The sequence below is a fragment of the Melanostigma gelatinosum genome (genome assembly GCF_949748355.1).
Source record: "Melanostigma gelatinosum genome assembly, chromosome: 19".
NCBI lineage: Eukaryota > Metazoa > Chordata > Actinopteri > Perciformes > Zoarcidae > Melanostigma > Melanostigma gelatinosum.
In genome coordinates, this window is record NC_136652.1 from 13,105,302 (window position 1) to 13,176,611 (window position 71,310).

Consider the following 71,310-nt stretch of genomic DNA (forward strand, 5'->3'; position numbering starts at 1 on the left):
TCCGTTCCTTTCTGGAGACGACATTCCAGTGGAGAAGACCGAGCTTCTCCCTTTCTGCCCCGATCAGTAATCATCGCAAAGACGAATGGTGATGTCCTCGGGCACAGCGAGGACCTTTGGCAGACAAATGGCTTTAATTCATCTTGTTGAACATAGCTTCGAGATATGTTAAATGATGACATATGATGAGTATATCCACAGTTAAATAGATATGCAAATAGTCAACTGCGAGGTAAATTCATTCAAATTTGCATTGTTTCTCTGCGTTGAGTGGGAGTTCAAAGGGGGACGCTTTATCGCATGCAAAAGGGACTCCAAGGAAAAGCACAAGGTGACCCAGAAAGGCGAGCTCACATCATTTATAGGCTGTGCTGAAGTGGCAAGATTAACATGTTTCCTCCAATATCCATTTTTTCAGGAGTGATGAAGATGATGAGAGTGACAGTCAAAGGGCGCCCCAACGGCGTTGTCGGTGAGGTGTTACACAACTCTGAGGAAGACGCTGATGGAGGCTGAGCATTACGCTGAAGGGGTCGCGACAGACGGCAGCTCTTTGCTCCTCTTCCTCCGTGTTCTCACTCGTCAGAGACGTTCTTCAAGATTCCAAAAGTGGACATTCAAGTGTTTTCATAGCATGAGGAATGAAAAATGACGAGGGGATTTCAATCATGAATATGATGCATGGAAAATGTATTCACCCTGACAGCTCATGCTGTCCTTCGTTTGTGCTTACTCTTCATTTCTATCTCACTCCACTTTGCTTCATACCAACCCCTCCCCTACACACACACACACACACACACCGCTAAGAAATAAAACTGATTCTTTCCACCTTTTTGATTCACTTAATATAGAGTCATAGCTTTAAAAACACCAGATGTTGCCCAGAGTGGGGATCTTAGATGGTCTCTGGAATTTCGTTTTCAGCTTTCAAATCGTGTTACTTCTCACACAGGTGTCGAGCCGGCTTTGTGTTTGTTTGTGTCAGCACCTTCCCAGAGCCCCGTCCATCCAATCAGCACACAGTCCATCAGGAGCATGGGAAAATCAGTGATGAATATGAGCCTGAAAGCACCATCAATTCGAAGACAATCAAGAACTGTGAGGACAAAAGGGTAAAGACAAAAAAAAAGGAGAAACATTTTCTTTTCACAGGCATCCACGAAGACGGTGTAGATGTGCAAAGTTTCGTGGAATTGAGGCCGACAGGCTCCTTCGACTTATACTGATAATTTGTTGGGGGAGTAAGGGAGGGAGGGAGTTGGAGAACGATGGCATTGTCCCTGTTGCACCAGGAGCCTGGGCCGCCGCCGCCGCCGCTGCCAGGCCTGTCCGCAGATTGTTAGTAGTAATTTGCTTTATGTTGAGTGGAAGCAGGATCAGGGATGAAGTGAGGCGTGTGTTAAATCCTCTGCAGGGATCACATGCCCTTATCAGTCCCCAATCACAACTCCATCAGCGGGGGTTGCATAACCCTTGGTGCGCTGTCACGGCGACCACCCAGGGCCGGGTCTGCACCTCTGCCAACTCGGTGAGATTACAAGCAACTGGCATCTTATACGCTGATCTGCCAGAAGCGGCATTAATGCTCGATCGATATGTATAGTGCAGGAGCAGACGGGGTCAGACTTCTTCTCGGACGGTTCTGCTGCGATGCTCAAATGACTTATGTGTCTGTCCCGCAGCAGCAGGGACAACAAGGATGGATTATGCCTGGTTTGTGATCAATAGCAGACAAACAACTGTCTCAGCGCGGCGTGAGCAAAGCAAAACCTGAATCCAACATCCAGTTGGGAAGAGGTCACATGGAATACAAAATGAATCACACGTGAGATCAATAATTGACAGTTTGCCCCTTTGTTTCCAGTGAACGGACATCCTCCAGCTTCATTCAGCATGACAGCAGTGATGACAGCAGCGAGGGAAGAAGAGACAGAGAGACTGAGAGATGGGGAGAGCAAGCGAAAAATAAATATTAGACACAGCTAATGCAGCAGGACAGTAGCTTTGTACTAGTCATTGTGCAGTCCACTGTGTGACCGCTTCCCTCAGGCCTCTGTGCTCTTCGTTGGCGGTAATTTGCTGTTGTCACATTTGGTTTGTATCAAGACGGCTCTACAGGCCACATCATACGAAAAGACGTCTACAGTTTCCCGATGCTTTCCCGTGGCTCCTGGTCAGAGGCCCAGCAGAGGGGCTCAATGGCTGAGGCAGCCCAGGGTGACAGCCCTCCGTTTTTGGGGAGGGCGGCTTGGTGGGGTCCTGGAGCGTTCGAAGGTTTTCTCAGCTGCGAGGGGGGGGGGGGGGCCCGAGGACAAGAGGCGGAGGGCCGGTGGAGAGGAAGCGCATTTTTCGTTGAAGGGTGCATTGTCACCACCCATCATCTCTCATTGCCCCGTTGAGAGTTGAGGGCCTCAACTCACATTTTTCTTCTCAATTGCTTTCCTCCCTTCTCCAATATCGCAGGAAAACCTCACAGACGCATGAGAAAACTGTGATGTAGTCCTGAAAATACCAGAGGCACATGGCAACTCACACACAGCGGCCACTCGTGCACTAATGCTCCCATCAACTGCGTCTATTAACTTCATATTTGAGGGAATCGGGGCCTCCCGGGATTTTCTTCTGTCTCTAAACACTTCAGGCTCATCATTGATATCGCAGGCCAGACACATTTAGAGACAGCAGTCCAGTCCCCCGTATCCCGTCGGCTTTGATCTTCCATTTTCTCCTCTGCCACGATTGATATTTACATTACATTACCAGTGAAACACACACGCATGGGACACCATATGCGCATATACACACACACACACACACACACACACACACACACACACACACACCATCACAGAGTGGTACTGACACCTCCCAGTGGGGTCCTAGTGGCGGAAGACATCCTGCACATCAAGACCGCAGGGTCGTTATTAGTGCACTATATGGCGAAGAGCAGGCTCCATCAGTCAACTAACTGCCGTGAGAGACAGGAAGGGGAGAGAGATGTGTGTGTGCCAAGGCATAGAGGGATTAAGAGACCAAGATGGGGGGGGGATAGCAGAAGAAGTGTGAGAGTGCAAACAAAAGAAACAAAGACAAAGGCAGAAACTGGGCAACAAAGAAAGGTAGGTTTGCAAGACAAAGACACAAAGAGAGTTGGGGATGAGACAGACAAAGGGAGATGAACCACTACCTATGCAGACTTGCAGACTACAGCAGAAAAACATCTGTCTGGCCTCCCCTCCCCGAGCACAGCACGGGCAGGCTATTACAGTAATGAGTGCAACCGCTAGGGTGACGTCATGTATCTACAGCGTTACTGCATTCACCGATGTATGGGACAAAGAGGATGAGGGAGAAAAAGGAAAGGGAGGGAGGGAGGCGGGGATAAAGAGATGGAGAAAGACTTGAGAGAGTGGAGGGATGCAGGCAAGAGGAAGTGCGGTCAACATGAAGGAGAAATGGAAGGGGTTAAAGACAAAGAAAACAGCAATGGGAAATTCATTTGCGTAGCCCCCTCCCTTCATTTGATTCGCCTGGCTTTGATACATCTGCAGGTGGAAAAATCTGTTTATTAGATAACAGCCCTCCTCCCCCTCCTCCCCCTCCTCGCACACCCACGTTCAATTCCCCTCCACAGTCCAGTTCACAAAAACAATAAAACACTTATTGCACACACATGCATGTTGGTGGCTCCTCCACCCGACATGATTAGGATAATGAACCCGGGGACAAAAGGAGACCACCAATTATCTGGTTCTTTAATCCTAATTGGCTGGAGATTACTATCGCTCCCTAATCTGATGCACAATGCTTCCAAACCAGAGCACACAGTTAGAATGAGATCTTCTACTTGTGCTGAAATTATGTGACAATCAAGCTTATCCTGTATTCATATATGGAAGGTAATTGAGGCAGGCTTGAGCACATTCCCACAGTTCCTTGCATTGACAACTGGGAGCTGCCCCGTAGACCCAGTCTTCAGTCACTGAGCAACTCTGAGCAGCTGGTGGTTAAGTGCCTTGTTCAAGGGCACCTTCATGGTACACTGCAAAATCAAATCCACCCTCTAAAAGCAAACTAAATATCGGGCAATGTAGAGAAGAGTACTGGTTTCAAACAAAAAACATGCCAATGGAGAAAGAAAAAGGTGCTTGAGACTGAAGTAAAAATCAATCCGATAGTAACACTGTCTGCCCTCGAGACTAATCTCTGAAAACATGATATGAGCGGTACAAATATTCAAGATTAAAGGTTTTTTCACCATGCGACTGTGGTATACAAAGTGTATTGCGTTTTCTCTTCATAGATGTAAAGATTAAGAGTAACAACCGTTCAACTTGCTTTTAGTCAGCTCAGCCTGAAAAACATGGAATATCTTACTTAAAAAAAGAATTCTTTTTTAAACAAGTTGAATTGATCCTTCACCAAATCCCGCCCCTCAAATGCAGAGTGGCCAATCATAGCGTAGATTAGACTCCAACCAGAGTCCGATAACTGGCTCTGCTCTCTGCTTATGCAATCGTTCAGATTTTCTTCATTTTCAAGCTGGTTTTGTGGATTTGGAGCTGGTCACGGTTAAACGTTGCGTAATAGTGATACTCGATACCCGGAGAGGTTGGAGGGAACTACGCGTTTCTAAATCTTAACGTTTCAATGTTAAAACCTGTGGAACTAACATTAGCAGAGTACAGTAACACATCATAGTGTTAGCACTTCTATGCTACACTTGCTCCTGAAGGTATGCTGAATGTCTGCACGCGTTTTAATGATTGTAGCATTGAATAAAGACCTACCCGGCTTTACAGGAACAGGGATGTTCCTTAATGTCACTGTCTCACTCACCAGGTGGTGTGGTGGTTCACTTTTACGCTTTGATATGTAAGCTTTAGCTTTTTAACCTGTTTTCACTTCTCACCCAGTTTGACATCCTGGATAGATCCTTCAAAATAACAATGTAGACCTTTCTGTCTTCTTCTCTCTGAAATCACCTGATATTTATTCAGTGAGTGCAGTTAGTGGCAGTGTGGGCTCTATGCTGGCTCTGACAGTTTGACAGAGTAGCAGCGGGGGGCGGGGCTTAGTGAAGGGTCGCGTATGCTTGACAAGATCATTTATCTTGGATAACAACAAATGAGAATGCTAAAATGAGAAACAATGACCGTCTTGAATTGCCCTTTTTTTAAACTAGATCGTGGAGCACATCCGTAATCTTTAGGCTATACTGCAATGCAACGATCTATACTTTTATTTAAGACTTACAGACAAACTGTATATGACTTTAAAAAACATCTTCATTTCGCAACAGAGACGTGTGCACCATTAAGATTTATGATCAACATCCGCGTTGGCGGTTGAAACAGAAGCTACTTGGCTGAAGTATATCACTGATGTTTCCAGAGCACAAAGACAGAGAGGCTCTTTATTTTCGGCAGGCATGGCAGGGGGCGACCTGAGTAGCTATGAAACAGGGGGCCTCTTGAGTGCGACCACCCCAAAGACAGCCCGCTGCCGGGGCTGACACTGTGAGAGCCGCACAGGAATTTACCGTGACAGCGGAAACAGCCTCTCCTCAGGTGGACGTTCATAAAGACAGAGCCAGGGCACTCACCCTCTCGCTCACACACACATGTCCAGACCTTGGCAGTGAACCCTGCCAAAGCTCACCTCCCTGTAACCTTGGTGGTGGGATTTTAGGAAAAAGTAAGCCTTTCCTCACCTTTTCATCCTCAAAATGTTCTCAGCCTCCCTGCAACCCTGTCAACACAGTGTCAGATTAACACTTGTATTATCATATTTCTCAAAGAGCAAACACGTACACTAATTATTAAGTCTGAAGTCTGCCTTCCTGCAGCTTTCAGCATCTAAACAAGGCATTTCCAGTTGAGTTGAATGTTTATGTATGAGCGCAACTGGTTGGTTCCGAGAAGCCTGGTTTCCCGGGGGCATAATTAGTGGGGGATAAACACTTCCTGTTACAAGAACAAGTATTCCAAAAGAAGGGGTATTGGGGCCATGGTACGGCGAGACACAGCTTTTTACGTCATGATACTGTTGCTTTGTTGAGAGTCCAAAAAATGAAACCAAGGGAGCCATTATAGCATCCAGTTGCTGTCGTCGAACTAAAGACTAAAGGGGTGGAAGCCAGGACAGGCCTGTGCTTGATCAGCAGGGCCCCTTAAGCAGGCGTCCAACCACAGCCAACCTGGTCGTGCATTAGTTACCAACTCGATCTACGGTACCTAAGGGCAGAACCATTCCGTTCCGATCCAGATCAATCGGAGAGGTACGCCTGTGAAGAAAGTCTGAACTCTGGTGACCTGGCAGCGCAGGATGAAACAACATGCATCCTGGCTCCTACTTCCAGGTATTTCCGGAGTGCACCGTGGGCCCATTTTACAGTGAACCCCCGTATCGGCTTTCAGACTGAAAGTAAGTGAATTTGTGTGCTTAAGCACACATGTATGTTGCCCACGTATGTACTATCTGCACGTGTGTCGCCTACATGTGTTTCTGATGAGTCAATATAGATCTGCATTTCAAATAAAGATAATGGAAAGCAGAGCACGAGGGACTGAAAGAGGGGGTGGAGTATGGTATCTATAGGTGGGGGTGTGGGGGGACATTCCTGGGGGCTGATGTCTGAGGTAAATTAAAAATATCCCCGGTTACTTGGAGGGGGTCCAGGGCGGCTGACACACACCGCTCAGTCAGGGAGCTCGCTGCTGATCCAGTAAGCGCTCGCTCACGGCCAATTATGCTTCCTGTGATGTGTGTTCAACCTCCCCCCCCCCCGCCAACCCTGCCTCCCTGCCTTTGCCCCTCCAGCAACGCCAGCCAGAGAAGAAAAAACTGTCAAAGAGCCGGGATCAAACCTCCAATCAAACACTGGCTGTCACACACCCAGGTGATGATTAATGGCTTGTATTCTCTGACCCAGAGAAAAAAGGAGAACAGAGAGCGAGCTGCAGATGGGAGTTTTCAACTCATTACAAAGCACAGTAACATGTGTGGAGGAGACCAGGCATCCTCCGTGTGTTCACGCAGCGCAGCAACGGGCACTAGTGGGCCATTACGCCGTTGAGAGATGAAAGCTTCGCAGCATTAAGAAAGCGAGACTGTCGAGGCTTTCTGCGCTTCCAGGCAAATTAACAAATCAGATACAAGGGGTTTGCTATTCACCTGTGTCTCACTCTTACTTCTCCCTTACTTTCTCACACACAGACACACGCAGTAAGGGTCTCGCCACTGGCGTCCAACCGTGTTCTGCGGTGGAAACCAAACACTGGCCTGTTTTGACTGGATGTGATCCTTGTTTCCGGGCGGAACGCTGCCAGAGGCGGATTGATGGCTCTCACCCAGAGGAGGACGTTTACAGGAAAATCCTCCTGGCTGGAATTCTCCTTCTTTTTTTTTCTTTTTTTATATATTGGACTCCAAACACAGGGTCGCAGTCATGGCTGCGCCGGGGCAAAGTGTTCCCCAAGTGATAATGAAGGGAATGTTGCTGTGCATAGCGCCACACACACAAACACACGATTGTACTGTATTTCTGGGGGGCTGTCGCCGGCGTGATGCAGTGTCTAGCCCCCCCAACCGTAACAATCACAACTACATGCTTAACCCTAACCTTTCATCTAACCTGGAGCTGAGCCTAATCTTAATCCATATCGTCTCGAAACCACTTCAGTTGTAGTCGAAGCAGTAGATTGTAATGGATGTTGATTGTTCCATCCGACTTCTTTTTAGCGGTGTCATTGAATTGCCAGAAATCGGCAATAAACTTGAAAGCTGTCATAAAAATGAATGATGGCGTGAACATGTGACTCACAAAGATGTGCAGCGCACGCAAACATTTACGCATAGACCTGCACACAAGATTTACAGTAGCCTATGTGTTGCAGAATGCTTCCTCAGTGAACCTCTTGTGTACCAGTAATCATCACACACACACACACACACACACACTAGATGAATCCATATGAATAAAAAAAGCTTCCCGGCCACATTCTTCCTCAGCAGCAGGCAGACCAGTTGCTTCTGCAGTGGATCGATAGAAGAGAAAGACGAACACCGAGAGTAAAGTATCTCAGGAAGAAATAGAGAAAGCCAAGTAGAAGAGAGAAGGAGGGGGAAAGGTTGGGTAGGATGCGGAAAGAGGAGAAAAGTACAGAATAAGGTTAAATGTGGGTGTATGTGTGTGTGTGTGTACAGATACTCATACAGGCTTAATTTCATGCAATAATGCATACATATAGATATACACACATTTTGATTAAAAGGGAGGGGCAGGATACAGAAGAAAGAGAGTGAAGGAGACATGGAGGCAGAGAGGGAGGAAGAGAGAGAGACGGGGAGTGGTGACAGTGATAGAGAGCGAGCGGACTCCTGGGACAGCAGTAGAGGCGAGTCCATCGATCCGGGACAGTGAGCTGGCTCACATTTCACCTCCTCAGCAGTAACACCGGCGCTTGGCCATGGAACTAAGCCCTATATCCCGTCTGGACAGGGTCACCTCCACTCTGTGTGTGTGTGTGTGTGTGTGTGTGTGTGTGTGTGTGTGTGTGTGTGTGTGTGTGTGTGTGTGTGTGCGTGTGTGTGTGTGTGAGAGAGACCGACAGACATAGGAAAAAAGATCTGTGATTTATTTTAGTCTTGAATATTTTATCATATTTTTCTTATCAGAAGAGACGTTTGTACATCAAATTCTTTTGAAATCTTTTGAACGATCTTTCTTTTCAGAAATCAACAAGAAGGAAAAAGAAAAAGAAACCTTAAAACAGCAAAATACGAGAGTAAACTATTTTTTCGATAAGCAATGAGCAACTATTCACAACTTACATACGATGAGGGTATCCCAGATCACCACATGGCATCCAAACACTTTGTCCAATTTGGATTGCTCAAGAAGTCACATGCCGTCCTCATCAGGGGGAACTGATAGCCTGAATGAATTGCATCCATCCGTAAGTGGAGGGCCGTAGAGGGGCCGGGGCTCAGCTCTCAAAGCCGTCCGCTGTCATCTGAGACGGGCGACAGACGACCGAGCATGTGGCATCTCGCTGACCCCTGACTCGGGAAAACCTTTCCCCTATCTGCCCCTGCTGTGGCTAACGGATGGCCCAGGACCTCGGCGAACACAGGCCACTGGGGCTCTTTTGTGCAAGTGGTCAATCGCATCAGATCTAAAACAGGTGACCTTTGACCCCGCGGTGCAGGCCGTATAGGTTGTGGTATTCGGGACGGTTGTGTAGAATCGAGACTCGTAGAGAGACGACATGAGATTGTTAGCAGTGACGAGATATATGAATGAAAACAGACCACACAAACAAGATCAAACATATGTTAGTATGTATTTCTTATGGCTGTCATGCTAGCAAACACTAACGAGCAGAAACAGGACAACATGGGCTCTTTTTTCTTGCTACATCTTACATTCAAGTTTAGATTCAGTTGCATTTCAGCCCTAGTTTTGTTCAGCAAGTCCAGGGTCCTTTTTCCAGGCTAGATGTTTGGTTATTTTGGCTCTCTGCCACTAACAACTGGGCAGTTCGTTTCATTTTTTTTCCCGCATTGGGCTGCTAGGAGTTAGCTTTGGATTCTCACTGTGACCTGCAGTACGAAAAAATGTATTTTCAAGGGTTTCTGCAGGGTTCAGACCTTTCATTTATTACCATAGAATGCAATTTGTGTCATGGTCATGATGTCCAAAGTATGGGAGACATCGATGAAGACCAGTAAGGATGATGAACGTGCATGGATGCATGGAATTACTGGCATTTATGTCACATTTTTGTCAGTACTGCTAAGTAATATAATTAATAAAAAAAAAAAGGAAAAATCACACATAAAATATTATAACACATAACATTATAACATTAGTGTCAACAGCAGGCAAAAAAAGGATTGAACAAAATATATAATATTTCATTAAGTCAATTAAATGTATGACTCTTTAATACATTTTAAGGCCTTTTTTTGCGGAAGCTGAAGTCAGTACTTTACGACCTGCAGACAGCCGGTCTTTCACATGTTTGAGAGATATTTGATTAAAAATGATGTTTTGAATACTGCTTAATTGGGCTTTAATGCAGGTTTACACTCTACTGAATGTATGACTAGTTAAGAAAACTGCATTTAAATGAAGAAACAACTGACATTGCAAGAGGGGTAAACACCATAAACTCTGCCTTTACCAAAAGTTAGCAAGTTACCCAAATAATTTCTCCAAGTGAGAGAAAATCTTCAATTTCCATTGCAAATCTTTTCATATCTTTCCAGGAGCCGCCTGAGGGCCAGCTAAGGACTTCTTTTCTGGACCCGGCCCAAAACCTTTTCAGCACCAGTTGGCTTTATAGCCCCCACCTGACAAACATGACCACCCAGCAGGCCAGCGACATTCGCAGTGAGCCGCTTCAGCCCATTAGCCGGCATCAGATGCTCATGCCGCGGCACCTCGTGAGCGACATGCCCAGCGGGTCCAGGATTTAACTGAACCCCAACACCACCATCACCACCTCCTCTGCTTCAACAATAAAAGCGTGGTACTGTAACAGGAAGAGAAAATATGGGTCCCAGCGGATTCTTCAGCCGAAATCAAGGCTGATGAATTGACAAAAGGGAAACAGTGGCTTACAGCTCACGTCCTCTTTATGAGAGCATGTTTGTGTGTGTGTGTGTGTGTGTGTGACCCTTCAAGAAGTTCAAAGACATCATTATAAAACATATATATTTGAATCCGTTTCATAGAGTTCACTCCACAGCCTCAACTTCTGAACTTACGCTGATCCAATGCCAGGGTTAAAAACCACAGAGGACCCGTCACACAAAGACCGATCCCAAAACTCACAGTTGGCTTCAGAGCTCGGGGGACACATCCAACTCACTGCTAAACTAACATCGCGCTGGTCTCAGGTCGGACATTAAACACGAGGGAAAAGAGGGGCTGCGGGTATGATTTCGCCGCTTTTCGCCAGAAGTTTATTTTTGTTCAGAGCCGTACGACTCGTGTGCAATCAAAACATCCACGTACATAACTGCAAATGCACACTTTCAAACCTAAACAAATATGCATTCGTGATTAGCAGGGAAAATCCTCTGACCCTCATTCAAAACGTCGAGCTAACGTCTTATACAATCCATGAATGTTTATTCGTACGATATGTACGAGATGTACATCAGATCCCTCCCTGTAGCCTCCACTACATTTCTACTGTTCTCTTAATAAGTGGAATATCTTTTAAAGAACATGTTGTTGCACCTTTTTTTTTTTTAAGAACCCACAAGAGGTGAACTCTCTGTGACCATCTGGCTGGTCAAATGGGTAGCAGCCTCAAAAGGTCAAGGCAGTTATGGTGCATCGTGACCCTGTCAATATCACTGCTGCACTTATCTGTAACGGAAGACAACTTGTGTAGCTGATAGTCAGACTGGGAGGGAGGGGAGGGGGGTGGGGGGGGGGGGGGGTGAGGAACGGGACGGGAATGCATGTGTCGCTGCACGTGGGAGCGGTGACTGTGTTCGAATGACTGAAGCGTGACATGCGAGGATCAGAGCCCAGGACTGTGCCCTTGGAATACTCACCGGTCACAAGGAGGGTGCAGACCACACATGTGTGTTAGTGCGAGTGTTTGAGCAACACCATGAAAGACTAGTAAGTGTGTCGCCTGGTTCTGGGAACTATTACCCCCCCCCCCATCCACCACGAGTCCTTGACACACGGACTATGCGGACTATGTAACACAACGTACGCAGGAGTAACGGAGCCTATAAAAAGCCTTGTTGGAATGAAAGCGGGGCTATCCTCCCCGCAGCCAGCTGCAATAGCGTAGCCCTTCCTGCGCTGCAGCCAGATAGTAATGAAACGCTGGTGTCAGACAGGAGACAGAGGGAAAGAATCAGGCCTGTGGAACAGAGAGCTAATAATAGAAGCTGAAACTGTGTTATTCCCACCACTGGCTGAGGAGCCATCACCATACTTCTACACTCATACAGAGGCTCACACACACACACACACAGGCTTGGCACATAGTTTGAACAGTAACTTGATCAAGCCACCGCAGAAAGCAAAGCAATCAAGAATCAAAGCAAATCCAGCATGTGTACAGTATGTGCATGAGCGTGCATGTGCCGCACAAATGTGAACGGACGTGTGTGTGTGTGTGTGTGTGTGCACAGGGAGTAGGGCGAGCAAGCCGGAGATAAATGGAAGCAGAGGTTGGTGGAAACCACTTTACCCTCCATAAAAGCGAGGAGCGCATGCCTCTGATGTGCCCTACCAGAGAGGAGAGAGGGCCTTTCATTCAGCAGGAGATCTGTCTCTTCTCCCAGAGCCCCTCATTTCCCCCCTCGTCATCGCTCCTAGAGAGCATCTGAAGCCCATTCTCTCCATCACCCGCAAATATAACAACGTCTCTCTCTCTCTCTCTCTCTCCGCGACAAGACTGAAGGCTTTTTGCTCCTAATCGTACCCAGACGTCACAGAGACGAAAGAGGTGAGCGGATCGTGGCAGAGGAGAGGAGGGAAGGAAAAGGAAAGGAGAGGAGAGGAGAGGAGAAAGGAGTGAGGCAGGGAGGGGGAGTCAAAGGAAGAGAGAAGAAAAGGGGGAAATGAAAGATGTGTTTGTTCGGTACCACAGGCTGACACGTCTCTCTTATCTCTTGCCCAGCCAAACCATATGCCCCTAGGCCACAAAGGGGGGGGGGGGGGGGGGGGGGAGAAAGATGAGGTGTAAGAGTGTGAGAGGGAGGAAATGTGTCTTAGCAGGATGCAGAAACTCATGAAAGAGGCACATGCCAATGCGTACAGTAGGTAAGAAACATAAAGATGAATGGAAACGAAAGCGCCGAAGAGCGGACACTGAACAGATACACGGCGAGGCACTGACTTGGACCGATGGGGGCTTCTGCCTCGACCCCCCCCCCCCCCGCAGCCCTCTCGCTCTCCCAGCCGCCTGTTGACCACACACGCCGCCTGGCAGAGCGCGGACGCCAACGCCGCACGACGCAGAGCCCCCGTCAAAAGGCCTCAGACGGGCACGGCAGCAGGAGCCATCGGGCACGGCTGGAAATCAAAGAGTTTCGATTATGAACAGGCATTCAACTCTCTGGGAAAAACAAAAAGTGGACACAAATTGTGAACGTCAAACACCATTTTGACTGCTACTGTATTTGGGGAAAGTTCTGTTTGGTTCGCTTTATGTTATCGGCAAGAACCCGCAGCCTGCCAAGACATTAACATATAGCTGGAGGTGGAGGTTTGATTTGTTAAGTCGAACGTACACAGTAGTATCCTGACTGGGGCGCTGAATGAGTGTGTGTGTGTGTGACTGGTCCCACATGTTCAACTCCTGCTGAACCATGCGTCCGATTCCCCTGTTTATTGACTGTAAGCCGATACCTTTAAGGGCTTCATTCATGCTACATTACGAGAGGTAAATTCATGGTTGTGGTCATTCACCTTCTGGCCCTGGGTGATTTCCACATGTTGGATGTCGGCCTCTCTCCGCGTTCTCCTTCACAGAAGCCATTCAGCCTCCGACAGCGCTCCGCTGCACAGCCCCATTTCAAATAACAGCACCAGCTCAGGCCGCTGTACGCGCCCAGGGGGCTGGTGAAGTTGGTTTTATTTTATTCGGTGAGAGTTTTATGCGCTTTTAACAGGCGCAGAAATTTATATGATTGGGGATTTTATCTGCCAGATCCCAAAGCACCACCCCACACTAGCGCGCCACTGTCAGATGTGAACTCCTGGAAAGTACGCTGCTTCTAGGAATAGATCCAAGTGCGCATGTGTGTGTAAGTCAAGTGTGCGACCAGCTATCTGCAGCTCATGGTGAGGATGTATAGCGTGTGCCTCCAGAGTATACAGCCCATCACACACACACACACACACACACACACACACGCCTGGGTGCGGAAGATGCGCTCTTTATCACTGTGACATTTCCATTTAACACACAGCCCAAGAGCTCTTACATTCAGGGCACATTCAGGAACAGTTGTATGCGCTCTGAGCTTAAGGTGTTGAGCTGCAGCCAAAAGACGTGTGTGCAGGGATGCCTCAAAATATTTCACCTCAGTTTTGCTGAGAAATTCAAGTTAGCGTGCGCTTGTTTTACAATGTATACAACGCGATGGTGTTTTCGCGATTGGTTTAAAAGGTATAATGTCCGAGCAACACGTCCAAATTCAAAGATGTTCGATTTACTATCATGTAAGACAAATTAAACTAGCACGTTTACATTTTTGGGGTATTTTTGTTTCGGGATGCACGGAGACGACTTTTTCAGTCACAATAACTGGACTTTGGGTATCGGCCGATACCGAGTCATGATCGGATACCTGCGTTTGATTAGAAGTCAGGACTAAAACATCGCTTACCTCACTTTGTAAAGCAAAATTAAACAAATAAATGATTTTGAATTGTTATTTACTCAAATAATGGCCTCCAGTACCAGGTCACAGATAACCTGATCAAGCTGTTCGAGTCAGTACGGTGCGTCCCTATTTTAAGTTTGATGAATAACTTAAATATCCAAGTTGTTGCAATTTGAATTAGTTTGTTAATTGACAAATCAACTCATTGCATTTAGGAGTCGCTGCACTGGACAACAGTTTCCAATGAATTTAAGGAAGGCAAACTCTGCAGAGAGCAGCAGCAGCCATGTTTAGTGTTAGAGTGTAGTTAGTTCGTTAGCGTTCAGCATCTTGACTTTCCGGTCCACTTGTGGTCGTGGTCCTAAGACGGCTCGTGGCGTTTCTGTTACATAGAAAACATGTTCCTACACACACACACATTGAGGATCATGATGTCAACTGAGCGCCTACGCGCCAACCTCTCCACTTCATTAACGTGTCAGACATGAGTTCACTCATGAGAGAAGTCTGTCGGACTTCACTGTATCTCACCTCTGCCTTAACGTGAACCACATGTGACGGGCGATGACTGTTCTCCTCGCTTTCATTTTGCTACCGGCGGACGCTGACCCGCGGTCCCCCCCCCCCCCCCTCGGGGACTCTCCGCTGCGGCGTTTTTTTCTTCAACGCGGTGATTAATCACACGCAGCGGTGGACGTGCTGCGCTAAACACGGCCTACCCCCCCCCCCCCCCTCCTCCTCCCATTAAAGCAAGCGGCGCTCCTGCGGACACAGAGAGCACTGTGTGCCGGGGAAACACAGGTCATTGTCCGCAGCGACGCCAGGCCCGGTGGGCAGACATGAGTGCGGACTTTGTTGCGGGTGTTTTGACAACCTCGGCTCGGCTTCCGAAAAACCGCATGTGTGCGACACATTTCCTATTTCATATCCCGGGTTGGTTACCAGGATTACATGGGATCAAGGTAATGGATCACTGTTTCGTCGTTTCACTGCTACTAGATCAGTTAACGTCACTCCACAAACAGAAAGTAGCAAAACGTTTGGTTGCACACTAACTGCCAGGTAATTCCTTCCATGACGGCCTGCAAGTTAATTAGGAAGGGTCTAATGCAGGGTTCTCAACTCCCGGCCCGCGGGCCCGCCACGTCATTTTATGTGGCCCGCGAATCTGCCAGCAAAAATTTAAAAAAAGTAAAAAAAAATAAAAATAAAAATTTCTTTTTTTAAAGTTAGACTTGATAATAAAAATATCCCCATCGTCGAAATTATGAGATAGAAAGTCATAACTATGCTAGAAAGTCATAATTCTGAGATAGAAAGTCAAAATTATGATAGAAAGTCAAAATTCTGAGATAGAAAGTCAAAATTCTGAGATTGAAAGTCAAAATTATGAGATTGAAAGTCAAAATTCTGAGATAGAAAGTCAAAATTATGAGATTGAAAGTCAAAATTCTGAGATAGAAAGTCAAAATTCTGAGATAGAAAGTCAAAATTATGAGATTGAAAGTCAAAATTATGAGATTGAAAGTCAAAATGATGAGATTGAAAGTCAAAATGATGGTATTGAAAGTCAAAATTATGAGATTGAAAGTCAAAATTATGAGATAGAAAGTCTGAATTATGTATTGTGAGTACATTGAAGACTACTTTAAACTGTGAATGCAGAGAGTTATTTAACAATATGTTACGAGTAGTTACATTTACAACCGGCCCTTTGTGGGCGACCATGATGCTGATGTGGCCCGGAGTGAAAATGAGTTTGAGAGCCCTGCTCAGATGAGTTGCTTCTTCCTCCATTGATCCGCTGCAGTTTATCCACACAGGTGGTCTCTACTGCTCCCTACAGGTTGTCCTTTCGTGCTGTTGCCAGTTGCGAGTGTGACCTACTGTGCATTGCAAATATACAAAGTACTTATCAAGAACCAACTAAGTCACTGTTTCTGACACGAAATGCTAACATTCAAAGACTGTTTATTTTAAAACAGCACAAAGTCAAAAATAGATTGCTAACCTCGCTGGAAGTCTAAAAGGTTGTTACAGTGGGAGAAAGACTGGTTGAAGTAATATGATCAGCTAGAATGGTAAATAGAAAAGCATCCCCTTGTGACTGATGAATACAATGATTAATACAGAAGGTGGAATTAGTTTTAAATACTTTACAGTTGGGTTGTTAAATCCAGTGGGTCTGGGCCCCTGGCAAAGGGTCAGAAGACAGATTTTGGGGGTCATGAGATGATTAATGGGCTAGGACAGAAGAAAAAACACGGCTCTGCTACATAACCGACATTTTTAATTATTTTTCAGACTTTTTCAAATTGTTTTAGCTTTTCTGTGAGCTTTACCTTCAGACCTCAAACATGTATTTGAATGAAACGTGAGACGCTTAGATGCAGAATCTATTGTTGGTGAAACCACATCTGAAACATGACTGCCCCGACACACTGCTTTTTTGTCTGTAGGGGGCCAAAGGTATGAGTTATTTGAGACTAAATGGGATACAGTATAATATAATGAAGTTATTGATTTTGCAGTAGAATGTATTTCTTATGCAACATAAAAATAGATGTCCTTCCTAGAAACACCTTGAACAAGTGACTGCTGCTTAAAACCCCCCAGTGTTGTCGGTGTCGATGAAATATTGTGCATTATAGGTTTGTTTGAGTCAACTCAAAGCATTTAGGAGGATGGTGGATAATTCCTAGTTTCTCCCTATTGCAATATGCAATTATGGTAACATGCATACAACTTACCCCCACACACATTGCAATATTGTTTTGCAGTGCACGATTATGCGCTGCTGTGCGAGTGCCATCATTTGCATACATATCTACCGATGTGATCAATCAGAGACGGTTGATAAGTGGCAGCCTGGATGCTCGGGGAGCCGAGCCAATGGAGAGAGCTGTCAAAGAGGCTTTTCATGGGCCCAGCAGGAAGCCGGACAGCAGTGTCACCGATGGGGGACTCTTCAGTCTGGCAGACATACAGGCGGGCAGAGCCGGGTGAGCGCCTTGGCACTGGAAGTGGAGCCGGCATTCTGGTGCAGCAGTGGCTGGCACCAGCAGCAGCAGGCTGGCCTCTCCAGTGGTAAAGAGGGAGATCACACACACACACACGCTGCCACACTCCTGCTGAGGAGCAAACGGAGGCTGGCAGGGAAGGCTGCCTCTGAAAAGCCGCCGTTGTCTGCCGATGGCTTTCATGTGAATGGGAGCCTTAATAGGCGTTGTGCGACTGCTCTCGCTGCACGCTGAGTACCGGGCGATCCTCTTCTGTTGGCTTCTATAATTAATAAGCAATGTTCGAGGGCCACAATGCACTTGGAGGGACAACACAGTGACTCCTCGGTGGCCTCGGTGCCGTTTGTTTTTTGAGTCGCGCTCAAACTCCCACTGACCACATAAGCTGGGAGGTGCTGACATTTTTCAAAGTGTTTTCACTAATTATAAAAAAAACGACACTTGAAGGTCTACCAGTGTGCTGTGGCTTTAGTTTATGACACTAAAGGAGCAATTCAGCTCTACCTTTCCTCAAACTGAATAACACTTATGACCAAAACAGTGATCGGTCAAATGAACATGCACACGTAGAAAACTGTCAACAATCAACTACATAAAAGAGCACAATCTTGTTTTTATCCTCCAGGATGTGAAGTGACCGAGTTAGTTATTAAATATTCACTCTGAATATCATATTTTCGTTCATATGGAGTACCTTTTTTGGAACTCGTTATCGTCCTGAAAGAGACACTTAAAATGTTCAAAAGATACCCTTCCATCTTTGCTCAAGTAATATACTAAGAATATACCGTAAGGATAGCACCAAACCAGTGCTATGGGCAGTAGAAGCATCAACATATTTTCAGAGTGTTAACCTAGTGACAGCATCCTAAACATATTCACTGTAAGAGTTACACAGGGACGGGCAACACGGCTCCCGATACTTTGTTTATGGACTTAGGGCGCCACCTGGTGGAAAACAACGACAGCCGGTACGGCCCAAAAATCAAATAAAAGAACTAAAGTTTGAAAAATAATCTTGAAAGTTGAGTCAAATCAACAAAATGAGTTTGTCCTACCGCAACAAGATTTGACCATATATTTTTTCATGTACATGGTTTCACAACAGCCATTTGTTTTGGTAATAACAGACACGGTTCAAAGTATGAAAATGTACACTGATATTACATTTTTACAGCATTCGGGTGGGATTGGAGGTCTTTCTTTAATCTTCATAGAGCGGGGTTGAGTTGCCGGATAGTAGTTTGTGGAAAAATGTTGAACCCAACGGCACCTTCTGTGCTGCAGTTATAGGGTCAACCCAGGCCGATCAGTGACGGTACGATGCAGCAAGGAAACACTGGAGTTATTCAGGACATCTTACAGCAAAGATCATTTTAATGGTCCCAAATATTCTCAACAACTAAGTGTACACTCATGTAAAAGGAAAAAAAAAATGAAGATATGACAAAATTCATCACATCTAGAATTCCACTCAATCTTTAATCAAGACGGGATTACAAATTCTCCAAAAAATCTGCAGTTTCAAAGGGCAAAAAGGGTCAAACTAGCTCACCTACTGAGGTCTTGAAAAACCTGTTCAAGTGTGACTGAAAACGTCCTGAACATTTAAAGGCAGGTCTTCTTTTTGTCATCATTTACAAAAAACAGGAGAACGATTGAGAGACAAATAGAGAACGTAAAGAAAATCATGAAGAAACTGCTGGCTTTTTGTTTCTCTTCAGGGAGAGAACGTCCGCTGAGGAACGACAACACTGATGACATCTTCAAACGACAACAGGGACAGCTCTCTGCCGCATGCTGCCTCCCGTCTGCTCCTATATACTAACTTCAAATTAAAATAAAAAAGGGTTGAAGAGCAACAAAGAGAGGAGGAAAAGAAGTAGGTGGGAAACGAGGAGGAAGGTGAATTCTGAGGAGGGGGGGGGGTGAGAGTGGTGGTTCTGGGTTTGAACTGGCCGACCCGTTTGGGCCGCTGCGATGTCCTTCCCTGAGTGGGGGGTGGGGGGGGGGGGGGGGGGGGGGGGCAGTGGGTTATGGTCCGAGCCATGCGACCTCTCTGGGATTTCAGTCTGTGTGTACATGTGTTGTTTGTGGTTGTTTCCTCCAGTTGCTAAATAACCAAACTCCAAACCGGCCTGGTGCTGTCCCGAGTCTGCCGACGATGCACTGAGTGAGATTCTCCCCCCGACATTCACACGCCCGACACACCTTTCAGACGTGTTTTCACTCCTGGTTTCCTGATTGGCACTTTGTATGAAGTGGGCTAGTCTGAGGAGGCTTGGTATCCGTTCATAGTCTGCTCCTCGTTTTGGCCACCCGCTGACAGCGAGGGGGTGGCTCGGATTCATTCAATCTGTTTACAAGTTTCATCATTCCCGTGAGAAGTCTGTGAGCCGAGACCGTCCGAGCGGACCACACGCTGGGACGGTGAAGCTTCTTTAGGAACTCAGTTTGGACTTCTTCAAAGGTGGCAGAGGGTCCTCTTTACTCTCCCCATCCTCCTCCTCCTCCTCCTCTTCATCCTCGTCATCATCGGGATAGTCCACCAGTCCCACTAAACCTCCCTGAAGACAAAATGCACATCACAAATCAATTAGTCAGACCTTTGAACTCTGCAGAAATGGTCAATAGCAGACGTTGGAATTATTGCATATTTTGATGCAATTTATCTTCATATTCCTGAAATATGTACAACATAAGCTAAACGGTTATGAAGTCGACAAACAATTTGTGAAATTGTGTCATAAATAAAACAAAAAACACAAAAATTGGACATCTGTTTATCAACTTTGAACAAATTTGAATAAATAAACAAACCGATCCAAAATACTTTTTTTTTTTTTTTTAGACAAATGCTTATTTTTGTGTGCAGACTGCAAAGGCGCTGATAGTTTTGTAACGTCACGTTCTGCAAGCAATGTAACGACATCATCACGAGCATACAATGCGATGGCTCCAAAGACAGAAGGCAAGGCAAGTTTATTTGTATAGCACATTTCAACAACAAGGTAATTCAAAGTGCGTCACATAAAACCATTAAAAAGCATCAAAACACAAGGCAAAAGAAAAGGAGATTTCAAAAACAATTAAAACAGTGTAAAAAATAAAATGCAGTAGTAAAATGCAGAAATGCAGGAAATTGATTAAAATATTAATTGACCGTGGTTCAATTAAAGGCAGCAGCAAACAGAAAGGTCTTCAATCTTGATTTAAATGAGCTGAGGGTCTCAGCAGACCTGCAGCTTTCTGGGACTTTGTTCCAGATATGTGGAGCAGAAAAACTGAACGCTGCTTCTCCATGTTTAGTTCTGACTCTGGGAACAGAAAGTAGACCGGTCCCAGACGACCTGAGGGGTCGGGATGGTTCGTAAGGTAGCAGCAGATCAGAGATGTATTTTGGCCCTAAACCATTCAGTGCTTTGTAAACCAACAGCAGGATTTTAAAGTCAATTCTTTGTTGGACAGGAAGCCAGTGCAAAGACCTCAGAACTGGGGTGATGTGATCCACCCTCCTGGTCTTAGTGAGGACTCGAGCTGCAGCGGTCTGAATCAGCTGCAGCTTTCTGACTGACTTTTTACAGAGACCTGTAAACACACCGTTACAGTAGTCCAGTCTGCTGAAGATAAATGCATGGACAAGTTTTTCCAAATCCTGTTGAGACATAAGTCCTCTAATCCTTGATATATTCTTCAGGTGATACTAGGCTGATTTTGTAATTGTCTTGATATGGCTGTTCAGGTTGAGGTCTGAATCCATAACTACACCTAGATTTCTGGCTTGGTTTGTGGGTTTTAACATCAGTGACTGAAGCTGAGCGGTGATTTTCAATTGTTCATCCTTGGTACCAAAAACAATTACTTCAGTTTTATCTTTGTTTAATTGAAGAAAATTCTGGCACATCCAGTTGTTGATTTGTTCAATGCAGTTACCCAGCCCTTGTATGGGATTATAGTCCCCTGGTGACATAGTTATGTAGTTTGTGTGTCGTCTGCATAATTATGATAACACACTTTGTTGTTTTACATAATCGTTATCTTGATTTAACCAAGTTTCAGTTAAAAACAAAATGTCCAGTTTGTGCCCAACAATAAAATCATTGATTAAAAATGTTTTTCCTGACAGAGACCTGACATTTAATAAAGCTAAGTTTAATGTGGTTAAAGCTTTCTTTGCCCAATTTATTTGGACAGGCTGACGAGGAATGTATGTTAAGTTTGATAAGTTTGCATGTTTACTGTCGTTTCTTCGCAGCCTCACCTTTCTTTTTCTATAAACTTGCAAGACAGGAATTGAAGCGGCTAGCTGCATACATGGCCCCGACTTTTCCTGGAGAGAGTCATTGGTATCATTAGCCTTGTAGCCTGGACCCAGAAGATATCAATTATTTCCTCCATCTGGTAGGGGAGACAGAGGACGGTTGTAGAGCCGTCGGGGAGTGTGAAGAGGTGTGTGTTTGGTTCCAGCAGTGACCAGCTTTTTCATGTTGTCAGTGAACTCCAGGTGGGGGGAGGATGGGGAGAGTGTGAGAGAGGATTGTGATCCAAAGTATGGACCCGAAATAGCTGGGGAGGGAGGTAAAGACTCCTCGTCTAGGAAGGGTGGGGAAAGTGGGAGATCGGAGGCGAAGGCGGTCCCTGATGATGCGGTTGGAGACTCCTCCTTTTGGCTGTCGTTAGGCGGGGGCATCCTTCCCATAAGGTCTCCATGGCGATGCTGTGTGGTTGTCTCTTGTTTAGACTCCTCTTGTATCTTGTCTTTGGCAGTAGGGACAGACGAGTGATGCAGGGAGAAAAACAGGTTAGAGGTAAACAGTTTTACCCCTGACTTGTTCAGGCAAAATCCATGCGCTGCAAAAAGATGTCTGCGCTCCCAGAAAAGGTAGAAATTGTTGATAAAATGTACTGAATGGTCAGCACATGCAGTTGACAGCCATCTGTTCAGTGCAAACAGCCTGCTGAATCCTTCATCTCCTCCTCTGACTGGTGGGAGAGGGCCACTGATGAACACCTCAGCCTTGACAGAGCTGACTGTGTTTAACAGATCAATAAAGTCTAGCTTCAGAACTTCAGACTGTTGTTTCACAATATCACAGCTTCCTGTATGCACGATGATGTTTTTCGCTGTGGGATAGTCAGCCACGATGTCCAGGAATTTGTCTCTCATGTCAAGAGACCATATCTTTCGGAAAGCAGAGTATTTTGGTGTTCTTGCTGCACAGTTTTCTGACATCTTTTACAGCATAGTCACCAACAATCAGAGTCTCAGGCCCAGTCATTAGCTTTGCCTGCGGCCTTTTACTCTCACATTGACTCAGTTCTTATCCCGCTTTGAGGAGATAGCTGCTTATCCAGGTCATCAGATGGAGATTTAGGATCCTGCGACAATGGAGCAAATCTGTTTTGAAGTTGTAGGCTTGGTTGTTGTGGAGGTGTTTTGCAGGTTTTACTTTCCTCAGCTGTCCTTGGCTTTGTCCATCTGGGTGCAGGGGTTGAGGAGGAGTTCTGCCTGTGTGCTAGTGCAGGCCAGCCAGTTGCATCACAAATCTCAGGGCGCTGGACTCTGCCTGTTAGTCGTCCTCCCACACATTCTCTCTTCGGCTTTGCACCGAGAGTTCCAGGGAGGACTACCATTTGAAGATTCATTATCTGCTCTCTCCTCCCGTTTCTTGGTAGGCCTGGTTATGCTAGTTAGCTGTGTCTTAGCTTGCATTTGTCCATGGTAGAGTGGTATCATTCCCACACAGTCCATTTACCGCCACGTTTACTTCTAGTCTGTAGATTTTTGTTTCCAAGACTGCAATCTTCTGTAGGAGTTTGTAGTAGTCATCCGTGGAGAAGGGAGGCATCTTGCTGCTACTTAGCTTTAACTTAGCTGCTAGTTAGCATTAGCCAACAATCCAAATAGCTCGACGACTTTCTGGATTTGTCTTCACTCAAACGTTGAAGAGTGATATATGTGATATATCTGGCAAATTGAAGCAAGAAAATGCAAGACAATGCAAGAGCAAGCAGCAAAGCGACTGCACTCTCTCATCAAGGTCGTTAGAAGCATAGTTACCGTGTTATGCACCAAGTTAATGTAACGCAATGACATCACGTTGTACGCGGAAGACAAACCCCGTAGCTTTCTAAATTAATGAATGTCATTTTGTTTTTTGATTTAGATTCATTTAAAACAGGATCATACAAACAATAGTCTGGCACCATTATTATTATACTCTATTAAGTTCACCAATAAATGAAGACTTTCTAAAAATTACATGTTTTGCTTGTTGTCTCATATATTGTATTATTTGGCACATAAAATCAGAAAATCATGCACAATGTAACCTCGTCTGTTATGTCAAAAAGTAATTATAAAGTGTCAACATGTTACAGTGTCCTTAAACTTAGGCTATCTGTACTGGAATGATCAAAGTCCCCGTTCCCATCACAGACCAGAGTTCTCTTCAATCAAATAAAGACAATAAGAGAAGAGAAGTGGACAAATCAGTCTCTTATCTTTCAAGTCAGAGGAATCCTTTAGGATCATTAGGAGACAATGCTGTGATGTTTTTCGTGTGCATAGTTTGGTCTCTACTTTTCATCAGGCTACACCAATGAGCATGACTCCATGAGATACACACACACGCTTCTCTAATGCACTGACTGCAGATCAGCATTCACAACCGGCACCTGTTGACAAGTACAATGTACTTAAAGGTTACTTTAGTGAAGGTATCACGTTACTACCCACTTCCGTAAATCTATTGAATTGTTCATGTGCCATTCTTAGTCTCTCTCCCTCCATTTCCCTCCTGTCTAAACACTCAACAAGTAACATTTGTGCAGCCCAGTGGCACACTGGTGGTGATGACTATTCTTTGTAAGACACAACAGGGATGGTGGGAGTTGTGTGAAAATGAACAGTCTAAGTGTGAAGGCTCATAGTTAAAGCTCAGCGTTCACCAAATCCTTCCTTCCTTTCAGTTACTGAACAGAATCTCTCAGTAGCACTGAATACAAGGGGACCAATAAAATGCTGACGGGTACCTTTGTGGTTACAGTCGTGGTGGAGGGTGAGCTCCGTGCCCCTGAGACTGGAGAACCCGGTGATCCTGGAGAGCCTGGGTTCAGTGAGGCAGATGAAGGAGGGCTGGACAGGCTGGTCTTAGTGGAGCTGGAGAAGGAGAGCTTGAAGCTCGGGTTCTGCCTGCCGGATAAGCTCGACTTCCCCAGCACGTCTTTGTCGTCCGTGTCTTTCACTGGGAGGGAGAGGCGGACACAAACGCTTACTTCATGGGTGAACAAATGCATCTCCTATAACCACATGCTTTTACAAGACGCATTTCCTTTTGAATGTTTGTGTTTGAGCCAACAACAAGGGACTGTTACCCAGCACCACAAACAACCTACAGTAAAAAGTATTGTTTCTGAGTGAGCTTAGGTACAACCATGTTGAATCAAGCCAATACCTCCAACTACAGTTTTCTGTACATTATACTCTAAAACGCAGACTAATGTCTTAAGTACCTGGACTTATTCATGCACCTCCTTTCCTGGTAGTATTCCCTCATCAGTACTTGTTCATGATCTCACACTGATATAACCATCATAAAAGTGCAGCCTCGTGAAATTGCATAACAGTTTAGACACCACACATACCAGCTATATAGTTCTCATTCTCAAAACAATCAGCCGTTAACCACCAACATTGCGACAAATATTCTGTCCTGCAATAAACAACAAAATGTGATTCTCTCCAAACCCCAAAGTATCTACTAAACGATGCGTTGCCATACGTACATTTCTTTCTCTCCATGAACTTGCTTATAGGTTCCATGAGGTCTTCCTCGCTCTTCATCTTGTCAGAGGGAGGAACCACGGCCTCGCCATCCTCGAGGTCGTCCTCGTCCGTGTTGAACCACATCTCCTCTTCGTCCTCCAGTGTTCGTGCGTCGCGACGGAAGCGGTGGTTCCTCAGGATGGAGCGCATGCTGGAGAGGAAGAAGCAGCGCATGGAGCATTTCAAGCAAAAAGGATGACATTGTTTGTTCCACTTATTGTGAGACACCCTCACACACAAAGGGACTCACACTCTTAAATCCTTAGTGGTTGTGCAGCTTTAATTTACTCACCTATCCAGTTTGGGGTTGTCTTGTCTCTCTCGCTGCTGTTCATAACGCAACTTTAGGCCCTTGAACGTTTGGACGTAGTCGACGTCTTCCAGAGCTTTCCAGTAGTTCTCTACTATATGAGCTGTGAGAGACTTCACGTCCTCCTGGGGGCAATGGGAGGAGAGAGGAGGAGGAGTGTAGAGACACAGTGGGAGGGCAGAATGAGGGGGGAAAATGTGAAAAGGTAAAATAAATTGTTTACAGTTCAGGACAGAGAGAGAGCAGAAGAAGGAAGTGCGGATACAAAGAGCCGGGGAGAGAAAGAGAAGGGAGAACACACCAAACAAGTTAAAATGAATCGATGAAATGTTACATTACATGTAACATTTCAGCACCTCTAAGAATGGATAGTGCTTTGAAAAGCTAATTGAGTCAATAAAGCGCAGGACTAACAGGAAAGGGCCTCTTATAATTAACGTCATTTTGTGCATGGGTTATTTTTGCAATTAACCTGTTAGTTGCCTCTTAATAATAGGTATAAAATGACCTAATCACTTGCCCAAAACAGAAAACAATGAGCAGAATATCTACTGTAAGAAAACACTCACCACACGGACGTACTCGAACATCTCAATAATGGCCGAGTTCATGAGGTTGTAGCGCGAGCCGTTGTTGAGGAAGGCCTTAATGACGGGCTCGAAGAGAAAGTTTCTCATGATGTAGCGGTTGTAGAATTCATCCTTCAGACCAATGATCCTCCGCATGAAGCGTAGGGCACCTGGACACAGACGGAGGAATATTGAGCTCAAAACAAACCAATTCATGATCAATGTCAGAATGTTGTCCCGAGTTACCAGGTAAAGTGATTGTGTGTGACTCACATAGTGCCAGGAAGGCGTGCCGAGAGGCCGTCAGCACCAGCACCCTCCTGAGAATGTCCTTGTTGATGATGTAGTTCTTTATGTGGTAGGTGTGGTGCTCAACACAGAACGTCAGCAGCTCCAAAATCAAGGCCAGCAGCTGGGATGTTTGAAAATCATCTGATAGAAGAAGGAAGGCAGAAGGCAACATGAAATACTTGTGCATTAAAGTCAAAGTTGGATTTACAAAACCAGCACAAACGTGCACGCACACACACACACTACCTTTGCTCGGTTTGTCGTCTGTGGTGTTGGCCAGCAGTGGAGCTGAGAGGACGTGCATACAGTGCTTGTAGAAGAAGCTCAGGAACTCCGTCTTTTCGGTTTTCTGGAGGAGAAAAAAGAAAAAAAAAGAGCACATTTTAGACTCAGTAACAATAATTTGTCACTTAGAAACACAACTCTGATATAGATTATAATGTAAATATTTACAGAACGCTATACATGAAGACAACGGTGACGGTGCACAGCTCTGGACAAACATGCCACCAACTTTTTCCACTACTGGAGAGTGACTTGATGAGCAGGCCAGTCCAGCTATTTGGTAAGAATGTTTAATTTTTTGTTTTAACAGCCAATATCTACATTTGGATCAAATGTTTGTCTTTTGCCTGTATAGAAGTGAATGTGGCACTTCCATGTTAACAACTCCACCTTCCTTTGCTCCCTGTAATAACCCGTCCTTTCCATTGCTGCCGAACTCTTGGCTACAGAATGGTGAACTCAGTTTCTGTGTAATGGACTGTCAGATGGACGCCTGGAGAAGGTACAACACAGTTGGCTATAGAGTATATAAGGCAGGGGTCACTAATATGTAGTAGCTGGACCCTGGACCTACAACTAATTGGGAATGATTCAATTAGGACGGACGCAGCTTTTCTAGCCTTTACGCCACTCGTTCAGCGGTTCAGGAAACACAGCGACCAATGACATGCTCGTAAATCATCTCACATGATGATACTCAGCCAATTAAATATGTGTATTCCAATAAGCATTGCGGCTTGAGTGAGATACACACAGACGGGAGAGACTGGACAAGAGGCCGAACAGTCGGAATAGTACTCGAGTCAGTAAAAAGTTATTTTCACATGACAGCGAGACCAGACTCTTATATGGTGATGCCATGTCAGTTAAAACCAGTGTGTATCATATGTTCAGAGAACGTGGAGATTATTAAAAGCGCCACTGTGAGACGAAGCACAACTCTTTAAGTCACTGACAGTGTAAACGTGTTGAGGAGTAGCACGCAAACTTACATTTGCAGTCGCCAGCATGTTCTCAGGGTCCACCAGAGTCCGTAGCAGACCCATCAGCTGCACTGCTCCCCCCAGCTCTGGGTCTGTATCACAGATCATGTGTTCTATGATCAGGTTGATCAGGAGGATGTCCTGGAAGGCCAATAATTATGCATTAGTAATCGTAAAAAAATCCTTCTCCAATATCTCTGACTGACTTTGTTCATATACTCACATCATCATTCTGCTGAGACTCCTGCATGACGAACTCTCGTACCATGGAGGGGTTGTACTCCACCAGATAAGAGAAGATATCTGTGGCTGCCCCACGCACCTGAACGTCATCCATTCCCTGTTTCATCAACATGAAATAGATTCATCAGTGGACTGTCAATCTCCCATCAGAGATCATTTAAGTCTTGTATTATCTTAACAACAAAACACAAACAAAAGTCATCAAAAACAGACCCAACAGCATTTAAATTCACCAACATTCATTTTATTATTTCTTCTTAGTTTACTTCAGAAGGGTGTAAGTGGACAAGGAGGGAGGAAGCGGGTATTACTCTGACAAACGGTTTAGGTCTACATGTGTTACATGCAACAAGAACACATATCTCAACATATGAGCTACTGTTTGATGTTTCAATCTGTTGCATGTATTTGTTTAGATATTTTTTCCCTGACCTCTAATGTCCGAGGATCATTCTTTCACATATTTGTATCGCTGGATAATGAGTTGTTCTGTGAACTAGGCACGAACACAAGAAACAACCCACATACACACACACTGCAGCTTCTATCTTTTATTCTTATTTTTTTGCATCTGTAAGGCTAAGGATTTTGGCAAAATCAACATTCTCATCGCATTTACATCGACACATAACTGATCCCTTTTCAAACATTTCAAACAGGATCTCAGTGTGACCCAGAGTCAGCGTAAGAGTGGATTCTCCTGGCAGATAACTCGACCAGGTATGATTAGATGCACCGGTCAATGAGAGTCTAACAAAGCTTGTGAGAGTTTAGCTGAAATACAACTCAAGATGTCCTTGCGGTCTGATAGCAAAATAGCATCGTATAGAGCAGGTGCACAGTTGCACATCATACCGACACTCGTAACATCTTCACTCATGATATCGACTGATTTGTGTTACGCTTGCTGCACTCACCAGTATGACCTCTAGTGCCGGTAGAATGCCCATGTTTGACAATGTCTTGAAGAAGGCGTCTCTGTTTTGAGGTTGTAACGTTTGTGAGAATGCGCAAAATTCCTTTAGGAAGTTCACCTGTAAGGAAGAAACAAACCGCTCAGTGAAACAAGGGAAAAGGATAATAAATAGAACAGTCATTTATGAATAATTACTGATGAAGGTCTGGCATACCAGTTCGTGTCTTTTGTCATCATCTGTAGCTTCATCTGTTAGCTGTGCAAAGAGGTCTGTCAGGAACTTCTCGTCATCCTGACGTCGAAAAAGGGAGATAAGAAGAAGTGAGTATCACAGAGAGGGTCAACAAATCACAATATGGAAACATCACCCTTTACCCTCACACTGGGCCAATTGTGCACTCTGTTAAATCTGTCGTTACAAAGTTGTTGTTGATGATGTACAATGGTATGTGTCAGATACAAATTACCAGGAAACGGAAATAACATCAACCACATTTAACGTGACCGACTTTGAAATTATAGTGCAGTATAAGTAGTCTTTATAACCATCATAGTGGAGATATGTATATTCTGTGCACTGTTATTTATAACTATTAGTTTACATTAAAGGAAATCTGCTGCATATAAAAAGTCTTCAGAAGTACCACATAACATTTGTGTGGATTTCCTGATGGGTTTTGTACATTAGATGGCTCACACAGACTACTCAGTTCTTCAATAATATCTGCAATCCAGAATATCAAGTGCTTGTTGAAATAAATAAAACACATCGTCTGTTCTTGTTACAAGACAGGAAGAAGAAAAGCTCCGTATCAGTGGTGTTTGACCTCAGAACTTCAGAAAGCGCTGTGCACCAGAGTCAACAGCGTGGCAGTTTGTTTTCCTCTAGTGCAGCATAACTGATTTACACAACACTTCCCCATCTCTATGGAGACAGCCATACACAAACACTGCTGAGTTGACAGTACAAAAACAAAAAGGTCACATGACTATAAAAGACTAGCAGACAAACTCACACTGGTGGGTGAAGCTAAATCAGCCTAAATTAAAACCTTTGAACGATCCTACTATTACTGTCATTTCCAGCCCTCAGGCATAAACGCTATTTAAAAAAAATATTCTTTCATTTTTGCCTTTTGATGTTTTGCAGGATTGTCATTCTGTAAAGCTCGTACAGTAAATGCTTTTTGTATCATTTGCTTTTGCAGTGAAAACATTCTAAAGGGAACATGTTGTGGACACGCATCTCACCTGTAGCATGCCCACAATCTCCACCTTGTTGAAGAAGATGAAGGAGTGCAGGGTGGACAGCATGTTTTCCTCAAAAACAGAGGGCGTGGGCAGCACCATGTCCTGAATATACTGCACCCGATACGTCTGGTGTATTTTCTGACGCAGTTCAGGATCAGAGATGGGGATCACCTCCTTAAAGCGGGCCGTCTTAGTTAGAAACTCCCGATGCCGCCGTGGCTGCGCAAGTGCCGGATCAAACTCCAGACAACCAATGACGTCCATGATGCACTCCTCAGAGAACATAACCTCAAAGAGTGCCGTACGATTCAGCAGGAAGATGCCTTTAATGATTTCGTACAGGTGATGCAGTCCCTCTCTGTTCTCCAAATCCTCACACACACGGAACATTTCCAGGAGCTTGCGAATGTAGCCCTCGTTCTCAACAGCTAGTGCCAGTTTTTCGCGCCGCAGTGGTGATGGGAGTGAGGAGGCCACCAGCTCAGCCAGGTCCTCCAAACGGTTCAGTTCACATGGCGGTAACTCCAGACCCGGCGAGGACATGTCGTCAAAGCGTTCCTCCTCAGACTCGTCGACCACATCCTGGGTTATGTCCACTGACGGGTCCTTTCCCTGAACCTTAACCATGAGACAAACATACGATTAAATAGGATGTGACTAGTTACAGAAAACAAAAAAAAACTTGAATTCAAACGCATACACAGACGGAGCAGACAAACACACACCCACACACAAAGAAAGTGCAGCTACCTGGCATATTTTCTCCCAGATTTCATCACAGCCAGCCTTCTCCTGGAAGCTGAGTGCCAGATCATAATTCTCTGCCTCTGACCATACTATCAAAGTATCCTTTCCAAAAAGAAAAACAAAGCAAATTTAGAATCGGTACACAGAGAAAGAAATCCATATTCTAGATGAGCATACTGCGCCATGCTATGTACTGACTTGTTGTTTCTGGTAGGCTGTGTTTGGATTGATTTTGGACTCCAGCAGTAGAGAACCTGTCAGGTGAAAAACAAAGGTGTTGTCAAAAAGACATGAGGAGGGTAGGTTAGGATCTTATTAAGTTATATATCATAAAGGTTTACATCTATGGTTCCGGCTGATCAAAATAAGTGTGTACGGTATTGTTTACATATAGTAATAATTGTCCAATACACAGCAAGTGATCTGTAACTTGCCATACGCCATTCATCTTGCCTTAGATCGTTGCTTCGCCTTACCATCACTCTCTGCTCGCACCAGTAGAGACGTGCCTTTCAAACGCTCCACATAGCCCGAGGAGACGTGGCCGGTTCCACGGTCGTCCCACTGTCTGTCCTCATTGAGGGTATAGACTTTGACTCGTCGACGAGTGTCCGTCATCCTGGCAGGTAGTTGTGACCGGTTTCCCCTTTCCGGACCTTCTTGACTCTTACGGCGTCTGCTTCACCTCGTAACGCCACAACTTCAATTCACTTCTCTACACTTGATCACTTGTAACTACTAACACTACTAACGTTAACGTTAAGTGTCAGATGTCAACCAAGCAATCAGTTCTTTGAAGGTGCTTAAAAGCAGAACACCCAGGCTAGTATGCAGGAAGATTCCCCGATCGATTCTGCATCAACCACAATATCGGTTTATTTTCACGAGCAGCCTCTAAACTTATCTCGCCAGTGTTGAGGACAACGTCTCGCGGACCATTGTAGCAAGCTAACGACAGTTTACAGTGCGGAGGGCATTGACGTTAGCTAACGTGTTAGTAGACTAAACGAGGGCAGACAGACATTGGGAAATCCTAGCTCAGTTGAAAAAATAGTATTTACATCAAGCCCCACCGTTACGATATGTGGCCCCCAAAACAAACTACCTGCTTATTAGTACAGTTTGTACGCTTGCGGGCAACGTTAGCCAGTTACGTTAACTAGAAAACCTAACGAGTTAACTAGCTAGCAGTACGCTAAGTACCTACGCTCCATATATTCAATGTTAAACAACTATTGAAAGTAAAATGTCCAGTGCTGTGCACCGATAGCATTATTTCACACTTGCGGACTGAAGATACCGTGTTTACCCCACACTAATGTTTCTAATTAACGTTATGTCTGAGTAATACGCCAGCTAGCTAGTGTTAGCTGCTATTTCTTCCCCAAGTGTTCCGCCATGTTCTGGCTCGGGGCCGCGGAGAGACCACTATCTCCTTAGTGGTATTCATGCATCCCAAAAAGTATGCAAACCAACAAACGGTAGTCGTATAATTATTTGAGGGTAACGCTTTACATTATAATGCTATATGCCATTCATTTCCGACGTCTTGCTCAGATAATTGCTAACTGCCCCCCCCCCCCCGTGAGTATTCAGCCATCTTGGGTCCCTTCAGAGTCAGTACGGGGTTTCCAGCACAGCAACAACAGGGCAGTCCGCCACATTTAAAGAGACAGTAACTCAATTCCATTTCAAACTAGAAAATTCCTAAAGAGATTTTGACAGTGTGGCTTCTACTGCCCGAAGAAATCGCAATATATAGTGTCATTCAGGTTCAATTGACATAGCGCTACTCTCTTTTCTGCATTTTAGATTCATACTCTTCGATTGAATTTTGTATTTGTGGGGCTTTTATTTTGAAAGGGTGGGACTGGGTGGGTGAGAGAGGAGACATAATCATAATGTTTGACACTAAAATGAGAGGCTTCATCACAAGCATTCCAGTTATAATTCATTCTGCACAACATTTCCAAGCTGTTTGGCCAAAAATGGTGTATAAAGAGTAAACATTGTGGGAGCTAGAGCAATTTGTTTGGAAAAATCACAGAATATTTTCCTGCTCCGCTCCACTCTTACGGTTATGCTCTCACTCTAAACGAGCCGCGCAATACACACCCATTATAAAATCTGAAACAAACCCAAAATTTTCCTGAAACTTAATCTGTGACTTCATGAAAACTCTGCTAGCTATCAAAATGTCCCTTTGGCTCAATAAAGTGCAGCGTTTTGTCTACGTTTTAAACTTGGAATCATGTTTCTACGTTAATGTACAGCTAGTCAATATGGGCCCAAATGTAAGTGTTTTTTAGTTCTCTTCAGGCAGTTTTACTGCCTTGTGCCACAAAGCCACACTGAATAAGCAGAAATGACTCGAGAGGCTCAAAGAATATCCAACATGATCTGCTCTTTACCTTTCATATAACTTACCATGCAGCCACTCATAATATTCAACCAGTAGTGGAGCCATTTGACATATAAATTTATCCACATGTAGATCCTTGTCAACCTGTAATTTCTATACAGAGACTCTGAATAAACAATGTTTTCCTCACTGTGCGAACAGTTGTATTGAAATTCCAGAGGGCAGACAACTCAGAAAACAATAGTTTATTTTGTTGAAATCAAAGAATACAGAAAGTGGAGAGTTGAAATCAGATACTACGCAAAACAAAATGTAAAAAACAACATTTTACATGATGGTAGGATATAGTGGCAATAGAACAATAGATAGAATATGGAAAATAAATCTTCTGGGATCTGTTACATTGATGGGTTGGTCAGTCTGCAGGCATTTAGGTCATTCAAAAATTAAGCATCTGCATTCAAAATCCACAGCATGTTCAAATCCAACTGTAAATGTAACAAAACAAAAGAAACCCACATAACTTTTAGGAAAACTGAAAGCACACTACTGAACATTTAACAAAAAAACATTTTCACCTAGCCCGTGGAGCATTTCGCCAAGCACGAATGTACTGTCAATGTGTTATTTCTTGCAGCTATGCATGCTGCAGAGCAGGACTCCATTTCTACATAAAGCCTTACATTTCTTTTCCCCAGTTTTCAAACCCCTTCATTTTCCCCATGTACAGTATATGTAAACCCTCCCCATGTCAAACTGACAACGTTGTCCGTATACAAAGACCTTCCAGATGCTGTGGAAATACAGTGCAGTATAAACTCCTTCCAAGTGTAGCCGGACAACTCCACACAGATGCCTTTACTTTGCTGCCTGCTGAGCCTGACGCCGCAGAAGGACATATATCTTCTCCTTGATCCAGTCTTTGTTGTACGGCTGGTATGTTTGAGTGTCAGCTCTGTACCTGTACACACAATAATTATGATATTTTTACGTCAGTAAAAATCAATATACACTCAATGGCTTTCATTCAAATTGATAAGCTAAATCATACTTACACAAGACAGCTCAGATCTGCCAAGTCGTCAATAAAGTCAAACAACTGACTGATGTCATAAGTGATGGAGGGACTGTTTGGATTCATCCTCTTAAGATGCTCTTCATACATTTTGCAAACACCTAGAAGAAAGGTGCAAGACATGCTGAATGGAAGCAAAGCTATTTCCAGAAGTGTGCATCAAAAGGGAAAAAAAGGCTAAAATGCTACATGTAATAATAAACTTAGTTTAACAATGTAGAATGAAAAGGAGAAATATAATTGAAAAACTATTACGGAAATATAGGTTCAACTCCAGTGTATTGTTAATTACAACATGTACAGTACACTTACCATTCAATAACCAAGAAATTACAAAATAAATGTAAAACCATATGAACTTTTACTATTTTAATACAGATTAAATGCATTCACGCTGCATCTAACATATCCTAAACTGTAAAGATGATGAGAGAGCCAAATTGAATTATTTAATTGGCCTCAATGAGCAATATTGTAAAAAAGATCCTAAACTGTAAATAGTCTTCAATATGTTTTGACTGAGACATACGCAAGATATTTAGTGATCTTACCCTCAAAATGATGAAAGGGAGCCAAATAAAATGATTTAATTGGCCTCAATGAGGAATATTATTGAAATGTAAATGTAATGTTCCTAATGGTGCTAACAGAATATGGGTTTAGACTACAATGAATGAACCAAAGGTAAAGACAGCACCGTGTGTTGTTAGTGAACACTTACCTTCCATACATTCATTCACTGACTCATAGTCGGCATAAGTGCGGCCCTCGGGTCTCTTGGTGGGTTGGACAAGCAAAATTGTGTGCGACTGTAAAGACAATTAATAACATTAAATACACACAATAATGTCAGCTCATTATATTTCTCCACACCACCTAAATGATCGAGGCGCAGCTATATATTTAGCTCTGATTCAACACGAGGAACCTTCTCAAACAGGAGAGGGAGGTCGGTTGTTTTGTCTGACTGTAACTTCAACGCAATAACTGACGGTCATCTTTGACTAAATACCCCGCATACATTACTTCATCCACATTTAAGTTAACAAACGGAAATTACTAACTTAAATGAAGCATTAAAATACGTGTTAACAGCAACAGAAGAAATTCGACAAGAGTTAACGTTACCCACGTAGCGTTAGCTTAGCTAGCTATGATAGATTAACAGGAGCTAACAGCTAATAGAGATACTACAGCGTATTTTCACCTCTTAAAGCGTAAAACAGAATACTCTTACCATGTTCAGGCTGACTGCAGACCCTGTCTGTATAAAGGACCTGCAAAACTGAAAAAACACAGTGTTTAATGCTTCTCAATTCTCCGTGTAATCTAGCTAAACTAACTGTTTGGGGGAAAATATTCAGAGGAAATGAATTAAGATATTTCCGGTTGAGAACTGAGGTGCGTTCAAGATAAAGTTTTAGTTTCAAAATAAAAGTCAGATTTTAAAAATACAGAATCAATGTGACTTTTCATAATGATTATTCATGTATTTGGTGGGAAAAGCATTTATATCCTTTACTCAGGTACAAGTTTCAATTCCTTAGATGGAAATACTCAATTACTATTTAATTATTATTTAATTATTATGAAGTAAAAGTCTTTCATTAAAATCTTATTTAGGCCTTCTTAATGATTGGCAAAAGTATTCCATATACATTATATTGCACATTTTATTAGTGTATTATTATTGTTGATGCATCAATGTGTACTATTTCAGTGTTGTAACTGGCCGATGCTGTTCTTTAGTCGTGTTAAGCAGAAGTATAAAAGAAAGAAAAAACGACTGAATTTAACCACAGTGCTTGAGTAAATGAGTAGCATGTTATATGATCACACCATTGTATTTTGCTTTGTAAAAACTGACTGATAGTTTCTTAAAAAGATGGTCAAATTAAAGTCATGTGCATTTTTAGAGACATTTCAAGAGGTGGAGACAAGAGAAAACCAATTTTTTTATGGTTTATGATTTGATTTATAATCACAATGACATTATTTTATTGTAGTCCTCATCTAAAAGGCAAAATATACTAAGCATCACAAACAAAATACAAAGCTCAAAACAATAACAAAATCAGAACCATGTCCTGGGTTCATGTTAGTTATAATGTGAGACAATCTAGATAATTTAATGCAACATCTGATGTTTAAATGAAAGGTAGGATGTGGTAAGTTTTAGAAAACATATTTGTGAATATCATACATGTAAATATCCCGTGATTAGCTTCATAGAGGCGGGACTCTTATTATTGGTGAGCATGGTCATGCCCTTGCCCTCAAAGCACCGCTTTGTGCCCCTCTCATTGGGGTCCCTCTGCGCGATGCAGGTGGGGGCTCCGTCATCACCACATCCCCACACTCTCTCTGGCATGCTTCCAGTGTCACAAAGTTATTAGCATTGCCCTGGCAGCTTCCATACCAGAACGCAGTACATTTGCCTGTGCCAGAGTCAAAGTAGAAGCGGACCTTCCAAGTATCGCAGGGGCCCTCATCACGAGGCATGGAGCACACATTACCAGAGGGTTGAGGGGCAGAAGGTGGTGTGTGTTGCTTAGGGAAAAGGACAGAGAGAGAGAGAGATAAATTGTACTGTATAGCCAGTCAATTTACATATATACTGTATGTGTGTGCTGGTGTGTGTAGCAGGGACTATATAGGGTCAGTTCTTGTTTAAAAATGAGGTACAGTGACATGATTAAAATCACAATTTTCAAAACTTGCAACACATGCCAACATATCCAGATCCATATCACTAGACCCTCCCTGCTTAGTGAACGCCTATAGTTTCAAACTCAAAACTCTCTATTTGAACGTCAGGTGTTCTGTCATAAATGTGTAATAACCCTGATGGCTTTCTCAGACTTGCCAAAGCCTCTCCAGAGCCAAAGAATACCCTACACAACTATTTGTACATGGATGAGTAGGACTTTCCATAAAGACGAAACTTTTAATTTGTAAAATCAGTGAGGTGTCCCTTTAATAGATCCACATTATCACGGATGTGATTCCTACCACAGCTGTCAGGTACTCGGGACATCCAGCCCTTCCAAATCCTTTTTTTTAGAATGTAAATATGACTTGCTCTACATACCTGAAGGGTCTTCTGGAACATGGAGTACAAATCCTCTCATGGTGCTCTCATGTGCCCTTGGGTCCTGTAAACTTGGGACCACAAAATGTAAAGTACATTGGTTAAACACAAACAAGCACAGATAATCAAACCAAAGGAGTTGATTGGCTCAGATGCGGCTCACTTTGTGCCCTGGGACAGGGCTGTGAGTTGCATGTTTCCACAGAGAGAGGTTTGGTAGCTGTTCCACACTGGGCCTCTGGGAAGGGGTTCAAATCCGTATCAAAACAGCCCACTCTCCTCTCCCTCACACCACCACTGCAGCTTCTGGTGCACTGCAGAGACAAGACATAAGAGGGTAAATAATATGCAGAGAAAGGAAAGACAAAAGCTTTTTTTCTTCTTTTTTTCTTCTTTTTGTTTTGTTCAATTTCACCTACCAGTCCGTCGTCAGTCACATGCCAGGTGATGTGTGTGTAACAGGCAGGTCTGCGGCAGGCCTGGACAGAAGGGGGTCTTGCCAGTCCACTACAGGCATGGTCAGCCACACGTTCACCTCTCGACCCCACACAGTTCACCTCCCTCGTCTGCTGGCCTTCCCCACAAGTCACCGAGCACTGACCAGCAAAAGTGAACATTGAGTTATACACTTATTAGGATACATTTTTTGCATTTAACTTCTTCCTATTCTGTAGCCAGAAACAGTATGTCATTGCCTGTCTGTGTGATGGTCAAACGTGTGAGATACATACCACACTGAAGCTGGAGACACTGTACTCGGCAGCACATGGATTCATGTTGCAGGCCTGCTGGCTGTGTGGCCTCTGCAGGCGCCGGGTGATGCAGTGAGACTCTTCCACCACACGGGGGTTTGCTGGGTCCTGAACCCAACACTCCAAGCTGCGATACTGCATGCCTCCATCGCAGGAGGCAGAGCACTGGCCATAGACACCGGTTTTGTAGATGTATGTGAGTGTCTCCCGTGGGTGAGGAGCAACAGCAACGACAGCAGCAGAGTGTACGGAATTAGCATCTTCATCCAAGCCCATAAAATCTCCATGGACCAGTATCTGGAGAGAGAGAGAGAGAAATTATTGTCGATTCCACTGCGAATATATGAATATAAATAATAGCTACTAATTTGGAAAAATAGACAATGATATTTTACAGATACGAATAAGAGTTCTGAAAGTTTCTCATAATATTATGGATCCCAGTTGTGTTCCCACCCTGCAGATGCCGTCCACACAGATGTCAGTGCGGCCCACATAGCATGGCGTCCCATCCACCACTGCAGGTCTGTGTCTGTAGAAGAAGTTCTCTCCTCTTGGGACACAGCTCAATTCACATGGATTGGATGCTGCAGAAACACATAGTATATCGATCAAGAGATCTAAAATATCTGCACTGTGGTTTGACTGTGATGAACCAGGGTTTTTTCTAGAGCGCAATACAGAGAGTTAGAGAAAGAAGATAATCAAAGTTACTTACTGTGATGCGCCTCACTATTTATGTATATTGTGTGAAGGTAATTCTTATAATTAACAACTTGATGAACCCACCTCTGGTTATGGAGGCTACATATAACACCAATCTTTTTTTTAAAGTATCATTTCATAGACTCAGGTGGATGTTGGATACCTCCATAAAAAGGCACACATGTGCGGCTTTTGCTCTGAAAGTCTGTTCTGTCAAACTGGGAGCACTGCTCCTCCCTGAAGTCCCGGGATCCAACTGGACATTCCTGCCATTAAAACAAAATAATGGACTGTTGGCATATTTTAGGAAACATTAGTGTCGGTTATGGATGGGTGGAATTTATTAAGAGGCCAAAAAATAGGATGATTACTTGAGTATTACAGGTCCGGAAGGACTTAGAGGAGCCGATGCAGTCATGTCCTCCATCTGTCCTGTAAGAGACAGGAAAGAATGTCATTCACTTGCATCTCTCTTTCTTGTTGAATGCATTTGGCTTTATTTATGCAGATCATATGGTTCTCATTGCCACTCCCGTGCCACAGGTGCGGCTGCAGGTCCCATAGGCTCCAACCTCTCCCCAGTTGTCATGGGTTGGCCGTGTCAGCTGACAAAGAAAACAACGCAGCCTCTGGAACACATAGTGCTCTCTCACACGCCATATCATAGCCCACCACCAACCACTAACACACACTAACAGCACACTGGAGACACCGAAATACAAACTGGGACATTTAGCCACAAACCTTTCTCCTCGACGTCACACGAACCCTCTTTATGGCACACAAACAGCATTAATGCTGACACATGTGTCAGAGAGCATACATTTCTGGGGAGGGGGTTGTTGAGATTTTGGACATACTGCTAAGAGTTCTTTGCAATTTCCATCTGTACCAAAGTACTTATTGATGACATTAGCATTCAAATGTTATAACATTAATAGTGTTAAAGCTACTCACAGTGAAAGCAGGTACAGCCAGCAGCTGTAGGAGACCCAGGACTTGCAAGATGTTCATTTTCAAAAGAAGATGCACAACTACTGAGTGTGTGTGTGTGTGTGTGTGTGTGTTCTTAGGGTGGGCAGGAAAAAAAGAGACTGCAGAAGTCATAGTAAATAGTTTGTTGACATGCACAGGCCTGTCATAACTTGTGTTGAAGACAGAAGCTTGACGATATAGTGTGAAAGCGATGCACCCTTGTTAAGCTTATAATGTTCAAGTTTCATTTATAAAACTACGACAGAAAGGTTTTAATTCAACTTTATGAGTATTATTGAGGCTGTATGCATTTGAACATATTTACGGCACCAATAGTAACGATACATAGCCATGCATTTTATAAACTACTTTTCAGTGGATGCGGTTGTCAAATATAGACCTAAAAAGTATCCCTTGCACAATAGAAATGTTATATGTCATTTAAGAATCTCATTAAAACCCAGCATCTCACCCCACCTCCATGCCCATCCAAACCAAATTTTGACTCACACATCCAAATTCAAAACAACACACTCTCGATTTTTGTCTCCCTCCTCGAGGAGAAACAAAGTCTGTCCGTCACTTTCTTTGCCTCAGAGCTGCCGGTTCAGTTTCGGTGCTTGCGTCTCTTTGGCTTCGAAGGCACTCTTGGTGCTGAAGAGGTCTTCCATTGCATCCATGATCTCCTGCATCTCTCTGGACAACTCAGAGTAACCCTCCTTCAGCTCCTCTTGCTGCTGCTTCAGGTCCACCGCCGCATGCATCAGCTCAGTAGCGTGGTGGCTGCAGTGGCCCCGCAGCTGCTCCACGTCCGACAACAGCGCCTCCGTGCTCTTCAGCAGCTGCACGAGCCGGTCGGCGCTTACCTCGAACTCGGATGAGTCCGGAGTACAGACCTGGGGGTTGTCTGGAGCCTCAGCCTGGGCCTCAGACTCTGTGTCCTCCTTTGACGCCATCCTCCTGTTGTGGCAGCTCTCAGACACTTGATACTCCAGTCAGACTTCAGAGAAACAGATATCTGGAAGAAAAGGGAATACTTTAGCTGGCAATGACTGTAAAAGGTCAAAAGGTAGAAAGTATTCAAATGTTGAGAGAAAAGGCAGAGAAATGTCAAAACCTCCAACACCTCTTGTTTCTCTTAGTGTCACGGGAGTTCACAGGTAGGACCCAAACGCAAGACCACAGGAGACAGAAGTGAATGTTAAACAGGCTTTATTTATAGACAGGTGGGTGCAGGTGTGGAGCCCGTGGTCCGACACCCGAGTGGCAGATCGACAGTGTGATGTCCCGTGGCTCGACACTGGAGAGTTGACAGATCGACGGTGTGAGTCCCGTGGCTCGACACTGGAGGGCTGGTGAGTTGACGGCGTGAAGTCCCGTGGCTCGATACTGGAGTCGACAGAGTGTAATCCGTAGACCACAACGAGAGCAGAGCGGCGGAGCGCATCCACAAAACACAAGGAGGGCAGAGCGGCGAAGTGTAATCCACAGACACAAGGAGGGCAGAGGAGCGGAGTGTAATCCACAGACACAAGGCGGGCAGAGGAACCACGGGGTTTCAGCGGGAGAAGACGGTACGACCTGACACTCCCAGACTGCAGGACCAGAGTTTATATAGTGGCAGGCTACTCATTAAGGGGCCCTGAGTCTGGTGTGTCAGGCTGCAGGAGGTGATCAGCTTGAGTGTCCTCAGCCGTGCACGATTAAGGGTGCGGCCCTGGGAGGTGTCTGAAGGCAGAGGACAAACAGAGCACATGGCACACCACAACAGACAGGGGAATCCTGGATCCTGACACTTAGCTGACTTTAAGCTCCTTGCAGGGGGTGAAAAACGCACTTCTGACTAATCTCTGGTTGTGCACCTGCTCGTACAGTGTGTGTGTGTGTGTGTGTGTGTGTGTGTCTGTGTGTGTGTGTGTTTATCTGTCCAGGTGCCCTTTCACTGATATATGCTGTCCTGTAATCCATTTAGGGAAGTTATCCCGAGCAACACACACTACCCAGTCCAGAGCATTGCTGGCTGGGGTTGAGCGGCAGGCGGGACATCAGATTACGTGATTCTTCCTCCTCCGAGCCTATTCACTGCCATGGCTGTCTGAGTAGCGAGATTAACCCTCGTCTTCGTAAACTCATCTGCGGGTGGCCGTGACACGCACACACTCACACGCACATTATAATCTCTTTCCTATTTTTACATTTCAAGTGTCTGTAAATGAAGTGTTTAACGGTTACTGTTATTCACTTAGAAATGGTTTGCCAATGGTATAACAATGTTATTAAGGCTCATCTGCCTGAAATTTGAGTAAACTGTACTGATGCTCAAGAAATACCATCATAAATAACTGTTTTTTACTTTTTGCAGAAGATATAATTCAAAATATTTTATACAAAGACAGAGTATTAATGAGCATATTCTCTAACATCTCAAACAGCATATTGCAAAAGAGACTTCATCAGGCACCTCGTAGAATTAAACAGTGAAATGAGAAAGCGGTGACGAAAATCCATGTGTTTAAAAACAAGTCAAAGAGCCGGCAAAGGCACCAGCCCTTTAAATGGCCGTAGAGATAAGAAGTCAAAATGGTGACATCACCACCTTCAACTTCTTATCAAGACAAACCAACTGGCTCCCGGGGGCCAGTGTTAGGGGAAGACTACGCTCTAATACAGTGCTGTAAACATGAGTTATTATTCTGAATCAACATGAATCATAAACACACCCAGAGGAACATTTCAATAAAGTACCTGCAATTATAAACAAAGTTATTATTATTATAACTATATTATTGTAAAAGACAGACAGGACAATACCAATAATAGTTATTTTGTTGCCCCTTTAAGTAAGCAAAGGAAATTATATTTGTTTTACATGTTCCACAGGGTAAAACAATAGCTTCAATACCAACAAATGTGGTAAGGGATATCTGACTTTTTGATCATCCATATCAAAGCGTTAGCTCGACAACATGGTTAAACATGAGAATTGCAGAAGGAAGCAGAAGCATAAAGAGTCATCAGTCATCAGTATACTGATAGCAGTCGACACACAATCAGCACAACAGAGCGAGTTCAATGAAAAGCTGCAGATACTTGGATTCAGTAAAGTTGTAGACTATTGAACAGAAATACATTTGTTTTGCAGGTATAATAAGCATAACATGAGAAAAGAAACTCTTACTTGGTCCTGTGGTTAATTACTGTCAGCGTCCAAGATGTTTCAACAGCTTGAAGATCAGACAGTGTGTGTGAAGAAGGAATCCGCAGCGGCTCTGCCCTCCTTACAGCAACTATCTTCACTTACTGACGACGATCATGATGTTGCTGTTTTAGGCAGACTGCTGCTTATCAGCAGTTCACTCCGAACATTTAGTCGTGTGAGAGGAAGCACCTCGATAATAAATGTCCACTGAGGGGAACATGCTCCAGAAAAAAGGAATATAATCTGTATTGTTCAATTTCACATTGAATATGATGATTTGGAATTTAAATTGATCCCCAATGTAGTAACATTTCAACTCTTTATTCTTTTTGCTCAGTGTGTTTTCAAATTCAGTTCTCTGAGACACATCCGCAGACAGGACGCAGTTTTAAAAACATTCATTACGACGTCTGACAGCCCTCATCATCTCTGATCCTCCATGATGAGAAGTGCTTTAAAGAGATAACTTCAGTATTGATCAAGTATGTCGGAGAACTGAAATGGAATAGGATACAATACGTGCACGCTCACTTCAGCACTTGGGGTCAGCCAGCCCGTAATGCCTGCAGAGAGCTTTGCCACATCATAACCAGCTGAACTGTGAATGTGATGCATACATGAGTGTGTCGTTCTTCAAATGGTCATGGGAAATTGTGGCAAATCTTAAATTGGTGGAATTGAATCGAGTATAGGTTGTTATACGACTGCGTTACATAAACATCGATTGAAGCAAAATGGACTGTCAACAAACGATATGAATTAAAAGTACAGATAACTGTCAGTTAAAATTCACATCCATGTAAATATAAGTCAGTATTGTGTAGAATGCCATTCTGTTAAGATGAGCACCGCAATAAAAGTCAGTTTACAGTTTAATACAGTCGACAAGTTGCCACATGAATGAGGATTCGATTGTTTTCATTTTTTAATGTCTTCAGCTTGCAGAGTGTTCTCATCTGACACTGATCACTCAAAAGTGGACTCCGTTTTTGGTACTAATTTGAACGAATTGTCAGGAAGAAATGAAGCAAAGCTCTTGTATTTATTCATGATCTCCACGTGAGGGCAGTGTTGTTATTCTGAGTTGTCTGATTCTGATTTGAGCTCTTGTAGATGTTTAGGCTTCAATGTTCTTACGTGTATCATCATGTGTATTGCCTGCCTGTTTCATTTGTGAGTTCATGTGTAGGTGTTTGCCGAAGCTTAGCTTTTTGTGTGTTCTTGTGAATCCTACGAGAAGTGAGGCTTTCGTTTCAGTGAGCCCAAACACGTGCGACCATCTAAGTGCCAACATGTGTGTTCATGTGTGTGTTTCTGTGCATGTGAGTGCCGTGTGGGGGTTCAGGGGTATGGATTATTTCGCCCTGGGTCGTATTCAGAGAAGCCAGCCAAGCGTGAGGCGGAGAGGAGAAAGGGGGCATTGTTGTGGTCCAGATGAGTGTGATAGGTGCCTCAGAAAATAGATTCAGGGGGTTTAACAGAATCACACTTGCAACAACCGCCTCACCCCTCAGACTATGACCATGTTCAAACCCCTTTTACAATATAGGGATTAAATGTATCAATTCTCATGGTCTGGCATCTGTATGTGGTATATGTTGGCTGTAACGGATGGTTGTTACAGAGCAATGATGACCAAGGAAGTGTTGGATGAGAATAGACGATGAAACTTTTTTTAAAGTGTATTTTGTCTGGGCTGAAATAAAGCTTCATGACGAGGTTGTTCTTGTTTACTTGAAGCATCAGGTGGTTGAGGTTTTCAAATCAAGGTTGCAAAGATAGTACCAGGTCAGTCATCAGCTCAGGTCTCTGAAACCTTTCTTTCACTTATTCCATCCTACTGTGTGAAAAAAAACCTCAACTAAATAATCCCGTGAATGATATGGAAATGATATGGAAATGATTCGAAATGATTCGTCTCCACTGCCCTGTCCCTTTTCCTTATCTCTGTCTTTCTTTGTCTCGCACAATCTCCACCCAGACACCCAGTCGCAGCTGAAGAATAAGTGCACGGCAGTGTTTCCCCGCTATGATTTACTCACAAGTTAATGAGAGCATAAAAAGGCTCTCTGTCACTGAAGGAATCGGGGAGTTATGGGCCAGCGTCGTCTCGGCCCTCTGGACCCTTGGGGGACCAGGGGCTCGCCACGATGTCTTTACCCTCAGAACTGTTCATGGACACTATTGGGTGCACATGGGCCTGTTATTCATGGTTCTCCATCTGGTGCTGTGGGGGCGTTGTTGTCCATACTTAAGACATGGAGTTAAAGACGGAGTCTCTCTGCTGGGAGGTTCATCAGTGGAAACAGCGTGTGGTTGAACAAGGAACGTTAGGTGGTACGACTGGGTGTAGCATCATAAAATGTGCATTTATTGATGTAAAGTGCTTGAAACTGTTAAAGGTAATACCTGAAGATATGGGAAAGCTTGAAAAAAGATATGGAAGAACCCATACACAAGACACCTCTGATGACATGAAGACACATTTGTGTTTCTGGGCTGAATAAATAAATCTGACGTGACTTAACATGAAGGACACGGACATCATCGACTGCACCTGTATCCATCTGTATCCATCTTCATCCACATGATCATCTTTCCGATGAACACAAGACGCCACCATGACAGGCTGCATTTATACACTGTCTCATGTTTGGGATCGAGTACATGGTGGTATTTCCAATCTAGAATGATGAATATGCTGTGGGAAGCAATTTGAGAAATGCTTTGTTGATGAAAGTGATGGAACAAAACAAGCTGACCTTCAGAAGGGGGACAGTTTTGCCTTGAAGATTTGAGAGGAATTTCTATTTAAATTGTCCTTTACAGTTTCTTTTAAAATGTCAGTCACTCTGAATAAGAGTGACAGTTGAATCCCCTCAGGAGAACGAGTTAATGCCTTTTGAGATAATGTTGAAAAAGCATGCAAGATGCAGTTTTTTAAGTGAAAGAAAAACAGCTAAGCCGTGCTGCACCCAAAGCAATCAGATCTGGATCAGTTTCCTTGAGACGCAGCCTTTTTCTCGTAAATGGGTGGGATTCCTGGTTCCGTCCCTCCAGGGGAGTACAAGTGTATGAATAGCTAATGTTGCAACGAGACCTTTCATTTGGTGCCAGAGAATTTCCTCTCCACTGTCGCACAAACAATAACGTAAAGTCTACGTTGCTTGTTGGTCAGACAGCCAATAATCACAAAACAATCGTTGTCTGGAGTCAGACGGGAAGTTTAAATATTTCTTTCCAGATTCGTCTGGAAGAACAGGCCCAGAGTGTGGAAAGTGGTTGATTTATGTTATTGGCTGGTTATCTGTTGAAAGAAACTAAAGATGACTCATCGTACTGGTACGGCGTTGGTTCTGTTGTTTGGATGCTTTTTAACATACACTTAGTTCAGCCTATAAAACGGTGTCACCTGACCAGTGGGCACAAATCTGTGTGATCAAAGACCTTTGGAAGATAAGCAGTATGCTTTTCAAATGACAGGGATGTCATTTAAGGCGGTATGCATCCATTTGTCCTTCTCGTGATTCGTGTGCATGATGAATGTCCAGCGTGTCCGTCAAGTGAAGCATTTCGCCCCGTTCATGACACATATGACATCGATCTGCTCACCAGCCCAGAGCACTCCATTGTTGAGTCGTCCGTTGCACCTGATGTGCGATGCCGGCCAGCGCTGCACTCCCTTAACAGAGCTTTAATTGTTTTATACCCCCTCCACATTCTTGGGCTTGCAGTTTCACCTCAGCCCACACTCTCTCACACACACACACACACACACACACACACACACACACACACACACACACACACACGTGTCCATAAACACACAGATTGAAGCAACACTCATCAGACGTTACTTTTTTCTTTCCAATAAATTTCTACGCTTGGCTAGCAGCACTAATAAATACAAGTGTGTGGGAATGTGGCCTTCTTAGGAATTGCTGGTCCTAAAGTGAAACCACATTTTGTCCAAGCAGAGTTGCGTAAACAGGGTAGTTTGAGAAACATTTCAGGGAAATCAATGAATCATAGGTCTACAGTGCAATATACAGTTTATTTTAGGTTGCTTTTGTTACTTAAAAAAGATTTAACACATTTTGAAATGACCCGTTCGCTCTCCAATAACAGAGGTTTCCACTATTGTTGTCTTGTGATCCCTTCAAGGGGAACTCCATCCATTTTAAACATCAGTTTGTTGACATGGATGTGACACATGATGAAGTGACGTCTCTCAAGTCGGCGTTGGTTGAGGCTGACAACGATGCCTCTACCTCTATGTATCGTAGGATCTGCCTTGTTTTTCTTTTTGGATATTTCCTGCTGCAGCTGCCAGGACCTCATTTACTCTTATTCAGGGCTGGGAAACAGGTTTTAGACACCAGGGAAATCTGGTGTGCCTCTGCTTCTCTCACAGCTAATTAGTGTGTGCACTAATTGCATTGCTAACTTTAGCAAAGCGACAGCCTAGTTCCATCTGTCCGCTATCTATAAAGTAGGCAGGGAGATGGAGTAGAGTGCTGGTGACATCCAAGATCCTTTTCGAATCTTCGAGTGAGAACTTTTATCTCGGGAGCCTGTAAGTTGCTCCGGCCCGGTTCAAATGATCTTCCGGCCATTTGGCAAAACACTAAAGGAGACTGAGACCTTTTGCAACTTACCACAGTCATGCATCTGGTTTACTGAGACTCAACATCAAAGTTTCCAAATATAGTGTTGTGTCTTGGAACATGGAGACAAACTAAATTCTTTGCCAAACAAGCTGCTCCGAGCATCCATCAGACTGGTAGATCTCTAATGTATTAAAGGAACTGTTCCCCTTCTAGATAGCCCACCATTTTCACATCAGTCTTCACGCTAAGCTAAGCTAAGCTAAGCTAATTGCTTGCTTCCTCTAGTTTCATATTGATTATACAGACATGAGGGTGGATTCCTCTGATGCATTACTTGGTGTAACGGTTGCTTATTGTGACGACTGAAAGGTTCGGTTTGCCAAAATGACTGAACCTTCAGCGGTATTTAGCCATGTGGGTAGTTTGGGTTTTATGTGCCCAAGTCCATCTCTGAGATGTCTGCCTCCACTCCAATTCAATACATCATAATGACGTGTATCACATTAAACTCTGCGTATCGATTTCTTTGGAAAAGATAGTCCCTTTTGCAGGTGACAGATGTTGTCATTGCTCTGAGGGAGGCAGAAACATCTGTGATTTTGGTGCTTTTAAGGTCTGCTCCTAAAATGATGTCTTTGCTAAGTTGTGTTCTGATGTTTTGTAGATTTTCCTAACTGTGCAGACTTACAGCAGCTGCTGCTCAAACGATTGCAGACTCCTATAGGCAAATCAGGGAAACATTGCTCTGTCACCAAGTGAGATTGAAAGATTTCACACACATTCTCACTTTCGCAGCTTGATAATAATGCCCCTTGTTTAAAGCTTGGAACCATGCTCTCTTTGTGGCTGTCAGACGAAACTGAAGTTTGTGTGAGGTGAGCCAGAGGCTCTTGTGGTTTGGTGACCTAGACTTCCACTGATGAGGAAAACAGACACCCACTTCCAACAGACCCCCCCCACCTGCCACACGCCTTCCTGCGGTTGAGGTTCGGCAGGAGGATGAGACTCAAATATGATATGCAACGCAACTAACACGTAACAAACGACCGGAGAGAGAAAAGTGAAGATTATGAGGGATGGATTTAAAGGCAAGGTTTGTGGATAGCAGTGGATCAGGTTTCTGGGAAACTGAGTTGAGGGTTATACGGGGGGTGACTACAGAGGAGATGGGCCACAGTGGGACTTGACGTCTAACTTACTTGTTAAAGTGAACATGTAAACGTATTAGTCAGTCCGTGGCACCTGGTCTAGAAATGCTGCTGTTGTACAGTGATCCACAGAGAAAAAGGGAGAGAAATCTTAACCTCAATGTCCAGTTTGTGATATATATTGGGTTGCATTCGGTTGCAATTTATTATTATCACATATCCAGCAGTTAGGATCTGTGCCACCCCAAACAATGAGCAAATAGAGCCCATGTCAACAACAAACAAATGGATGTAGGAGCAAGCAAAGTGAGAAAAGAAAGGAAACTCATCATGTCCCAAAATGTTGTAATGAAATCTGAAATAAAATGAGTTTGGTTTTGGGTTACTCCGCTGTTTCTGTGATATATTTACAGCTAAAACTTGTCTCAAATATGAACTCCTCATTCATTATAATTTTAGTTAGTGCCTATTCAGCTTTTCATTGCAATCATTAAACTGATTGAACAACATTGAGTTGTGTGAAGGAGTCCCCATGACTATCCAGATTACGTCATTATTTCTGGACAACTTGACACCAGGTGGTGATGTAATAAAACAATCTGTTAAAAATAGGAAGAAAAGGGCCGGGACACAATGACATAATGAAGAGAGATGTTCTTTGAAGAAGTTCAAACATCAATAGATTGTGAGGCTCCAGGTGTGTCTGTGCTTCTCTTACACTCGTTCCGTTTACACAACACCTCGCGTCATGTTTAACATCTTCACAGGGATGTTAAATGTATCATCCGATCTTGTGCCATTGTTGGATGTATAAACGTACATGCAGGCTCTACTGGCCCATAAAAAAGGAGAGACTGTACGAAGTGGATTTATGAAATCTGCCCTCAACATAATCTTATCGTCCTCCTGATGAATAACACTCATTTTGTCATCAGATGCAGTTCATGCTGGCACCTGTCAACCAGCTTGAATGTCCACCTTCATTATTTAGATTCTTTCAGCTGAGCCGAAAAAGAAAAGAGTTTCATTTAATTCATTCAGTTAATCAGTGAACTCGGTCGAATAATAAGTGTGAACTTGTGTTTTCTGAGGATTATATATGAGCCTGTGCCTGTGATGACAGACGCACGGTAGTTTCTTCCAGTGCAGATTAGATTACCAACACGATGCCTCTCTGTCTCACTGAGTGTGAAATACACACAGGATGTGAGACTGGTTCAAGCGTCACACAGAATTAATATAATTAGCTGATTTTTGTCAAAATGTAAATGTTTCTATCCATGAGGCTCTAGTTTAGACAAAAGGACAAAGAGCTCGTTTAACGAGACGTGTTGAGGAGAAAAGCAACAAAAAAAAAATCACTGTGTTCGAAAAAGATAAAGTAATATGAAGCTGAAACTGCCGTATGAGAATGGTGCAGAGTGGCGGCCTGAGCTAGCCAGTGGGGCACACTCACATGCACTAACATGCACTAAAAGCACACATTCTTGCATAAGGAAGGTTTACTTTGCTATATTTTGAGGAAATGCCTCTGATTATATTATATTTCTGCTGAAAGCAACATGTATTGTAAAAACAAACATTTATAATAAATAAGTAAATAAAATAGGGTATGCACTTTTTAAAAATCACTGGAATACTTGGTGTCTCATAACAGCAACAACACAATAACTATTTCTAAAATATCTCAGTATATTTAACATCTCACTTGTGAAGCCCCCACTATTTTCCCAGCACATCAGCAGACACAAAGCGGGTGCCACATGGGCAGTGATCAGAGACAGCATTACACACCCTCTGAGGCATTTCCTGTGGCGTTTCCTGCTTTCTTCACGACTTCATGCTAATGTCCATTAATCCTGGCAAACTCTCGGCAGCTCTTTCTGTCTCAGGGTCTGATATCACAAAGGCTCTCTCTCTCTCTCTCTCTCTCACTCTCACAGTCGTCGCTCTGAACTGAAAGCAGCAGACCGGGGCTCCCAGATTTTCACAGCCGATGGTGGAGATACGCTTTCTAATGAGTGTAGGTGTACAGATGCGTGTGTGTGTGCATGTATGAGAGGTAAAACATATACCTGCCATGTCTACAGCTCAGCCCGAGGGGGGAAATCTGTCTCGTAAAACTGTAAAACTGATGCAGTACAAAATCGGTGACAAAAACATTTGTAAGTGAGTGCCAATCCGGATGCATTGAGGTTGAAGACATGGGGGCATGAGCTTTAAGCATAGCGTTTGAACCCGAATTGCATTTTTTTTCCTGTATTGTTGTGACTGCCAGGCTGTGTTAAAGAGGTTTTTTTTTCCAAACCGACATTGTGTGCCATCTACTCATCTTCCCCGTGCCCAGTTTCAGTCAAGCCAATTATGATTATTTTATTATGGCTGCCCTCATCTTTTTCTCAGTTACAGCCTTTGTTTGCCGTAGAGTAAAAATCTCTATTCCTATTTTTGGCTCGTCATCTGTCATCATAAACACCAGACATTGTTTGTCTCTGGCGTGACTCAACTCATCGGCAGTCCTCCATATCTCCTCTTCAGTCTGCAACAGATGAGTTCGCCATACAGTATTACACAAGCCAGCGGAGTCACACACTAATAAAGTGATCGAAACTACAAAACCAGGCCCACACACCTCTCTCTCTCTCTCTTTCCCTCATGGATTTGATTGTTTTAAAGGTGTATTTTGTGGTTGATTCGGGTCCTCGGTGGAGTGTTGTGTGCCCCAGGGCTGACCAAGGATGAAGACGTAACACTCGGTGTTACAATAATACTTGCACATTCCTGTGTTGGTATATTAAAACAAGGGCTCCTGTTCTCAATGTTTTATTTTGTAAATGCAGGGACTTAAAAGCATATTACTAGCACATGAAATAGTTTTTTCTTTTGGTGGTAACCCACTGCTTCATTGCCCAACTTGCTAATTTCACAGCAGTTTAGGTATATGATGTAATGTGTGCTGTCATTTTACTTCCTGTTGTACAACTTGAAAATGTAAGTGATTTTCTTCTGGTCTTATGCATGTAGCTATTCAGCAAGCTAAGAACACTTCAAATAAAAGTTTCTGACAACATTTGATGCCAAAAAAGCTTGTTGGACTAAAGGCCGGCCTAATTGTTAGAATACATTTGTATAGTAACAAAGAAACTGGATTCAAAAAGAGTTCACAAGAAATGAAAAGTTACAGATACAGATAGCGGGTACAGATAGCAGACAAACACAATGATCACAAATCATCTTTTGCAAAAACAACTGTGAAAAAGAAAGAGTTCCTACAGATAATGCCAACAAAAGCCTTTGAGAAGGTGAAGAAACAGTGGATGAAACTACAGATATGACTGTATATCTGTAGAATTCACAATGTCAGTTCAATTGTAATTGCTGTGGACCTGTACCGTAGAAGATATGGCAGCAAGTGCTGCAAACACTATGTTTCGAAAAGGCAGCGAGTACAAATAGACGATTCTGGCTGGAAATGGCACAAGAAGTCACGTGCGCACGTTATCAGACATGCATAAACATCGTTAACTGCAGGAAATATCTTTTTTGAGGTCAGGAAGTCATTTTGTGCGTCTCACAGCCCAAGTCATCTGAGACAAATGCCTGTTTTGAACAGCACACTATCTCCTGATGGTACAAAGTGCTGCTTACAACAGGACACTCATTTTATGAGAATCTCCTTTATTTTGGAAAACTACACAGAATAGCAGGATGCTCAAAAGTGGAATTAATCATCAAATGATTAAAGTTGCACCAGAGTTTAGGCCATACACTTTATTAACTGATTACAATATAGTTCAGTTAAGTGCACCTCCAGTATAGCAGTTTCTTTTCAGGCTATCTAAGGTTCATGGTACCTTCTCACTTGAACTCAAAACTATTTGGAGGACTTAACTGAAAATGGTCAGGCATGCCTATACACGTACGGGAAAGAAACAGTTGTTATCCAATTATAATTTCTGTCAGTGGAGGACCAGACACTGACATGTTAAGAGGACAGCACCGCTAACAGACAGCTTTGGCATTGTTTGTCTGTTCGGCTGCTACCTGAGGGGAAATCCTTACCACTTTCGGGATTTTAGCGGTTTCGGTTGACAATGAAGTCATCTTGCTGTGAGAAAGATGATATTGTGTGGCAAGGCTGCAGGGCCAAGCCTATCCCCTGTGGGAAAATAATTTCGGCCTCGACCTCACCCGTGCAAAAGATATTACTCACCAGCCGGCAGACCGATAAGTCACAAACACAAACTTTAAACTCTGTTGACATCCACTTTATTTGAGTATATCTCAAGAAAATAAGACAACAGTGAAGTGTGGAGTCCATAGGAAGGAGAGGCGAGATATGAGGAATAGGTACAGGACTGTTCCTCACAATGACCCAGTTTCAATTCAGTGATCACAGACACAATCTGCCCCTACGCTGCGTTTCTGTACCCTAACAAACCTATAAATAAGGACGAAAGGACTTTTGGGTTTCCTTTACATTCTGCATGCAGGGAGGTTACTGGAAGCCAGTTACTGTCTGCGTGACAAAAACTGTTGTCCAAGGTTTCACGTTTAAAGCAACATGATCCCTGCAGAGAGGTGTCTGATATGTCAGTGAAGACAGCATGTTTGTACTGTATTTTATTATCCAAGGGTAGAGTATTAGCAAGCACACTATTTCCATGCAGTACTTACACGGACAGATATACCTGTGAGATACAACATGATTCAGAGTGGTTTTTAAGAGTCAAATGACGGACATGCAGTCAAGTTTATATAATCTCTAAATTATAATTGCCATAGAGGGCACATAATTAGATCTGATTGAAGAAGCCGCTGCCTCATCGAGAAGACATCAGTCATATAAAAGTAAGGAAACTATATCGAAATAAAGGCAGGATAAGGATTTAAGTAAAAAAAAAAATCACACCTGGGAATGTAATTTGGATTATTGGTCACTACAGGTCTCCATTATTATTTTAGTTGATATGAAGAGATTATATAAATAACTGCTTTGCACAGAATGTTCCCCAAAACGAAAACAATTTGACCTCAGCTACTGCCTGTAAATCCTACAAGGACCTTCAGGGCTGGTTCACAAAGGTTACTGAGAACCCCTTAAGTCATCTGTTGGAGAGAACATTAAACTGTGATGTTGAAAGCATAAAACAACACGTTATGGGCCCAGTGTGGCAGCTCTGGTTAAAACAGGATCTGTGTTTTGCTGCCCAATTCAGCTCAAATCTCATGTGTTGTTTGTTGGCTTCACAAAACATTGAGATTGGCAGAGAGAATTCCTCAAACACCTGTATCTTTTAGGGTTTGCTGCATGTGTTTGTACTTGTTTTCCACCACTGGGATTCTGCAGCATTTATGGGAACAATGATGTATGGCTAAATAAGTATGCTATTGAGAAATATTGCACTTGATTGAAGTCATCAGACAAAAGACCACAAAATGTGTATTGAATACATTTATTTTTGTATTATTTATAGATTGAATTTAAGGATCAATGCCAAAAACCTGCACTGTCTCCACCCCATATCAAGTGTAGTGACATTACAAACCAAGTGAATATTAAATATTGCACCATTAAGAGCCAATTTATTCATTCAACTTTTAATATTTTTCTAATCGTGCAATTGCAGTTTGTCATCTTTAAATCACTTTGAATTGCACCAACCTGATGCTAAATGAAGTTCGAATGAAGATTAGATTGATTGATTAGGTTCATTTATGATTGGGTTAAAAAAAAAAAAAAGAGGACTATCTGGACCTAAAATTACATTTGTAGCAATTACTGCGCCTCTGAGGGCAACTTTGGACCACTCCCATCAGGTGAGCCGCCCGTTAGTGATGACGCAACGCAACAGGAACCTGTGCAATGTGATTGAGGGGTTTTTTTTAGCACCGGACAAACGAAGACACCGTGTTCGAGCTGGCAAAGTTGCCAAGTGGGTCAACGTGAAAGCAGTTGAGTGCGCAGCAAAAGGAGAACTTTTAGCCGCTGTCAATCAAGAACAACTTGTCTCCAGCAGCAGCAGCAGCAGCAGCAGCGGGCCGACGACTTGCTCATTTAGCGGTCTGCAACGACGTCTTCGAAGACAAAGAGTGAGTGACAACGCTTCTAATGTCGAGCCCCTTCTCCGCGTGCAATGAATCGACCCACTGGCATAGTTCAAACACGCGCCCCCCCCCCCCAATTGTTTTCAATGCGACAGGTGTGCTTGTCGTGGTGCGTGTGAGCAGCATGCAGGCCAGACTGCACGAGAGCGATAACTGCTGACAGATGAATGCGGGTAGAAGATAACGGAGGTATTGATGGTGCAGCAGGTCGCATAACAGGGAGAGCTAATGAAGGCCAGGGGACACTGCAATTCACTCTGGACTATGAGACGGAAAGTGTGTGACGGCCGGAAGGAACAAGAAGTTCTGCTGTCAGTAGAGGTATGGGCTGTATTTTACATAACTGGGGCAACATCTTTCAAAAGACCAGCCACAGATTGATCTTGTTTTTTTGGACACGGTGATTGACAGTTTTAAATCATTTTTTTTATTTTTTTATTTTTATTGCTTTGGACAGACTTCAGGCTGTTATGTAACAACAGCAGATGGAGAAAGAAGGTAGAACTGAACAGGTTTCTTTGGCATCAACAGTCGATTTTCACACTTGAGTCTTCAGAAGTGATGATTAATGCCAAACATCACCTTCAGGTTTTGTGTCTATGACGAGGTCCTGTTGCCACCATCACATCCTCTCCTGCTGTTGCACACTGAATTAAAGGAATAGTTTGAAACGTTGGGAATTAAGCTCATTCCTTGCAGAGAGTTAGATGAGAAGAACGACACCACTCTCGTGTCTGTGCATTCAATTACGCTATTATATAAACAAATGATTAGGTCATCTTTCAGTGACAGGCTAAGCTGTGTGTGTGTGTGAACTCTGCTTCATCACTGACCAGTATGAAGAAGTTTGTTGCATCGCAGTTTCCTTCGTCACAGTTGGAGAAGGACGGCAGGTGTTCTTCCCACTTCTAAATCTCGTGGGAATGTAATCTGAGATTGGACGACCTTAGCGCCTTCACCCCCCCCCCCCCCCCGGTGTGCCACCCTGTAACGTTAAACCCAGGACAGCCCAGACTCTCCTCTCATCATGTCCCGTCAGTAGTTCGGTCCTGGTGATTTACTGTCTTCCGCTTGTCTTCTCGTGACATTGTGGCTCTGGGTTTATAGAGCAGCAAGTGGCTGGAGGAGCTTCTCTTTTTGGTGCCACATTCATGTTACCGCCCTCGGGATGATGAAGTGTACTGACTTTGATGACGTCGTTAGGTCAGAATTTAAATTTCTCCAACACTTTGGTTTATGACCAAATACCTGCAAAACGAATGGCCTCGGCCTCAGCTGTGCTTTGTGTTTAGTGGCAAATGTTAGCATGCTAACATTAAACTAAGATAAGTGAACATGTTAAACATTATACCTGCAGCATTAGAGCTGAACCATTTCAAATACAATATCTTAATTTTGTGACCGATGCTCTAATATGATTTGCGAAATTAGAGGAAATGAGCATTTTTACATCATTATTATCAATTTCATTGAAAAACATGTTTTTTTTCATTTTTATTTTATTTTTTTTACATGAAATTGCAGGGTAAACACAGGTGTAATTAATCAAATGAATTATCGTCCTGTTCTATTTAGTGTGTTACAGCCATTCCAGTGAGCCAACACCAGGGCCCTGGCCAACCTGAATGGAACAGGGCCAGAATCAATGTCATTAATTACACCTGTGTTCACCCTGACATGGCTGCTGTGAAAAGGGATGATTGAGCCTCCTGCGGTAATATAACCAAAGATCTTTCCATGTTCTTTCTGTGGAAACTCAGAGGTGAGATGTTGTTGTTCCTCAAACAGACATTTTTGTAGCTCTACTGTTCTCATCTTTGTCACACGGAAACAAAACCGTAGTAGTGACGGCTGGTCACGTTTATGATGAGCTTCAGCTGTCCGGTAGCTTTCTCTCGCTCTCTGTCTCCCTGAGTGGTCTTTGAGACGGAAGGCTCCACAGGGTGTCTTTGGTCCCGCGCTGTATCACATTTCTCTCCCTTGAAGATGATCTTCAATCACTCCGCAACTTGCCCTATTTTATATTGAAGTGTCGGTGAGCTGTGTGCAACGGTACAGCACTTTTTGTTTGATGGCGATGGTTTATAGGAAGAACAGTTAAGTGTGTGTGTGTGTGTGTGTGTGTGTGTGTGTGTGTGTGTGTATACGTGCCTGTGTGTAATGATAATATACCTGCCACCCCGATGTCCAGTGTGATCGAACACTTTTATCTCTGTTCTGCCTCCAGCAGTTCCAGATAGCATGTCGAGTTCAAACACACTGCATGCGGAAGACACCCAACTGTGCTCCATGAGGGATGATGCATGAGTATATTGGATGACAAGAGCAGTTACAGTACTTCCTGGGAGACTGATACTATAATAACAATACATGGGAAGGAGAGTTCGCAAGAAAATCGATCTTATTTTCTTAGTTTCAGTATCAGCTCTTCTGTGTCTGTTCATGGATTATATAGAAGCACCATAATGGGCAGATGACGGTATTTGCTGAATCTTATTTTCTACTGAGAGCTAACATTTGTTAGTGTTTTGAGACCCTCCCTGATCAACTGTTGGTGTTGAGAGATTTGATATACCTCAGAGTTTTCCTAATCCCTGCTTCAGGCCGGAGCTGAGCTCTCTCTGCCCGCAGGAGGAGGGCACTAATTCTTTCTATGGGGGGGGGGGGTCATGATCTTTCCCCTGCTGGGAGGTCACATGTAGGAGCTGAGGCGTGATGGAGTCGACAAGAGAGGGGGAGCAAAGGAGGATGGGAAGGGAGGGAGCGAGAAGAAGATGGATGCAAAATTGACTGAACAACAACCAACAATGCTGCGATAGTGAGCAAGCAGAATTGAGACGGTCTTCCGGTTCCGAGAAGCCGCCGCATTGTTGCACATCTATCATCACCGAGCTTTGTCTCAATCAGACGACCCTGGTTTCAGCTGCACAGCTGAATGACATTTTCCTGCGTGTCATACAGGAAAAGGAAGTGAGCTGTGCTAAACAAGCGGAGCGTCCAGATTTAATTAGAGCTTCGTCATGGACGCATACAGAGCGCACACTCCTTCACAAAATCCCTGCATTGTGTGTGAGGTGTAAAGCTTTGCCTCAGAGGGTTGTTACTGTAACCTTTGATGTGTCGCACGCCTTAGCGCCGCCCTGCCATTAAAAGCTTTTCATCTCGTGGTTGTCCAGATGGAAGTGCCAGTCATTATCAGAGATTAAAAACACCTGTCATTTTCTCACTGTCTGCCGTGAGTGAAGATGGAAAACAATACTGCCGGCCTGGGCCGACATGCAAAGCATCCCCTTGTCCATGCAAAGCTGTGTGCAGCCTGGCATCGAGCTAGAAATGTAAAGACGAGGTCACACCCTGTTTCTGTCTTGTTCCCGTTGAATTCGTTAACCTGTAACAAAGTGCACAAACAATTGTTGGTCAGCGTGTTTGCATGTTTGACGATCGCTTGGTGAATGAGCTGCTGCGAGTGCCGCTTCCTGTTCCAAAATTCCCAGTTTGACGTCACTTGTGTGTACATATGTGCGCGCGCACGTCCAGAGAACAAAAGGTTGGCGTTGATATCGCCATGTGTTTCCTGTTAAATACGCGTGCGTGTGTGTACTTGCTCGTGTGTCTCCAGCTCCGGCCCATATTTCCATGGACCGGAGCAGCAGAAGCACATGCAGAGACCTGCTCCGTGCTGCACTGGGATACGTTTGGACTGTTGCGTTACTGCGAGACAGGCTGTTGGAGGAACTTCCCTTTCAAAACACACTTTTTTTTTTTTTTTTTCTAGGTCTTGGAAGCTGGATTGTCTACAAAGGCTGTTAAGTTTCTATTCATACTGTGTAACTATACATCCAGCACACGCCGACAGTGACAAAATAACCAGGCGGTTATGACCGACACACCCACACCATAATAGTCCTCTGCAGGCTTGAGATTAGAGGATGAACGATTGAACGCGACTCTGTCAAGACTCAATCTAGCTGTAAAACTAACCCCACCTCCTTCAGGCTAATTACAGATAACCCAGGTAGGGAACCTTGACCTGATCGTACTGACTCACGTGTACACACACACACACACACACACCATCTAGCCAGAAGCAGGCAGACGTTTTGTGTTGAGAGTCATAGTACTGATTTAGTCATCATGAACTAGTGCAGTGTTCATGATGTAGATGAACGATTTCCACGAATTTGCATAGATTTTTCCATTTGATTTAAATGGACGGCATGCTCAATGTTTGAGTTAAAGTCTTTTGGTCTGAGGCTGGGAGCTACACATTTTCAAATGTTGGTCATCCTATACTCCAAAGAGTTTTATCTTTTTACTACAGTCACTATTCTTTCTTTAAGTTACATTTTTACTGCATTCTTTGGGTACTTGCTGGTGAAGTGAACAGGAGTTGTGTTATACTGTTGTAGCTCATAAGCTGTGTTTCTATATTGAAAAACTTCAAGTTAAAAGACTCCTGTAAGTCCTGTTAAGGCCACAACTTCTGGACACAGGGAGAAATCGCCCCCCCCCCCCCCCCCCCTTGCAGCCATGCTGTCTCAATCGCCTCCAAAACACAACAGCAGGTTAAAGTAAAAATCAAATGGATTTATTATCCAAGAAGCATAAAAACAGATACAAACAGTTACAAACCGAATCACACAATTATTAACAAAACAAACCTATATATAAAATCAAATGTGAGATCCAATCCGAGCCACCCAGAAGGCTGGTCTGCCTCCTCGGTGGCCAGCAGAAGATCTGAAACCCCCCCAGAGTTTCAAACCCTTTGTCCCCTCAAAGTTGCATTCCTCAGCTCATCGATCAGCTCACTGATTGGCTGAAGTCCAACAAGCCCCACCTGGGCCTATGCCCCATTGTCCTAAACTTCACACCTCTCCCTGCCACTTTCACACCACCCCCACTCCAGCACATTCCTCAAACCCCATCTCACAGACACTGAATGCATGAAATCAAACTTAAAACCCTCACAGTCCCCCTTAAAACAGTTACAATTTAGACAGATTTGTGCAGCTGATGGTTCTCAAAGATGGTAACATTTAAATTTACTGTCATTTTTTGACTCTCGTCATTCCAGGTTTTCAGGTCTGTGCTGGTATTTGTCTCTGGGAATTTGTGTGTGTGTGTGTGTCTCTGGTTTGACTCCGTTAAAACGTCTGGGACATTTAAATTACTAGTGGCACAATGGACTCAACCTCAGCTGCCAAAGGAGCACATATGAAACCTGCTGATTGCATACACACATTATACATCCACTTCAGACCCTTTAATGAAGCGTGTGTGGGCATATTTGCGCGTATGTTCTGTATGTCACGACCCATCCTGTGCATCTGATGACAGCAACACACCGATGTCTGTATTAGTTCAGCGGGGAAAAACATTCCAGCAGACATACCTGTGATTTAAGTGCATGCGTGCTTTTTCTATACTTCCAACCACCACTTAAAGTACTTTAGAGATCCACTGTAAAAACATGTTCCACGTAATGATACGGTTTGTCACGAGGACAGAGAAAGTTTGGCCCACTGACTTTAACATTTAAAATGGTAACCTTTGAGAATATTTTAATGCCTGCTTTCAGAAAAGCCTTTAATACCCACCTGGTTGAACAAGAGCTGAACTTAAGAGAAAGATTCTAGAGTCAGAATACATTTTTTAAGTGCCACTCTGCAAAGATTTGTATTTGTATGGATTACGATGTCCATCAGGCGGCTGCGACTAACCACTTGAGCGTATAATACACAGTGTCTGAATGTACAAAGCTTGTAACGCAATCCCTATGTTGTTGCATTGTATTTGTGTGTGTGTTTTCCTACTTAAAGGGTAATTCCATCAGTTTAACGTGGTTAACCAATAGCCGGAGCAAGTATAAAACACTGGGATGCCAGACCAAGCTGTCGGTGGTTGAGTTGCATTGTGGGTAATGTAGGCGCAATGTTTAAACGAAGAATAATGTGTGGAATAAAAAAAAGACATGACCCCTGGCCTGCTGCGTTGATGGTACATTGACTTTTAACATGAACGGCAACTGTTTGCTTGTTGTGTTCGCTGCAGAAGCTTTGAGAGGTTTCTGCCCATGCACTTGCTTCTCCCAGCTCACTCCTCCTCCCTGCAGGTTGTAGCCGTGTAAACGAAAGGCTAAGAGGTCGGAGTTCAGGGGCAGGGCGAGACTGAAAGACTCCTGCTCTGAATGCTGCAGGCTAATTCCAGATAGCATGAAAGGAATCCCAACAGTATAGTGGCTATATATGGGAGTGCAGGTCGGTTGACAAACTCACTTTTTGGACCAGCCGCTATCACTGGCCGCTAAGGGTGTGTAAACATTATGGAAGGCTGAATGTGGTGCTTTATGTTCTTTGCTGAGTGTGTCCCAACACACTGTACAGTGGAGGGTGAATTCTGTATAATAATGGCATGTAAATGCTTATCGGGTGCTTTTTGTGTGCGTGTGTTTACCTTTGTTCTGCTTTGCCCTGCTGGTGCTACAAGGTTCAATTGTTTCCACGTATATTCTAAAAGTATATGCTCTTAATATAGTGTACATGTGTGCTCCTAATATTCTGTAAGTTCTTATCTATTTCATATCTTAATGCTGCGATGATTTAGTAAAATTTGAACTCATGTGAAGGATGCAAGCAATGCTATGCTAGCAATGTTTTCATTGTTTTATTTTCTGGGGGACGCAAAGGAATCCGCTCCCAAAGCATTGTGGGATTGCTGGCGATATGGGACTGTCGTGTTTAGTCTCGTGAAGAGGATTACTGCTGTAGTTTCTGGGATCCGTCCTTGTATGTCCTTTTCCACCCAGATTACAGATCCTCACAAAATGTGGTGCTTGGTGCAAGTAAATTGTTGGAGAAAGTCGTAGATTAGCTTGTCTGTAATGAGTGCTGGAGGCAATGTGGCAGGATTTGTTCGCTTCCAGTGGGTCTTCAATGTAATGTTTGACATCTATCTCACTATAGCTTTACCATGCTCGCTGACTTATTTTATTCCACCGCCAACATTTCTGATAGTTTGACTTGATCACTATAATGCAGCAGTTGTTCTTCTTGTGCAATAGAGCAGCTTCAAGCCAACTTCCCAGACTCCATATGGAGAGCTGACCCTCATGGTTTTTATTCACTCGCTTCATCATGTCACTCAGTGAAACAGTCCTCTCACGATCCATCGGATGTTTCCTACTGGGGGGGGGGGGGGGGGGAGAGACGAAGAAGAGGAAGGACAGTCCCAGAATGGGTCAGGGGTCACCAGTTCACCATAGCCAGAGAATGTCCCATGACAACCAGCGGCATTTTATATGCCAGTCAGGTGGATTCCTTGCTGAGTTTATCAGGTTGGTGAAGTGGGAAACTATGCAAAAGTTGAATTGAGTGGCGGAAAATAAATGTATTACGATATCCCCACAGAGGGAATCTGTTGATGAACTGTGAGAGCCAGGAGGTTTGGTGGACGTCTTTGTCTTTAAACCCTGCACAATATACCGTTGGTTTGGAATCAAATGTTTGCTTGTTTTACTGTAGTTTCCATTGGTCATATTTTTCTTTTCAACATCTTACTTTTCTGGAATCCCCTTGTGTTCCTGTCCTCTCGGGCGGGTCAGTCAGTGGTTAACCTCAAACCTGAGATTTCATCAAGAAATTAAAGTCTGATGACTGAGGATGAAGCTATGGGGGTGACATGGGGCATTCAGTTATGAAACAAAAAGTATATTATCCTGTCTCATAACACCAGTGTTTTGTGGTAATGCATAAAATGCCACACTAATTACATTTCCCAGTAACAAGTGATGCAATGTTATTTGGTTAGTTTTCATTGCCTCAGATCTTAGAAAAAACCTAAACATTTGCAAAGAAATGACAAGAACATTAGATGCAGTTTGTTTTACCCGGTCATTTAGATATGCAACTAAATTAAACGAGGGATAATCAATACGGAATTATGATGATTTTGAAATAGGCTAGTGTTTCCTGAATCTAAACAATTTGCCCCCCCCCCCCATCTGATGTTTATTGAGCTACTCATGATACAGCTGACGTGGGAGACCGTTTTTCATATTTACTGCCCCTTTTTAATAATCTGGACACAAGTATGAAGTTCTTGCACTGAGTGGTGTTCCACTTAGGTGCTGAATAATGAGGTTGAACCAGAATGTGAATGTGTGCCATTGTTGGCCTCAGTGCTGCTCTCCTTCCTCACCAGTGTGCTCCCCAAGGCCCTGTATATGCGGCTGGCTTCTTTCCTCCCTGATTTTGTTATGTCTACAGTCCCCCCCCAATACGCTGCACTATTTCTGGCCTCCATTCATTTAAATGTACATGTTAAAAAGGCGCTTCCAAGTGAAGGAAGTCATAGGGCAAAAGAAGCGTGAAAGAGAGTCAGGCAGCCTATTAAATGCCAACAAAAATAAAAAGCTGTGGTGAAAAAGTTGGCGAACTGCAATAAACGAACTTTTTTTTGTTTTTTGCCTCTGTATTAAAATAGACACTAACCAGCTTTCCTTATGTAACCAAAAATATCCCAAATAAATTTGGTTTTGAGACAGTTTCAAACTTTCCACTCTTTGCATTTGCTGACTGCTGTTTGGTAGCAGCAGGCTGAGTGGAGTGAGCAGCTGTATTTGGATGTCTCCAAGGCATCCACTCGACCGTCCATGCAGGAGGGACGTATGAAGCGTGTCCTGCCGAGTAGACCCCAGCTCGCATACCAATATGTCATTACTGTGTTTCTCAGAAGCATTCAGGTAACCAACGACTAGTTGTCAAAGGCGTCGTAAAATGTATTCAAGCAGTGGCATGAGCAACGTTTGTATTATTTCTCAATATGCAAAGTAAAACAATAATGACAATGTACGTTTACGAGCTGCTGGTGAGAATTACCCTCAATCACCAATGTGTGTCTGCTGACACTGCTAAAGGGCGACAGTTTTGATGCTCAGCAGAATACCTTTTACAGCTTTTCTTTATGACGTGCCAAGCAATAAATGTGTGCAATTTAGTTTTATAAATAGATTTAAAACAAAGGGAAATGAATAGTCTTGGAAAACCCCAGACAGTATGTTACTAGTATTCACATTTTGAATGTTTTAAACACAATTTTGATACCTAGAGGAGTTTAATTTATGGCTTTTCTTTTTTTGAGTTTTATTCATGCATTGAAGTGTCGATCATTGGAATAATGTGCATTGTGTCACCTGCAGGCTCATGCCCCCGACAGAGAAAGATAAAAAGAAAAACATTACTCCGTAGCACAACTAGAGGTTAGAAACTCCACAGAGTACCTTTTTAAGTAACTCCAGAAACGGGGGCAAATGTTAAAGTCTGACCTGTAGACCTTTGTCACGCACACACATTAACACACACTCACACACACGGCTGGACAGCCTCCAGCTCGATGACTTGACAGCAGCTCCTAGTTGTCTGTCGCTGTGTTTTGCAAGTCTGTCAGCACTCTGCAAAATGGGCCACGGAGTGACACACTGATTCTAATCAGAGGAGAATCCCTCGGAGGCCGAGGGACAGGAGAATCTGTAAGGCAAAAAAAATCAGACTTTAACTGTGTGCGTGTGTGTGTGTGTGTGTGTGTGTGTGTGTGCTAGGATGCCAACATGTCTGCGTGGTAAAGCTTTTTGAGCCACTGAACTCACACTGAGCCATTATTGTGGAGAGAACAGCATAGCTGTAAGCTGCGTCATTGTGCGCTTGTCAATTTGTGTATGCCTAAAGAGACCAGAGGGGGGTTCTCACCCCAACGATGGCGTAGCCTGAGCAGGCCGCAAACATAAAAGTAATTTATTTCACTGAGAGAGAAGAGAGAGAACTTCCTCCGTCCTCCAGCGTTCTTTTTCTCCCGTGTCCTCCCCCTCATCCAACTCTCCCACTCAGCAGCTGTTCCTCTCACTTTCCGCCCTCCCTGCACCCCTGCATGCTCACCCACCTCCCCCAACCGGCCCCAGTGTGCTGGCTTTGTTTCATTGTTGCCCAGCGTTCGGCAGGGGGAACCCCCTGTCTGTAGTGGGGCAGGGGTCCGACCCCCCCCTCTGAACGCTGGGGTGTAGCAGCGTGTATGCCCACCCACACCCACTTTTACCACCTGTTTCAGATGTGGAACTGAGTTGAATACACACTTCTGTGCTGAGGTTGCAGATTGCACTTGTATTAGAAATACAGTCCAGTTATTTTGTTATACTGTGTCAAAAGGTGTTTAATGTTGAATGTGAAGTTTCTGTTTCTCACACCTGGTTAGTATTCGGACCGCTTTGTCCAATTTGTGCTGATCGCATAAGCTGTAATTACAAGCGTTGTTTGACATTTCCCCTAAATATCACCTCCCCCAAACTTATATTTTTATAGTTTGCTTAGCTTAGAAAAACATGTATCGCATGTCAGCGCCAAGATCTGTCATGCTGCTGCCCAATCGGCCGAAAATTCCCCAGCCAAATGCAGGAAACAAACATCATTTATGTGTGGTGTTGACAAACGACTGTTTCCTGTACAGAGGAGAAAATATGTAGCGGGAGCGAAAAATCCGGAGCAGACTCTATTCCTGAAGTACAAGCCAAAAAGTAAAGCGCCCTCATGACAACACGGGGGATGTGTGTTTACCCTCTAACCACCAATCGGCATGTCCTATAGCAAGAGCCCCAGGTTGTATTCCTGTCAAAGTGTGTTTACTGAGGAAATGTTATGTACAGTGCAGTACAGATTATTCTCTCCTTAAATGCCCCATTTCTCATGATGTTGTTGTTGTTGATCCGGTTTCAGCTCATTACTAGGTTATTTACGACAATACATAAAGTCCTTTTCACCAGGTCTTTTGCTGAGATTCTGTCTTTTCTTGACATTGTTGACAAATTTTTATCTCAACCGTAAAAGCCTATAAGTAAAGCCAAATTAGCCTGCAGTTGAAGTGTCCTGTGGAGGGTGTAAACTACCTTAAAGTGCAGACTTTAACAACATGTTGTTGTGTACCTGGATCTGATTTACGGATATCTGTGGTGGGATGGTTTGGTCAGTGGTTTCCTGTTCCCTGAGTCTGCCCCACCACTCTACCCCCTTGGCTCGCTGCTGGAAAGTTAGGAAGATAATGTCTGTTTACCCCGTAGGGGCCATTTTGAGCAGCTCTTGTCCTCATAGAAAATAACTACGAAAGTAAATGGCTATAAGCACCGGCAAGGTTTTTAGAATGATGGGAAATGAAGGTCATTGCGTGTCTGTTTGTTTGGAGCAGAGTCTATCTCACAAGATTTATCCGATTCAGCTTACAGACTTGTTTTATTTAAATGTGACGTGTGGTGTGCTGTGAGCCGACAGCCTCTGGGCCTTGACGGTTATGAGCTGTCCGGTGGATTTGTTTTAAAGTCCCAAACTGACTTCCTGTTGTATTAAAGCTGACATGAAACAGACAGGCTGTAATGAGCCGTCATCTCCAGCACTCGGCCAAATGTCCAGCTGTGCCAATAGAACTAACATACGGCATCTGTGCAGCTTTGTGTGAAGGCACGTGTGAATTAATGCATGCTAGGATATGCCAGTTTGTTTGTGGGTCGGAGCTCCTGTGTGTGTGTGTGGAAGAATGTCAGGCTGTGTAACAGGTGGTATCAGCTTTTGGAGTTGGTCACTCAGTCCCAGAACAAAAGCTGTGTGTGTGTGTGTGTGTGTGTGTGTGTGTGTGTGTGTGTGTGTGTGTGTGTGTGTGTGTGTGTGTGTGTGTGTGTGTGTGTGTGTGTGTGTGTGTGTGTGTGTGTGTGTGTGTGTGTGTGTGTGTGTGTGTGTGTGTGTGTGTGTGTGTGTGGCGCTATATGGACTGGCCATTGTGCCCTTGGCCCTCAGCAGATGTGGTCTGAACAATGAGCAGGGTAAATAAAAGGAAGTAGTGTATAAATAGCTGTGTGTGTGTGCTCATGTTTGATGTGAATGAATTCTACTTTAGGAAGTTGCACTGTTTTGACTCTCCACAGGTACTGTTTGCTGTTGTAATTTCCCAGCACAACGGTATTTCGTACGGCTTTGTTTTTGTAACTGATGTCTTCTTTTTTTTTTTTTTTTTCAAATAACTTCTTTTGTTGCGAGTTATTCAAAGTCAAGAATATGAGCTGCTCCAAAGCTCTACTTTCAGATATTTAATTTCCATCTGTCGGCAATGCGATGGTTTACTTCACAGCGCTTCATCAAGCCTCACGGCAGGTCTACATGGGCAGTGAAGCTCCGTTAGAAACTTGTCTCTAAATCACATCCTGGCGATAAGTGCGCAGGGGAACAATGCTTAAAATACAGAACCCTCCTCCCTCTTACATCCAGCTCTCTCGTGTAACCAGGCTACATATAGACCAGGACCATACATTCTCACCAACGTCATCATCTCACACATGTCCATAAGACCGACGTGTTCTTGCTCAGTCACTTTTGCTTGTGAGGCAAGATACACGTGTCCATTCGTGCTGGAATGATGAGTTCATTCACGGAAGAAAGAGAAGAACAATTGACAGATTTTGGTTTCTGATCAAGTAATCGAGCAAGAAAAACCTGCAACATATGACCCATTTCACTGTACTGTTGGTAAGACAAAATAACACCTTCTAATAGTCCCCTTTGGCGCTGTGAAATTGTGATACATTTCTGACATTTTATAAAGTTAAAGGTGCTCAATACAAAATTCCAAGCTCATCTATTGTATCTCAACATGGCAGCAGCTGGTTGTAGCTAGCAGTGCTAAAAGCGCTAACTGTGCAAACAAGGGCAACCGTGCTGACGGAGCTAACCGTGTTTACCCTGCGGGGGACCGGAGGGTGGGTGCTACGCCTCCATGCCGTCGGTCGGGACGGCGTTGTATGCTTTAATCGGCTCAGCTCGGCCGGCTGTGTGTTTCCACTGAAGTCAGTGATGGCCTATATTATTAGCAGCACACTTTAGCTGAAACATAATACAGGTGGCGAACACTGCAGTGAACCTAAAGACAGATCGCAGGAAGAGAGGGAGGAGCTAGCGGAATGGAAAAGATGTCAGTATCTCAGGTTTGATTTAAAATTGTGAGGCTTGGGCCTGTGGGACTTTTCAAAGATTATTTTGTTGAGTAATGATGTAGATCAGCTTTAGCTTTAGATCCGGCACAAACATGTTCAACCGTCAGCGCAGAGAGAACAGTTTCAGCTGCTGACTCTGACCCCACGATGACATCCTCATGACTCAATGTACTGTAATACCACGCATCCTTAAAATACCATTCAAATCACTTTGGAAATACTGCTTTTCGATTAATAATGAATTAATAATTTGGAAACGGCTGCCGGTTTCAGTAAATCTGCGTCAGATGTTCTGTGTGTACTCGCTACCATTTGAACGCAAAAAACCCCAAATATTCTAGTTCTCCGAGAAGGACCACAGTCATGGTGCTCTAATATCTCAGTGATCTGTGTTGGAGACTGTGGATGCATAATATCTTCTTCTTTTCTCTTGGGGGTAGAAAGTGCTATCAGGGTGTCTGAGGGTGTTGATGTATTTCCTTCCTCTTGGGTCACATCTGGGTCAAGTTAAGATGTGCCACTAACATCTGTAAACACAAGGGGAGGAACTTTTTTTCCAGGCGCTTTTTTAACTTCATTTAGAAGGACTGTAGATGTATTTGCAGTGTTGGTGTCCAGCTGTTATTACAACATGTGACCTCATACTTTTCTCTGTCAGCTGGGCCACAGTTCAGACTGCTGTTTATACAGTAGCTTGTAATTGAGAGGCTGCAGATTCCTGGAAAAGCACCGGCCACGGCTCATGTTACTAAGCAACTATTAAAAACCTGTTATGCTAATACCTGAAATGAATATCACTCCACAGTTTGATCTCTCCATAAGCTAGACTACATCTGTGAGACATTCACCTTAATGAATACTGTGTGCAGATAGTCTCGCACCAGTATGCCAGGGCTTGACGTCTGTCAATTGTTGTCCTTCTAATTTAGATTCATTATTTAATTGCATTCATAACAAACTTCCTTGAGATCCATTAAAAGGCAGCATAGGAAGCATTTGCTTTAGTTGTGTGGAAAGTGAACGGATGACTTTTGAAGGTTGTAATTTGCCTAATCGGCGTTATGTCTGCAACTTTACTTTGTGCGCGCATATTAATTCCCCCGAAGGAAGAAATGGGAGGCTGTTGCGGAAAGGTTCCATTTATTTCTTTTGGAAGTTCATCAAATGTTTCTCCCTCTCAGAGGGACTTGTATGATTAGTGTGGATTTTTCTGCCTGTTTTGAATGGCTCTATGACGATTGGCAAAGCCACGGTTTAGGGCTTACTCCTAATTTTGGGCTTACTGGATACAAAACCCACTATTTACTTGATTATGGTGGGGCGAGAGGGTTAGAGACAGACGCACAGAGAGAGAGAGAGAGAGAGAGAGAGAGACGATTGAAGGAAAGTGAAGTTGTGTAGAAAAAAAGTTAGAAAAATGAAAGGAAGGGATTGGAAAAGGGAAAAATAGGGGGAAGCATACAAGGAGACAGACGTCTGACGCGCAGAGGGAGGGTACTGTTCGGGAGAAGAGCGATTTTTCTTTTGGTACTGTAAATAATAGCCCCTGCTTGAGTTGGACGGCTTTCACGGCTCCTTTTGTGTGCAGTGGCATCTTAGGTTCCCTAAAGAGAGGAGAGGGCTCGGCTTCCAGGGTTTTCACTGGCATGGGAAAGGCAGAGCATTAGCCCAATATGAATATGAGCGAAATAAAGCCTCCACAGGTCAAAGGGAACCGGCCAACACACACACTCCTGGCTCTCTATCCCACTGAAACCCAGATAAGCAGACACACACACACACACACACACCAGCACTGCTTTATCTTAGTCTGAGCATTAAAGTGTTTCGGCTCTTGTTTCTAACAGCAGCCCAGCGGTTGAGTTGTGGCCTCTCCTCTGTTTCTAACTGTACTGTAAATCTTTTTTATCTTGATGCCGAACACATGCACCGACTAAGATGTCCCATTCATATGCATGCTCGTGGAGGTAGTATCAGTTACACTTTTCAAACCACACCCAGAAATATTACTTCAGTTTGTATTTCAGAGCTGCCCACATGAAGCGCACTTTGTCAAAAGGCGGATAACATTCATTGCCTCTCACTGTCAATACACGTAAGCATTAGCCTGGTGCAGGTTTGGCGAGGTGGTTGGCCTTTACCAAAAGAGTTTACCGAAGAGTTAAAGTCAAATGTGTCCCTGTACTGTAAGTAAAAAAGAAAGTTGGTTAAGGGCGTTTAAATTTTTCCTGATCTAGCAACGCAAGTGGAAGATAAGATAAGAGATAATCCTTTATTAGTCCTTTACAGCGAGTTATCTCACAACAGCTCCGCAACTCTTCTTATTCGCCAAGGGATTGATTCAAAGGTGACTGTGTGGAGGCTTTGCCGTTATTTAATGGAGCTGGACAGAGTAGTGTCACCAGCTAATCCTTTGTTGGTGAGTGATTTGATACTTTTTCAATGACTCATATGTAATGAGTAATTGATTGGCGAGATGAGTTGAACCCGAATGACATCAGAGAAGCAAAGATCACGTGAAGAGAGAATAAACAAACTAGAAATAAGTTTCGCTCATCAACATTTCCTGTGCTGTCAATTTCGAGCCACCAGGAAACTTCTGGGCGGAGGAGATAAAAACGCAATGTTTGGTGACGCCGTGATGACAAAACCGTCACATGAGTATGATTCACCTGCCCGATGATATCACATCCTGTTTGATTCATTCATCAGTAAACAAGACCAGCCGGAAATGGTGGTGGGGAAGAGGGAAGGGGGTTTCCCTTCTGCTGTTAGTTGGGGAGGACTGAGCTGCTGTCTAAATCACATTTCCACTTTTGTTTTGGTTTCCTTTTGGGGAAAACATCTATCTGTCAACACTCAAATGACCCCATAGCATCCAGCAGTCGCTTCAGACAAAAATATGTTAACCCTCTTTCCTTTTTCCGTTTCACACAGTTATTTTAATCTGATTTTCAGGCTTTTTGGGAGAGGCAACTCCTGTTTATTTGTAATGGGATATGACCGATTTCCTCTTAGTGATCACAGAGTTTAATGTAAGGCAGGATTTTGTAAGGCGGCACCGAAGAAAATCATGAGCAATCAGTCTTCACATTCATTTCGCAATTAGTTGATCCATAAATAGGACAGAAAAGAGTGAAAAATTGCCGGCAAGAGCCTTTGCAATTTGCAGAATGACACTTGTCTTATTTAAATGATTCTTTTGAATTTTAGAGCAGAGCTTTCTCGGCTAAATGGATAATAAACTGACCTTAAATTTGCCTCAAATAGCATTCATGTAACCTCTGAGGGTTTTACTTGTGAGCTCTGCTAAATCAGCCTATATGCTGTTCGTCTACTGTTGATATCCTCACTACCTAGATTACCTAGTCACAGGATAAACAAGACATTTGGCAATACCTCAGCCATTAAGTGTTGCCATAACCACACTATCGCATATCTCAAA

General features: G+C 43.7%; 3 protein-coding genes across 9 annotated transcripts; all 3 read right to left on the reverse strand.

Annotated features, from left to right (window-relative positions):
- Positions 1-18,513: 18,513 nt before the first annotated feature.
- smek1 (SMEK homolog 1, suppressor of mek1 (Dictyostelium)) lies at positions 18,514-32,391 on the reverse strand. Of its 3 annotated transcripts, none has more exons than XM_079290555.1 (15): positions 31,296-32,391; positions 31,018-31,073; positions 30,823-30,921; positions 30,073-30,690; positions 29,036-29,113; positions 28,823-28,939; positions 27,886-28,002; positions 27,672-27,803; positions 26,641-26,743; positions 26,377-26,535; positions 26,104-26,273; positions 25,517-25,656; positions 25,185-25,375; positions 24,432-24,643; positions 18,515-19,963 (listed from the first exon to the last, which is right to left on the reverse strand). In XM_079290555.1, exons 1-15 carry the CDS (start codon positions 31,435-31,437, stop codon positions 19,838-19,840), a joined length of 2,460 nt encoding a protein of 819 aa, XP_079146681.1. In that variant the 5' UTR covers positions 31,438-32,391; the 3' UTR covers positions 18,515-19,837. The 3 variants fall into 3 exon arrangements, with proteins under 3 accessions (XP_079146679.1, XP_079146681.1, XP_079146680.1); XM_079290554.1 differs by having other exon boundaries at positions 25,517-25,659; XM_079290553.1 differs by having other exon boundaries at positions 18,514-19,963; positions 25,517-25,659; positions 26,377-26,743.
- A 1,020-nt stretch (positions 32,392-33,411) lies between these two features.
- erh (ERH mRNA splicing and mitosis factor) lies at positions 33,412-35,620 on the reverse strand. The gene is made up of 4 exons (XM_079291418.1): positions 35,494-35,620; positions 34,978-35,065; positions 34,237-34,357; positions 33,412-34,142 (listed from the first exon to the last, which is right to left on the reverse strand). The coding sequence occupies exons 1-4, from the start codon at positions 35,494-35,496 to the stop codon at positions 34,040-34,042; spliced, it is 315 nt and encodes a 104-aa protein (XP_079147544.1). The 5' UTR covers positions 35,497-35,620; the 3' UTR covers positions 33,412-34,039.
- A 606-nt stretch (positions 35,621-36,226) lies between these two features.
- Positions 36,227-43,077, reverse strand: paplnb (papilin b, proteoglycan-like sulfated glycoprotein). 5 transcript variants are annotated; one of them, XM_079291456.1, is made up of 10 exons: positions 42,958-43,077; positions 39,762-40,797; positions 39,176-39,236; positions 38,968-39,070; positions 38,556-38,686; positions 38,079-38,396; positions 37,767-37,943; positions 37,511-37,661; positions 37,348-37,418; positions 36,227-36,806 (listed from the first exon to the last, which is right to left on the reverse strand). In XM_079291456.1, the coding sequence occupies exons 6-9, from the start codon at positions 38,373-38,375 to the stop codon at positions 37,384-37,386; spliced, it is 660 nt and encodes a 219-aa protein (XP_079147582.1). In that variant the 5' UTR covers positions 38,376-38,396; positions 38,556-38,686; positions 38,968-39,070; positions 39,176-39,236; positions 39,762-40,797; positions 42,958-43,077; the 3' UTR covers positions 36,227-36,806; positions 37,348-37,383. The 5 variants fall into 5 exon arrangements, with proteins under 5 accessions (XP_079147582.1, XP_079147581.1, XP_079147579.1 ...); XM_079291455.1 differs by adding an exon at positions 40,897-41,507 and having other exon boundaries at positions 39,176-40,797; positions 42,958-43,055; XM_079291453.1 differs by having other exon boundaries at positions 39,176-40,797.
- Between the last annotated feature and the right edge of the window lie 28,233 nt (positions 43,078-71,310).

Coding starts and splice junctions, on each gene's coding strand:
- smek1 (XM_079290553.1), bottom strand. CDS start 31,437: ATGACGGACACTCGTCGACGAGTCAAAGTCTATACCCTCAATGAGGAC. Junction 31,074..31,295: donor GGTGCGAGCAGAGAGTGATG/GTAAGGCGAAGC, acceptor TTCACCTGACAG/GTTCTCTACTGCTGGAGTCC. Junction 29,114..30,072: donor AGATTGTGGGCATGCTACAG/GTGAGATGCGTG, acceptor TTTCGACGTCAG/GATGACGAGAAGTTCCTGAC.
- erh (XM_079291418.1), bottom strand. Junction 34,358..34,977: donor AGTGAATGAATGTATGGAAG/GTAAGTGTTCAC, acceptor CCTTTCTTCTAG/GTGTTTGCAAAATGTATGAA. Junction 34,143..34,236: donor GCAGATCTGAGCTGTCTTGT/GTAAGTATGATT, acceptor TTGTGTGTACAG/GTACAGAGCTGACACTCAAA.
- paplnb (XM_079291453.1), bottom strand. CDS start 39,262: ATGACATTCTTTCCTGTCTCTTACAGGACAGATGGAGGACATGACTGC. Junction 39,071..39,175: donor TCCGGACCTGTAATACTCAA/GTAATCATCCTA, acceptor TTTTAATGGCAG/GAATGTCCAGTTGGATCCCG. Junction 37,944..38,078: donor GTGTCTCCAGCTTCAGTGTG/GTATGTATCTCA, acceptor TTTGCTGGTCAG/TGCTCGGTGACTTGTGGGGA.